Source organism: Bubalus bubalis, chromosome X, assembly GCF_019923935.1.
Source record: "Bubalus bubalis isolate 160015118507 breed Murrah chromosome X, NDDB_SH_1, whole genome shotgun sequence".
Lineage (NCBI taxonomy): Eukaryota > Metazoa > Chordata > Mammalia > Artiodactyla > Bovidae > Bubalus > Bubalus bubalis.
In genome coordinates, this window is record NC_059181.1 from 44,138,894 (window position 1) to 44,210,982 (window position 72,089).

General features: G+C 44.1%; 1 protein-coding gene across 3 annotated transcripts; it reads right to left on the reverse strand.

Moving 5' to 3' along the window:
* Positions 1–13,008: 13,008 nt before the first annotated feature.
* DIPK2B (divergent protein kinase domain 2B) lies at positions 13,009–59,406 on the reverse strand. Of its 3 annotated transcripts, none has more exons than XM_006061067.4 (7): positions 58,978–59,406; positions 52,473–52,737; positions 22,254–22,427; positions 20,842–21,130; positions 17,381–19,140; positions 15,081–16,913; positions 13,009–14,352 (listed from the first exon to the last, which is right to left on the reverse strand). In XM_006061067.4, exons 1-5 carry the CDS (start codon positions 59,208–59,210, stop codon positions 18,800–18,802), a joined length of 1,302 nt encoding a protein of 433 aa, XP_006061129.1. In that variant the 5' UTR covers positions 59,211–59,406; the 3' UTR covers positions 13,009–14,352; positions 15,081–16,913; positions 17,381–18,799. The 3 variants fall into 3 exon arrangements, with proteins under 3 accessions (XP_006061129.1, XP_044792523.1, XP_044792522.1); XM_044936588.1 differs by having other exon boundaries at positions 13,009–13,258; positions 14,206–14,352; positions 15,081–19,140; XM_044936587.2 differs by having other exon boundaries at positions 15,081–19,140.
* Positions 59,407–72,089: the final 12,683 nt, after the last annotated feature.

Consider the following 72,089-nt stretch of genomic DNA (forward strand, 5'->3'; position numbering starts at 1 on the left):
GGGGGGTAGGGGGGCTGTGCAGAGTCACCCCAAGAAGGGAGGCCTGACTTTATCTGGGTACAAGGATTGGGGCTACTCAGCCAGAGACTCCTCAGCCTCCAGGAACAAGTTATCACACAGTCTTTCTGAGAAGACAGACAATTTGCTAAAAATTACATAAGCTTTTGCCAGCCCTATTCAGTCTCTTAACCTCTTGGCAGCTGCTTCAGGCATGTCACAGAGCCAGTTGAGAGAGTTTCCAGAGTGGAACAGAGTGGGCGTTAATCCCACAGATTTGCTGCCAAATGGGAAGAAAAATGGCAACTTAAAAAAAAAAAAACGAAAACCAAAGTAATAGTATTTACAAGCCAAGACTGCTTTACTGAAGGGCCCAAGTGTCTCCCAGAGCTTCCGCCCAATTCTGGGTTGGATGGAGTTTCCTCCTGTTCTCAGGGGGCCACTCCCACCAACACTGTGGCCTCACTTGCTTGTTCCGTCGACACCGAGCCACTTTCTTCAAGAGCAGAGGTCGCTTGTCCCCTTTCACTCAGCCTAGAGTGGCCCCTGCTTCCCTTTCTTTCCTCCCAGAGATCCTGAGAGTGGCAGGACAAATTGGATTTCTCTCTCTCTCTTCTTCCATCTCCAACATATAGTTTTCATGCATCTCTCCACAAAAACCTCTATTATGGACACTGCAATGGACGATTACTCTTTGATATGAGTAGCCCAAAATTATGTATGTGCAAACTTGCCAAAACTTTTTTAATGTATAAATATTATCTCCCTTTTCTATGAGTATACCAAGGCAATATAAACTGACTCCCACATGACTCACGACTCTAAGAAGCAGCACAAAACTCAAATGGAAACTGAGAGACGGCAGGCTGGGGGTTTAGCACTGAACCACATAAAACAAAAGAAACGGTCAGTGTGAAAATTATTTGCTCCAACTTTCATAGTCAGTCACCCAGTTTCTGAAATTCTTCGGAAACTTTGCGTGGGTGACTTTTTAGTTTCTAGGACTTAACTGGAAACTCAACATTAAAACTGGTTCAGTTTTTTTTTTCCAATAAGATTTTATCTCAATTTTTTTTTTAAGCAATCTCGGCACTGAAGATTAAGTCTGTCTCAAAGTCAAGGCCAAGTCTTGGAAGCCTTGGTCAAGTCCCAGTTGGCCAGACCATCTTGGACATGGCTGCTCCCAGGCCACTGAGCATACATGAGGGAGAAATCTCTGCTCTTTAATATGTCTGCATTTTTTCATAGTAAAAAAATAACTCTCCATGCTTTTTCTTTTATTCTAGGTTCATGTTAATGCTTTTAATTTTCTATAGGGACCACATATTTAATATTGTTATTAAAATAGTTTTAAAGCTCCAAAAGAATATTTATTAAATTAAAAAAAATAGAACTGGTTTTGTAAAGAATCCAAAGCCCCATTATCTAAATCCAACCACTGTTAATATTTTGTTGTCTTTACTTCTAGTCTTATTTCTATGCAAAACTTTTTATTGAAAAAGAAGCAAGAGAAACAAAAACCAAAAACAGAAAAAGAAAAAGCTCAACACATATAGAGCAGTTTGGTGACCTGTTAGTTTCACTTAGCACTGAAGTCAGAGGCATTTTCTTCAGCCATTATAACTTCTCTGTAAATGGTATTTTAATTTACTTACATATATAATTGTGTGGGTGCAACCCTAAATACAGGCTTCTCTGGTAGCTCAGCTGGTAAAGAATCTGCCTGCAGTGCAGGAGACCCTGGTTTGATTCCTGGGTGGGGAAGATCTCCTGGAGAATGGATAGGCTACCCACTCCAGTATTCTTGGGCTTCCCTGGTGGCTCAGATGGTAAAGAATCTGCCTGCAACGCAGGAGACCTGAGTTCAATCCCTGGGTTAGGAGGAAGGCATGGCAACCCACTCCAGTATTCTTGCCTTGAGAATCCCATGAACAGAGGTGCCTGGCAGGCTGCAGTCCATGGAGTCACAAAGAGTTCCTCACCACTGAGCAACTAAGCACAGGACAGCACAACCCTAAATACACAGGCATTTCTCTACTCTTGGGAATTTAAATTACATATAACTCTGCTATTTAAAATAATGGTGTGATTATATAATTTCAATGCATACATCTTCTCTTTCTTATCTTTAAAATCTTTTAGTGTTGCTTTAGAAAAAAAAATTTTTGGCAAAGTTATAGATGTATATACTTTGGAGAGTCATATAGTGATGCAGGGACTGTTAAAAAAACAACAGCTGCCCCTCACCTCTTCCTCTCCATTTGCCTTGTCACATGGTGGCAAAAAAATATCTTTCAGCTAATTCTTTGGTCTACTTACTCAGTTCAGTTCAGTTCAGTCGCTCAGTCGTGTCTGACTCTTTGCGACCCCATGGATCGCAGCACTCCAGGCCTCCCTGTCCATCACCAACTCCCAGAGTTCACTGAGACTCATGTCCATCGAGTCGGTGATGCCATCCAGCCATCTCATCATCTGTCGTCCCCTTCTCCTCCTGCCCCCAATCCCTCCCAGCATCAGAGTCTTTTCCAACGAGTCAACTCTTCGCATGAGGTGGCCAAAGTACTGGAGTTTCAGCTTCAGCATCATTCCTTCCAAAGAACACCCAGGACTGATCTCCTTTAGAATGGACTGGTTGGATCTCCTTGCAGTCCAAGGGACTCTCAAGAGTCTTCTCCAACACCACAGTTCAAAAGCATCAATTCTTCGGCACTCAGCTTTCTTCACAGTCCAACTCTCACATCCATACATGACCACTGGAAAAACCATAGCCTTGACTAGACGGACCTTTGTTGGCAAAGTAATGTCTCTGCTTTTGAATATGCTATCTAGGTTGGTCATAACTTTCCTTCCAAGGAGTAAGAGTCTTTTAATTTCATGGCTACAGTCACCATCTGCAATGATTTTGGAGCCCAAGAAATAAAGTCTGACACTGTTTCCACTGTTTCCCCATCTATTTCCCATGAAGTGATAGGACCAGATGCCATGATGGTCTACTTACTACCGCTTCTCTAAATACCAGGTTTGAATGAAGACGTCTTATTTTTTCCTATTGTCTGCATTATCTATTGAACCTCCACTATGGAAGATAAAGATGTTTTGCTTTATTTTTTTCTTCCTAGCCCTCCCTTCCTATACACACTCTTCCCATTCTCCGAAAATGAATATATCACCATTCTGGCTAAGTCAATATGTAGTGTTATGAAAAGAAAAATTTCCACAGACAACGTGCTGTTCCAGTAGGTTTTTATTCAGTGATTCATGAATTAGGCATCATCCAATCTAGCAGACAGAAAGGAGCTCTGCAGAGCTGTACAAGGTGAGAGTTCTTTTTTCTTTCTTTTTTTAAAAAATAATTATTTGGCTGCGCCGGGTGTTGGTTGTGGCATATGGGATCTAGTTCCCTGGCCAGGGATGGAACCCAGGCCCCCTGCATTGGGAGTGTGGAGTCTTAGCCACTGGACAACCAGGGAAGTCCCTAGGTGAGAGATTTTAGTGGAATAAAGGGAGCAGGGACAAGGAAGTCATACTAGGCATTTGACACAAAAAGAAGTGTTGGACCAGGTTGGGTACCTTGTGTGGAGCAGGCAAACTCTGATTGGTTGGTTGAGCTAGGTCTTCTTTTTTTGGGAGAGCAGAACATAGAAACTTAGTTAAATTTTTATTTGCTGGCATGTGGCTTACCATGAGTGACTCCATCTTGGGCCTAATCTGGTTGTTTTAACAGTGTTTCGATTATTGTGTCTACGTAAATGCCATTCAAAGCTGAGCCATGTAGTACACAATGCTCATTTTTTCCTTTCCTTCATAATTTTTTTTTTCCCCTCAGAAGTTGTTAATTGCGTGGTTTATTCCTTTGCTTGGTTTTCTATATATTTACTGTTAATTCAAATCCAAATACTTCACCAATGGTCTAAATCATCTCTCAAAACATTCAGATGCATCAGGTTTGTATTTGCATCTTCCCAAAGGTATAGTTCTTGAAGCCTTCCGACCTGCTCCCCTGTGGACTACATAGTCCCATGCCCAGTGTACAGCTATGTCCCGGGACCAACCTTTGCCATCATCCAGGGATCTTTTCTCCTTTCTCCTGTGCTGGATCCCTTGTTTTCTATATCTCTGGTCTCTTTTATCTTGATCTGTGTATGTGAAGTTGCTTTAATCATACCCAAGTCTTAGTGACCCCATGGACTGGAGCCTGCCAACCTCCTCTGTCCATGGGATTATCCTGGTAAGAATGCTGTAGTGGGTTGCCAGTTACTTCTCAGGGGATCTTCTCAAACCAGGGATTGAACCCAGGTTTCCTGCATTGCAGGCAGATTCTTTTCCATCTGAGCCACCAAGGAAGCCCTTTTCTTGGTCTACTACCCGCTTGGGGTAGAACACCTCCTCCAATAGTTTCCTAAGACAGAGTGCTTAAAAATTAAAACTTTTGAGAACTTGAATGTCTGAGATTGGTAGTTTTAACAGATTTAGAACTGACTGATAATTTGGGTAGAGAACTGAAGGTGGGAAAAAGTTGCTTTCAGAAATTCGAAGTCACTGGCTTCTGGCTTCTAGTGCTGTTGAGAAATATGAGGCTCTTCTGGCTCTTGACCCTTTGTATGTGGTCATCTGCCCTACTGCCCAGCCTCTAGAATCTTGTAGGGTCTTTCCTTTGTCCCTAGAGCTCTGACCAGTCATGCATTGTAATGGGCTTTCCAAAAGTTCTTCCAATGTAAACACTTTCATTTTGGGAACTTTAAGTTTCTTGTTGATGATTTCTTCCAGTGTGTGTCCATGTTTGTGTCTGTATCTGAGTTTGGGTAGATGGGTCTGTGTCTCTGTATGTGTGTTTGTGTGTGTCCCTGTGTCACTGTGTGGTGTCTGTGTCTATGTGTGTGTCCTCTTTGGAAGTCCTATTATTGGATGATGGACCTCTTGGACTAATTTAATTAGTTTTTAATTTAAAAATTTTAATTTTGTCTCTCATTTTTAATCTGATGTTTTGCCCTAGTTCCTGGGAATTTTTCCACTGGTCAAACCTGGAAAAGTTTGGATCACCAAAATCAGTTCAGTCACTCAGTTGTGTCCAACTCTTTGTGACTCCATGAACTGCAGCACGCCAGGCTTCCCTGTCCTTTAGCATCTCTCGGAGTTTACTCAAACTCATGTCCATCAAGTCAGTGATGCCATCCAACCATCTCATCCTCTGTCATCCCTTTTCTCCTCCTGCCTTCAATCTTTCCCAGCATCAGCGTCTTTGCCAATGACTCAGTTCTTTGCATCAGGTGGCCAAAGATTGGAGGTTGAGCTTCAGCTTTAGCATCAGTCCTTCCAATGAATATTGAGGACTGATTTCCTTTAGGATGTACTGGTCGGATCTCCTTGCAGTCCAAGGGACTCTTAGACTGTTAGAGTCTTCTCTAACACCACAGTTCAAAAGCATCAATTTTTTGGCACTCAGCTGTCTTTATAGTCCAACTCTTACATCCATACATGACTACTGGAAAAAACCATAGCTTTGACTAGACGGACCTTTGTTGGCAAAGTAATGTCTCTGCTTTTTAATATGCTGTATAGGTTCATTATAGCTTTTCTTCCAAGAAGGAAGCATTTTTTAATTTCATGGCTACAGTCACCATCTGCAGGGATTTTAGAGCTCCAAAAATAGTCTGTCACTGTTTCCATTGTTTCCCCACCTATTTGCCATGAAGTGATGGGACCGGATGCCATAATCTTAGTTTTCTGAATGTTGAGTTTTAAGCCAACTTTTTTACTCTCCTCTTTCACTTGCATCAAGAGGCTCTTTAGTTCTTCACTTTCTATAATAAGGGTGGTGTCATCTGTGTATCTGAGATTATTGATATTTCTCCCAGCAATTGGATTCCAGCTTGTGCTTCATCCAGAGTTTAGTGTGATGTACTCTGCATATAAGTTAAATAAGCACATTGACAATATAGCGCCTTGACGTACTCCTTTCCCAATTTGGAACCAGTCTGTTGTTCCATGTCCAGTTCTAACTGTTGCTTCCTGACCTGCATACAGATTTCTCAGGAGGCAGGTCAGGTGGTCTGGTATTCACATCTTTTTAAGAATTTTCCACAGTTTGTTGTCATCCACACAGTCAAAGGCTTTGGTGTAGTCAATAAACCAGAAGTAGATGTTTTCCTGAAACTTTCTTGCTTTTTTGATAATCCAGTGGATGTTAGCAATTTGATCTCTGGTTCCTCTGCCTTTTCTAAATCCAGCTTGAACATCTGGAAGTTCACGGTTCACATACCGTTGAAGCCTGGCTTGGAGAATTTTGAGTATGACTTTGCTAGTGTGTGAGATGAGTGCAATTGTGTGGTAGTTTGAGCATTCTTTGGCATTGCCTTTCTTTGGGATTGGAATGAAAACTGACCTTTTCCAGTCCTGTGGCCACTGCTGAGTTTTCCTGATTTTCTGGAATATTGAGTGTAGCACTTTCACAGCATCATCTTTTAGGATTTGAAATAGCTCCACTGGAATTCCATCACCTCCACTAGCTTTGTTCATAGTGATGCTTCCTAAGGCCCACTTGACTTCGCATTCCAGGGTGTCTGGCTCTAGGTGAGTGATCACACCATCGTGGTTATCTGGGTAATGAAGATCTTTTTTGTATAGTTCTTCTGTGTATTCTTGCCACCTCTTCTTAATATCTTTACCAAAATAATATCACCAAAATAAATGATAATAATATACTATAACCATTGAATAAAATAAGACTCTCCAAGTCCATATGTATATAAATGTATTAATAAGTAAGTAGGAGGGAAGAAAAGTTTTTTTAAAAAACAATAGAATGCCAGCTAATAAATGTGAAAGGAATAATAGAATTTAAAAAAATCACCATTTGAGAACTTCCCTGGTGGTCCAGTGGTTGAGTCTGCCTTCCAGTGTTAATGACGCTGGTTTGGTCCCTGGTTGGGGATAGGATCCCACATCTGCAGGGTCACTGAGCACGGACACCACAAGTAGAGCAGCCCACGTGCAATGCAGAGCTAGCACAGCAAAAAAAAAACCACCACGTGGCAACCGTCACAGTGATAATTGATTCAGGCAAGAATCATCAATGGATGTTAAAATGAGTACGTGTGAGTTTGATGAATACAGGGCATTTACATAGTCTCGAAATTTCCTCTCCATTTACAGAGTAAATGTACAGTGGAGAAACCAAGTGAACATCACCCAAAATAGGACAAATTGACCTTTTGTATCTTTTGATAGGCTTCAATGAAGAGAGCACAGCATCACTTTTGAGGCATTTCTGCCCAAGATGGAATAAAAAAAAAAAAAACTAAACTGAATCATGAGGGAACAACAGACAAATCCAAATTGATGGAAATTCTACAAAATAAACAGCCTTTTCTCTTCAAAGATGTCAAAGTGATGAAACACATACACACACAGATGCTGAGAAACTGTTCTAGATTAAAGGAGAGTAGAGAGATGTGCCAATTAAATGCAATATATAAGCCTGGGCCAGAAAATTTTTTTCTGTGAAGGACATTATTGGAGAAATTGACCAAATTTAAATAAGGCCTGTAGGTAGATAATAGTATTGTATCAATGTTAATCCCCTGATTTTCAGAATTGTACTGTGGTTATATAAGCATTTACTTTATTTTTAGGATAAAAACTCTGAAGCATTTAGGGGCATATCTGCAATTTACCTTAAACGTGTTCAGGAAAAAACTGGAGAAAAGGGGTGGTGGGGGAGAGAGATAGGGGAAGACAGAGACAGAGAGAGGGAGAGAGGGATGATGGAGAGGGAGAGAATGATAAAGCAAACATAGGGAAAAATTTAACAGTTGGGAATATGAACACAGGGTGTATGGGGGTTATTTGTACTCTTCTTTCAACTTTTCTGAAAGTCTTAAATGATTTAAAAATAATATTAGAAAAAAAGAGAAAGAAATGAGGAACTAAAAAGATGACTGGATGCTCTGAACAGCCAATGAAGTCCGCCAACTGTGACCTCATGTGGCTGGGTGAGGTGGTTGAGGGGCTTCCGATGTTGGGATCTAATTTTAGCCTTTTCCTGTGAGGCTCACTCTTCAGTTCTCCTGCCTTGGGGTAAGTGCACAGCCACTGTGCGCACATGCCCTTGAGCCCCCAGTTTTCAGGGTGACCTGCTGTGCTAGTCTCTCTGCAGTCCCTGAAAACCCTTGGATTGACTCTCTTCAGGGAAGAAGCTTCTGATCTGTTGGCGCTTGGAGCTTGGCCATCACCTGGCCATTACCTGGCCATGAAGTGTCGGGGTGAGGGTAGAAAACTGGGATCCAATTGCTTCTTAACGTGGCCTTTAAGACTCACCCATATTTCAGCCTTTTCCTTCACTTTCTGAGAGATCTAGAGCCATCAATTCCTCAACCTTTTGAGAGATTTTGTGATATAAATTGAAGGGCTTCTCAAGTGGCACTAGTGGTAAAGAACTCACCTGCTAATGCAGGAAACCTAAGAGTCACGGGTTCAATCCCTGGGTTGAGAAACTCTCCTGGAGAGGGAAATGGCAACCCACTCTAGCACTCTTGTCTGGAGAATCTCATGGACAAAGGAACCTGGGTGGCAAAGGAGCCTGGGTGGCAAAGAGTCGGACATGACTGGGCGACTGAGCACACATTCACATGATGAAAATTGGGATGGTCATTGGCATCCTTTGCTGCCAGCTTAGGATTCTGTTCTTTTGGTCCTGCCAAGTTATTTGCTTTCCAGCTTTCAAAATTTTGTTTCTATTTTTCTCCTCTCTCATTTCCCCCTGTGTGGTAGTTTATACCTATTAAAAGCTCCAGTTACTCTCATTTTAGTAGGGGTTGCTTCCGCCTGTGATGCAGGAGACCCAGGCTTGATCCCTGAGTCAGGAAGATCCCCTGGAGAAGAAAATGGCAACCCACTCCAGTATTCTTGCCTGGGAAATCCCATGGACAGAGGAGCCTGGTGGGCAGTCCATAGCTTTACAAAGAGTCGGACACGACGGAGCAACTAACACACACTTACACAAGTGTTTAATCCATGGTTTTTAACAATCTGTGCAGAAATCACTCTGCATTCTTGATTACTTCCTTTGGATATTGTCCCAGAAGTGAAATTATTGGGTAGAATGTGCAGTCCTTTTGAGGCTCTTGATGAACATTGCCAAATTGCTTTTTCATAGGATTATATTTTCACCAAGTTCCTACGACCTGCCTCTTTTCCCGAAATTTTGCCTGCCTTGGGTAGCATTATTTTAAAAGCACAAGAAATGTGTGATTTTGACATGGGGAATATTAACTCACTTTTGGCACAATTCCTCCTAAAGAATGATTTTTTTCAGAGAGAAGATCCAGGTAAGGGCATGAAATGGAAAGGTGGATTCAGGTAAAGGGCTGGAGGCTCAGGGTACTGTGTGTGGAGTGGGGGGAGGGAGATTTCAGCTCTCTTCATGAGGCACCAGGGTTTGCATGTAGAAGGAAAGGAATCAGAAGTGAACGTGTGAGCCCCAGGTCTCTACTGCCTTCCAGTGTAGTAGGGGCAGCCCTACTTCTAGTACATGTATATTCATTCAGCTGGGCAAACTGAACAATGGAAATGGTGCTTCTACTCAATGTGCATCACCCTGGAGTAAGCCCTAAATGGGAGACCTGAATCTTCTTTTTATTGATTTATTTATTTCTTTTGTTGAAGTATAATTGATTTACAATATTGTGCCAATCTCTGCTGTGCGACAAAGTGACTCAATTATATACACGTAGGTAATCTGAATCTTCCTTTTAATCCAACTCAGTTTCCCTTCTTAGGACCATCTTGTCGCACATGTAATGCTTTTGTGTTTTGTCTTTTGTGTTATATTACACAGCCCCAGTATGCAAGGCAGTTTCTTCACCTGGTGCTGAACAATTACCGCTTCACATACTGAGTTGCTTTTTTGGTTTTTTATTTTGGAATAATTTTAGACTTACAAAAATATTCCCAAATCATATACAGAGTTCCCCCATCTGATATCCCTTAATGTTGACATCTTACATAGCCTTAGTACTATTGCTGCAACTAGGAAAAGAACACTGATAAAATACCATGTACTAATATAATTCAGTTCAGTTCAGTTCAGTCGCTCAGTTGTGTCCGACTCTTTGCAACCCCATGAACCGCAGAACTTCAGGCCTCCCTGTCCACCACCAACTCCTGGAGTCTACCCAAACCCATGGCCATCGAGTCGGTGATGCCATCCAGCCATCTTATCCTCTGTAGTCCCCTTCTCCTCCTGCCTTCAATCTTTCCCAGCATCAGGGTCTTTTCCAATGAATCAGCTCTTTGCATCATGTGGCCAAAGTATTGGAGTTTCAGCTTCAACATCAGTCCTTCCAATGAACACCCAGGACTGATCTCCTTTAGGATGGACTGGTTGGATATCCTTGCAGCCCATGGGACTCTCAACAGTCTTCTCCAACACCATAGTTCAAAAGCATCAGTTCTTCAGTGCTCAGCTTTCTTTATAGTCTACTCTCACATCCATACATGACCACTGGAAAAACCATAGCCTTGACTAGACAGACCTTTATTGGCAAAGTAATGTCTCTGCTTTTCAATATGCTATCTAGGCTGATCATAACTTTGCTTCCAAGGAGTAATCGTCTTTTAATTTCATGGCTGCAATCACCAACTGCAGTGATTTTGGAGCCCAGAAATACTGTTCCCTATCTATTTGCCATGAAGTGATGAGACAAGATGCCATGATTTTAGCTTTCTGAATGTTGAGCTTTAAGGCAACCTCTTCACTCTCCTCTTTCACTTTCATCAAGAGGCTCTTTAGTTCTTCTTCACTTTCTGCCATAAGGGTGGTGTCATCTGCATATCTGAGGTTATTGATATTTCTCCCGGCAATCTTGATTCCAGCTTGTACTTCATCCAGCCCAGCGTTTCTCATGATGTACTCTGCATATAAGTTCAATAAGCAGGTTGACAGTATACAGCCTTGATGTACTCCTTTTCCTATTTGGAACCAGTCTGTTGTTCCACGTCCAGTTCTAACTGTTGCTTCCTGACCTGCATACAGGTTTCTCAAGAGGCAGGTCAGGTGGTCTGGTATTCCCATCTCTTTCAGAATTTTCCACAGTTTTTAATTAGATCTTAGAATTTCCCCAGTTGTCCCACTGAGAAAGAGAAACGTGGCCCACAGTAGCATGAACATTGTTTAAATAAAAATGACCAAATACACCCCGACCTGGCTACTGTGAGTGACTGCTACTTTCCTAACTACAGAGTTACCCTGCGCCATTCCTCCTGTTTTAAAGATAAGATTTACTGAGGCGTGCAGTCATGGATTTACCCCCTGTTCCTGACAGCGTTCCATCTAAAGCAAAGCTCTGCTTTCTTGAACTCTCCCCCAAATCACTTAATAAGCCCAAATCTCTTAAGTCCTTTCTAACCCCCTCTTACTGAGACACTTCATGTTGCTCCATGGTGCCTGTTCTCCCTTGTTTTGATGAGCGGTAAATTCAACTGGTTCAACTACAGCTCTGTTGCTGCTGAGTTTGGGCTGGTGAGTGTTGTCACTGCTGATGTCCTTTTTCTCCTCCAGGATCCAGCCTAGGCCCCCACGTTGTATGTAGTTCTCCTGTCTCCTTAGGCATCAGCAATCCATGATAATTCCTCACTCTTTTCTTGTCTCTCATGGCTAGTTGTAGGTTGTCCCTCAATTTGTTTGATGTTATCTCATGAGTCAATTGAGGTTTTGCATGTGGGGCAAAAATACCCTTCTCAGCGCATCATATCAGAGCGTACCTGATGTCTATGTGACTTATGACAAGTGACGTTGACCTTGATCGCTTGGTTACAGTAGTGTCTGCCAGGTTTCTTCAAGCATAAATTTACAATTTTTTTCCTCTTTGTAATTAATGGGATGTTGTGGCAAGGTAACTTTGAGATCATGCAAGCATCCTGTTTCTTCCTACTTTGATCAACCAGTTTCAGCCCCTACTGAGGATTCTTGCCTGCAATCATTATTAATCTGGTGTTTGCCAAGTGGTGATTTTCCACTTGCATCATTTCTTCTGCATTTATTGGAATTCTACTGTAAAGAAGAGCTCTTGCCTTTCCCATTTATTTACTTATCTGGTTATTTATTTGTATCAGTATGGTCTCATAAGAATTGATTTTATTCTATGGATTATTTCTATCATTACTTATTTAATATTCAAATTATCCCAAATTTGGCTATGGGAGCCCCTTCAAGTTGGTTCCTGTGTCCTTTTAACATGCCCCTAATTTTTTTAGCACGTCCTCCCTTTCTGGCAGCACAAGAGTATTACAGGCTCATCTTGTACTTTCCCTATCTAGTCTCAGAATCAGCCATTTCCCGAAAGAGCTCTGGTTTCTCTTACTAGGTCTTAGAAACCAAGACCTAGGCACTATGTACTGGAGTGTCACTGCTTATAGGCCATCTCAGAGAATAAAGCTTGGAAATATATTTCTACACACTTCTCTACACTCACATCTCTATCCCTATATCTATCCATCTGTGTATATATATACCTAAAAAATCCTGAGTTTCAGGGACTTCCCTGGTGGTTCAGGGATTAAAACTCCACACTTGCACTGCAAGGGGCTTGACTTTGATCCTTGGTTGGGGAACTAAGATTCTACCTGCCTTGAGTTGTGGCCAGAAAAAAAAATCGTGAGTTCATAGTGATACTTCCAATTCTAGTCTAACATCACAACATTCAAAATAAGAAGGAGCACAAAATTCTGTATTTCTTGACTTGTAACTTTTTTCTCCAAGCAATACTTGCTCAAGACTTAAAGTAGTTTCAGAACTGCTAACCCAGATTCTCATAGGAAAAATAATCACTAACCAGAGCACAGTTTTTGTGAATGGATTTCCCCCCCTCTTTTTAAATTGAGGTAGAATTCACATACTATAAAATTAACCATTTTAAAGTGTGTGTAGACTTCTTGTTGTTTGTTATCTTATACTATGTAGTCAAAAGGCTTACTTTCCAAGTTACCTAGGTTAGAGAAACCTAGGTTAAACTAGGTTAGTTTCTCTGTGTAGTTATTTTATTCTTTTTTTTTTTTTCAATACAGTTGTGTCCATTTGTTATTCTTTGTATTTCATTTTAGTTCAACCCACATCCTGGCTGATCTTGATTCTTTATTTGTGGATTGTGTGAGGTATTCTCATGATTCTAAAAAAAAAGGTACACTCAGAAAAGTTTCACTCCCTCTTCATCCCTTCGGCTCACTCCCATTCCTCTCTTCTTTCCACTCCATTGACATCCATTCCCTGTAGGGAACCAATCTCATTAGCTTCTGGTTTATTCTTTATATAGCTACACACCCACAGACACACACACACACACACACGTGTGTGTGTGTGTCTGTGTATATATATATATATATATCTTTTTTTGCATCACAGATGAGCAGATGCATAAATGTTTTCTTGTATCTTTTTTCTTACATGAAAAGTAGCATTCTATAAACACACCTCTGTGCTTTTTTTTTCCCGCTTCATAGTATAGCTTGCAAATCACTCCATATCAGTTCCTAGAGATCTTCCTTATTCATTTGTAGAGCTGCATAGAACTCCTTTGTGTGGATGTGTGCTGCAGCGTATTCAATCACTCTCCTGTGGCATTGAAATTGTTTTCGATATTTGCAATTATGAACAATGCTGCAATCAATAACTTTGAGGCACTGAGTTTTGTGAGAGGGGCTGGTACAAGATCTGAAGGCAGATGACTCAGCTTCCAGAACTGCCACTCTGTCTGCAGGGCCACACTGCCTCCACAGGCAGCTCAGGCCTGAGATGATGCCCTGATCGCCCTAGTGGGCTGGGGCTTCTCCCTCTCCTTGTCTGCTTCTACGATGAGCTCCAATAGGTGGGCCCCTGGTTGCTCAGTTCCCCTTTGCTGGCCTATTCCTCTAAGTTGCCTTCTTGGAGGGTCATTATATCTGCACATTTGGGGCCCCCTGCCTGGGTGTTAACCATCCCTCACAACCCACAGTCACAACCACTCTTAAACAATGACACAAAGTTGCTGTGGACAGACCAGAGTATACTTGTGTGCATGTGAGCTCAGCTGTGCCAATATTTGTGGATAACAGGCCCGAAGTGGGCAGAAAAGCCATAACACCATGCATAGACTGTGATCCAGGAGCTTTCAATGGGCCAAGAGGGTACTAGAATTTCCTGAGCATGGATGGACTTCCCAAGGCCCCCCAAATTACCTGCTTGAGGAGGATTCCCTCCTGAGCCTGGTGGAGGGCCAGTCTGGGGATGCGAGCGTATTGGCTTCCCAGCTGCCTTTCAAGATCAACCCAGAGTCTGGAGAGTGGGAGGGAAGAAAAATGGCCCCTGTCACACTGTCTGGCAGCCTGCAGCACCCTCATGATTCCTCTGGTCTGGAGCAGAGCCTTGGGACAGAGGTCAAGATCCCTCCCAAGAGGCTACAGCACTCACTTCGGCTGTGTGAGGAGCCCTTTCTGCCAGGAAACCCTCTGCCTTTCCTAAGGAAAGGCCATCAGATACAGAATGCCCACATGTGCCAGGCCCTTGAGAAATGATCAGTTATTTAAATGGGATAATAACCCTATGAAGGTAAATCTTTTCCTCACCATTTTATGGACGAGGAAAGTGAGACTTGGCGAGATTAAGCAACTTGCCCAAGGTTACCAAGTAACCAGCAGAGTCGTGATTTGAAACCGGGTCTGTCTGATTCCAGGGCTCTACTTTTTTCCAAAATGAACACAAATCCCACAAAGTATTTATTTAAACTCTAGAGGAAACATTCAGGCTCCTGCAGTTGCTTATCAGCAGAAGTCAGACGCTACACGGGAGGACTAGGAAAGCGGGAGACCTGAAAATTGTTGCCTTGAGCAAATCGCTGAACCAGTTTCCTTGTTTGAAAAGTAGGACTTGCCCACAGGGCTGTGGGGATGCCGACCTGACAACTGCAGCCAATGGAGTCTGTTCTCCTAGGTCAGTTCCTTTGCCATGATAAGGCTTCCCTGGTGGCTCAGACAGTAAAGAATCTGCCTGCAGTGCAGGAGACCCAGATTCAATCCCTGGGTCCGGAAGATCCCCTGGAGGAGGAAATGGCAACTCACTTCAGGATTCTTGCCTGGAGAATCCCATGCACAGAGGAGCCTGGTGGGCTATAGGCCATGGGTACTCGACTGAGCGACTAACACTCTCACTTTGCCATGATGGTTACTAAATATTTTATATCACCTCTGGTTCCACAGATACTCCCTTTGGTTGTGGAGGTCAAGTGAGACCCCAGTAAATCCCAAGAACCCACCACACAGAGGTTAATCAGCATTCTCAGGCACTCAGAGCTGGCTGCGTGGGCAGGCAACATCGAGTTACACAGGACCTGCACTTAGTTTAATGCTCTGCTGGTGCCATCTTGCATTTCTCAATGACAGGAGGCCCCATGTTTCCATTTTGCACTGGGCCCCACAAATTACGTAGCTTCAGGCAAAAAGACAGTGGCTGATGAAACCCAGAAAAATACTCTATTGTCTCCAATCAGATTCCACTACAATGATTTTATTCTGACTGAAGTCTCTAGAGTGTTGACTCACTTGTCTCCTGGCTGTTGAGGGGAAAGAACTGTTCTTGAGGAAGTGGCTATATCCTGTATATGTCCAGCATGCTGTCTTTGTCTGTTCTGGCTGCTATAACAATACCACAGACTGAGTGGTTTATAACCAATAATTGTTTCTCACAGTTCCGGTGGCTAGGAAGTCCAAGATCATGGCACTAGCAGATTTGATGTTTGCTGAGAACAAGCTTCTTGGTGATGGAGCTCTCTAGGGTCTCATTTATAAGGGCACTCACCCCATTCATGAAGGCTCCACCCTCATGACCCATTAATAGTTAACTCCCCAAAACTCTACTCCCAAATACCATCACATTGGGAGTTAAGATCTCAACCTATGAATTTTGGAGGGGAACACAAATAATCAGTTTAGAGCACATGGTATACGAAAAACACCAAACAAAAAGGGTTGAAAAACATAGTCATTATTCTTAGCAAGAACATTTTCTGAGCACTTGCTCTGTGCTCAGCCTGGTGCTGGTTGTGACAGGGAACACAAAGAGCTCTGTGCCACTGCCACCTTCAAGGGCTGCCCAGCTGGATGGGAAGGAGGGGCATATATCTCTCTGGAATACCCTTGGGATTAGCCTCATATGGGCACAGACTTGGGGTTCATGGGTACAGAGGAGGGATTCAGAAAGGGCTTGATGGGGACTGGGCTGTCAGGAAAAGCTTAGGGTCCAGGTAGGACTCAGGTCTAGTTAAGATGCCTGGGGCTTAGTAAGTGGAGGAACAGAATGGTCCAAGCCTCAGACCTGGATATGGACACAAAATAACTCCCTCCTGGTGGGTCTGGCTTTTGAATCCATCAGAATAGACTGGAATTGAGGAGTATTGCAAGTTCAGTTCTCTGCAAGCAGACATTAAGATGAGTTCAAGATATGTGTTTGTCTCCTGTGGCTGCTATAACAATTATTCCAAAGTGGATGGCTTAAAACAATAGAAATGTATCCTCTGAGAGTTCTGAAAACCAGAAGTTTAAGATCAGTTTCACTGGGCTAAAAAAGCAAGGTGTTGGGAAAGGTGATCAATCACCCTCCAGACCAAGCCAGGAAGTAACTGTCTCAGAAATTCTCAGGCAGCCCAAACCTGCCCTTCCAAAAGCTTGTCTTAGCATCCTCATTGTCATGGTTGCCCCAGAGGTAGTCAAAAGGGAGACCCCCAACTGCATTGTAGTGTGCAACAAAATATGACTTTCCTTGGCTCATCTGTAAATGTCAACAAAGGGACCAAAGTTGGGCAGGACAGAGGCTGAAGGGGACTTCCCAGGTGGCGCTAGTGGTAAAGGACCTGCCTGCCAATGCAGAAGACTAAGAGACTTGGGTTCAATCCCTGGGTTAGGAAGATCCCCTGGAGAAGGAAATGGCAACCCACTCCAGCATTCTTGCCTGGAGAATCCCATGGATGGAGGAGTCTGGCGGGATACAGCCCATAGGCTTGCAAAGAGTCAGACATGACAGAAGCAACTTAGCATCCACACACAAGGCTGAAAAGGAAGGCAAAAGCAGCCTGGACTGGTTGCTGGAGTTCTGAAACTATCCTGGCAAGTCACTCTGCCTCCCTGGGCCTCAGTTTCCACATCTGCTGCATGAAGCCTATTACGCCAGGCATTTTATCTTAAAGGTGGTGACTCAGAGGTAGAAAAGTGAAAGTGAAGTCACTCAGTCATGTCCAACTCTTTGCGACCCCATGGACTGTAGCCTATCAGAGTCCTCTGTCCATGGGATTCTCCAGGCAAGAATACTGGAGTGGGTTGCCATTTCCTTCTCCAGGGGATCTTCCCAACCCAGGGATTGAACCTGGGTCTCCCACATTGCGGGCGGGTGCTTTATCGTCTGAGCCACCAGGGAAGCCCAAAAGAGGAGGCCAACTGAGAGGTCTCTGAGGGTAGAGGGCAGGCAGGGAGACTGGGCAAAAGTCCAAGGAACTCCCATTAATGTTTGCAGCCTGGGCAAGAGGATACATGGAAACTGACATACCACATGGCTAATCATTTGAAAGGTATGAAAACACGCAAGCTGTTGAATAAAATATATTCTGTTGGCTGACCTTGAAAAAGTTTTTTTAGAATGACCCATAAGGCCAAGTTTGAATGAAAATTCTCAGACTCCTTAGAGTCCTGCCCTGGAGGAAGTTATATAGAGAGACCTGGCCCTGGTCCCTGGCTATGGCTACGAAGAATGTTCTACTCACAGACCTCCTGCTCCAGGGAGCTCAACTGGCTAAGTGCCCTGCGCTGTGCTTTGAAATCCATCTTTGTGGTTGGGCTAAGGCCACGCTTCCCATGGGCTGTTCCCTGCAGCGGGAATATAAGGGCCGTCCATCCTTGGGAAGTTCCTCTGATGACTGGCTTTACCTCAAGGACACCCTGACAGCCCTGCTGAATCTTATTTTGGTTGAGCAGAGGGGAGTCTGGGATGCTCTCATCTGATCTTCTTGCCTTCACTCAGGGGAGGGGGCGTCAGCCTTCCAGCCTGGCCTTATGGTTCTCCCCATGGTCTTTGGCTGCCCCCTCCTTTCCTCCCACACAGCCATCTTCCTCAATACAATCCTTGCCCACTTAATCCTGTCTTGACATCTGGTTCTCAGAGGATGTGGACAAACATGTTGGCCCCCAGCCCAGCACTCTTCTCTTCTTACCCCTGCCTCCTTCCCACGCCATTAAGTGCCTCCTGTCCCCATGTCCCCTTGGCCTTCAGTCTCCTCACCCCATGGCAGTATGGGGAGTGTGGCAGGAGGGCTAGCACTGGGGCCAAGTCTTTCTTCCATGTCACTCTTTTGACCTCCATGGCTCTGTCTCATTTACCCTGCCTGTGCGTGCGTGCTTCTGGAACATTCTTTGTAACCAACTGGGTTGGGAGGAGGAAGTGTGTGTCCTGGGCCCTTCACATCTCTGGCATTTTTCACTAACTCAAGAGTCTGGTGGAGAAGAAAGAAAATTGAGGCTCAAAGAGGCTGAGTGAGTGTCCACACCCGGGTCTTCCAATGCCCAACCCTGGGCTCTTCCATGATGTCCCAGCTAGGGGTAGAGGGGACAGGTAGCAGTCACGCCGCCCTCTGGCCCAACTGTCCTCTGGTGGTTGGCATGTTCCTCTGTCTCTGGGACACCAAAGTGCCTTTCTCCCAATGGCTAAAAGGGAGCAGCTTCTTTCAACCATGCAGTGAGCTGAGTGGGCAGTGGAAGTTCTGAGGATGTGGGTCGGCAAGGCTCCAGCCCCTCAGAACTTATCATTATACTTGCAGTCTGGGTAGCGGTAGGCGAATCTGGGGTCACAGGTTCTCAGGGGTCTCAAGATGTCCTTCAGCCGGCTGGCAGCCCCGAGGACCTCCGGGTCTGGCCGGGTTCCGTCTGCGCAGCGAGTGAGCTCGGCGTCAATCTCCTCCTGCACTGGGGATGGGAACTTGGCCTGGAGAAGCAGGGGCAACACCTGGCTGCACACCAGCACCAGGTTCTGCTTCTCAGGGATGGTGTCACAGGAGGGCAGCTCGGTCTGGCAGCCAGAGACCAGGCAGCTGAAGATGTCTTTATTGTCTCCTGTGCCGGAGGCTGCTTGGCTGCCTACACAAGAGATGGAAGATGTTATATACTCTATAGCCCCTGTTCCCTGGAGGGAGGCGCCCCTAATGAGAATTGCTGGGCAAAGTGGTTCAGGCTCCAAGCATCTCTAGTCCCCAGCAGATTTAGGGTTCAGGGACACGACAGGCCCTGTTGAGAACCCCGGGGCGGGGGGAGCTCCTTCTGCTAAAATAAGATGAGCTGGCCAGGGAAATGCACTTCTCCATACCAGAACTTGGCCTTCTAATTCTAAGAGTCTTGGAAGACTCTTGAGAGTTCCTTGGACTGCAAGAAAATCCAACCAGTCCATCCTAAAGGAAATCAGTCCTGAGCATTCATTGGAAGGACTGATGCTTAAGCTGAAACTCCAATACTTAGGCCACCTGATGTGAAGAGCTGACTCTTTTGAAAAGACCTTGATACTGGGAAAGATTGAAGGCAGGAGGAGAAGGGGACGACAGAGGATGAGATGGTTGGATGGCATCATGGACTCAGTGGACATGAGTTTGGGCAAGCTCTGGGAGATGGTGAAGGACAGGGAAGCCTGGTGTGCTGCAGTCCCTGGGGTTGCAAAGAGTTGGATATGACTGAGTGACTGAACAACGGCTGTAAGGCAGACATACCTGCTGTGATTCTCCCATGATTACTACTGAATTGGGGAACACTGAGGAAATTCCTCAGACTGGTTCCATTTGCTCTTTTTAAACACAAAGTCGGGAGAAAGAACAGGTAATCCAGAATATGCCTTCAGCCAATTGGAGTGGGACTGACATTCAGTGAATCACATCTCTGAATATTCTGGAACCACCCTCATTTCTTCTCTTCTTAATAAAGGCAAATCAGGAAAGGAGTAAGTGTGGCTTAATTGGTCTATCTTTGTAGGCCTTCTCATATAAATAAAATCAGAAATTTGAGATTAAAATCCTCTGTCCTACTACAGGGCTCAGAATATCTGGTCACCATTAAGGACTGGGGTGTTCAAAAGGTTCTAGAACCCCGGCTGAACCTGTGTACATCATGAGAAACACAATTCACTCATACACCTCAGTTGGTGCCATGCTTTTCAATCTGCAGCCCACCAGGCTCCTCTGTCCATGGGATTCTCCAGGCAAGAATACTGGAGTGGGTTGCCATGCACTTCTCCAGGGGATATTTCCTACCCAGGGATTGAACCCAGGTCTCCTGCATGGCAGGCAGATTCTTTACCATATGAGCCAACATGGAAGCCCTTACACAAACAAAGTGTCCCAAATGGATTGTGAAATGTATCAGTGAATCTGCCAGATTGTTCAGACAAAGGCTAAAAGCATTGATGGGAGAGGCTCTGAAGGGGAGCTGGATGTGGTTTGGGGGGTTTTCCATGTGTGAGGAGGGGCTGAGCAGGTCCCCGCACCATACAGACACATCGGGCAATGGCAGTGCCCACAGAGGGTGCCGCTGGGGCCATACCTCCATGACCACCATGCCAATCTTCCTCTCCTGCATTAACAAGGTCAAGTCCAACTCTGCTTTGGCACTGGAGCAGAGATTTAAAAGGGGGAAAGGGACCCTTCCTCTTCCCAAACCTGGGTTTCTCTCAATATGACACACTGGTCAAGCCCATTGATGTGATATCCCTCCTCCACCGCCCATCACCGCCCCCCCCAACTCCTGTCACCCCGACGTTCCCTCTGACAGCTGCTCAGCCAGACCCATGCTGGGTACCTTCCTGCCTGTCGATCACGCCCAGCGCACTGGCATCCCGGATGAACAGATGCCCGTTGTTGAAGATGCCAAACATGCCTGCATCCACGTGGGTGAAGTAGAAGAAGTAGTTCAAATCATTGCTCCTCAGAGATTCCAGGACACCCAGGAGCTGGTAGGCCAGGTCGGCCGCCTGGTCTGGCAGCGCACCATAGAATTCCTGCAGCGGACTGGTACTGGTACTGACCAGAAATCTACCACAGGAGCCCAGGTACTTGGGAAGAGGCCAACCCTCAGCACCCGGGAAGATCTGCCAAGCCAAGAGGAGGAAAGATGAGAGGATTAGAGAGAAAAAACTCCTGGAGGCAGCTCTCTCCCTTTCTCTTTCCCTCTCCTTCTCCTCCCTCCTCTCTCTCATTCTCTCTCACGAAGAGCACACAGAAAAATCAGCCTTACATAGGTACCTACTGTCTCAAGACATCAGCAAAGCATCTCTTAACCTTATTTATACCTCTTGGAACATGGCAATTCCTTGCTCTCCCACCACCCCCCACCAGTTATTATTCTATTCTTGATGGAAAGATTCATAAAAGGAAGTTCTTCTTTCCATACGGTGGATTATATTTCAACATAGTTGCCCCAAGCAAGGTAAGAGAGTGCCGATGCACTTGCCATGATTTTAGAGGGTATTCAGGCGTCAGCGAGGCTTCCCCAATGGCTCAGTGGTAAAGAACCCATCTCCAATGTAGGAGACACAGGATATGTGGGTTCGATCCCTGGGTCAGGAAGATCCCCTGGAGAAGTGCATGGCAACCCACTCCAGTATTCTTGCCTGGAGAATCCCATGGACAGAGGAGCCTGGTGGGCTACAGTCCATGGGGTCACAAAAAAGCCAGACATGACTGAGTTCGCACGCATGCACTCAGGCATCAGGGGAATGCGTTTATTTTCAGAGTTGTATATTTGAAAAAATATGACTAGCATTTCAGATTTCACAGATATGTCTGCTTAGGAAGAGGCTATGGAGGGAAAAAGGGTCAACTTAAGACTGATTTAAAGAAAAATATTTTAAAAAATAACAGTGCAGTTAGTAAGTTCTGGGATAGGGCAAAAATTATGAAGATGACCCTTGAGTAAAAAGTTTTGGGAACCACTGCACTGGCCCTGGGCGAATCTGCCTGGCTAGGATAATAACATATTTACAAAGACTCCACAACTCACTGGAATGTTCTGACAGCCTAACACTGGTCCAGGGAAGCACAAAGCTCCAGACAATTCCGTCTCCTTGTAAGGGCTCCAGGAGTATGAGATTAACATACACACTAGTATATATATATAATAGATATCCAACAAGGACTTGCTGTATAACACAGGGAACAACAACACATTTTTACTGAGTGCCACAAAGGTTCCAGGGCAGGGTCACTGCATACCTGTAGAAGGACAGGATGCGTGTTGACAGCTAGCGTGTAGAGGAGACGCAGCTTGTCCCGGTCCGTGAAGTGGTCCATGAAGATGCTGCCAGCGTCAGCCACCTCTGCATAGCGCCGGACCACACGATCCAGGAGTCGCTGTGAGGGGCAGCGCAACAGAGGGCTGGACAGGCCCTGCAGTGGGGCAGGAGAGATCCAGGGAGGAGAAAAAGGTGCTGAGTGCTTGTGGGGGGCTGGCAGGACTGGGTATGGGCAGGCTCTGCTGTGGGGGAGATCCCTGGGTTGCGGGGGTCAAGTGGGCCTTGGGGTGGGAAAAGACCCCCAGGGGGTATGGAGCAGAGTACCCCTAGGAGGTGGAGTGAGAGGGGCCTGAGTGGGGTACATGGGTGAGAGCTGGCATTGAGGAGAAGGGACTGAGAGATCCTGGGGTCACGTAGGAGGGTGCTAGGCAGGCAGTGCATCCCTAGCAAGCTCCTAGTAAGAGTTTCGGAGCCTCTGTGTCTCCACACACATTTTGCAACTCAGAAATTGGAAGTTTGTAGGTTAGTGTTGGATTCAGGATTTGAACCCGTTATGAACTGCATGTTTGCCCCTCTCTTGCACCTCATTCATGTGTTGAAACCCTAATCCATAATGTGATGGTATTAGGAGGTGAGGCCTTTGAGAGACAACCAGGTCATGAGGGTGGAGCCCTCATGAATGGGATTAGTGACCTTATAAGAAGAAGCCTGAGAGAACTTGCTTCCTCTCTCTGTTCTCCATCACCCCGAGGAGACCATAAGGAGATGGCTGTCTGCAAACCAGGAGGAGAGACTTCACCAGGAATCAATTGGCTAGCACCTTGAGTTTGGATTTCCCAGCCTCCAGAACTGTGAGAAATACAATTTTGTTTTTAGCTCACCTAGTCTATGGTCTTCTGTTACAACACCCCAAGCTAGGACAGAACCCAATCTGATAGATGCTAACATCCAGGCCTTTTCCCCTGTGGTAGGCCTTGCCCCTCCCTCAACCTGATAAGCTACCCAGGTGGAGACCATAGAAGATAATTTGAAGCTATGAGACAATCTCTTTGCTTTTGATAATCTTTTCTTGCACGGCCTGAAATTCTGCCATTAAAGATAGTCATTGTTGGGGCAGGGTTGGTGGTAGGGTTGTGTGCGTGCGTGTGTGCTAAGTCACTTTCAGTCACGTCTGACTCTGCATGACCCTATGGACTGTAACCCACCAGGCTCCTCTGTCCATGGGATTCTCCAGGCCAGAATACTGGAGTGGGTTGCCATGCCTTCCTCCAGGGAATCTTCCCAATCCAGGGATCAAACCCGTGTCTCTTATGTGTCCTGCATTGGTAGGCTGGTTCTTCACCACTGAGCCACCTGAGAAGCCTGGTGGTTAGGGTTGGAGGTAAGTAATTTCTTCTTCTCTTTTCCAAGAGCTGATTTGTAAATAAAAAATACCTCTGGGAGAGGCATTGGCCATAAAACAATGATAATAGTAGGTAATAATTATTGACTGCCTACTATACAACAGGAGCTGTTCTAAGACCCTCACAGGTAGTGTGTTCTTTCATTTCCTTCTTCCAAGAACCTAATAAGGTAATTACTACTATTGCCCATTTTGTGGATGGCAATACTGAGATTTAGAGAGATTAAGTGAGTTTCCTCAGGTCACACATACCCAGTATTTGTACTAAGACACAGTACACCAGGTGAGAGGTAGGTAGGTGGAGCCAGGTAGGACCTGCATCCTTATCTTTACTGGGGTTGTAACTCTGTATTTGAGTAAGCTCAGAGCACTCATTCATTCATTCACCTACCAATGTTTGCAGAGAATCCACCAAAGACCAGGCTGTATTCTAGGCACTGCGGATGTAAGGGGGGCCACAGCAGACACTGCCCTTCCAGGCCTGTCAACTGGGCAGTTGACACTTGTTAGTTGCTCAGTCATGTCCTACTCTCTGTGACCCCCGTGGACTGTAGCCCACCAGGCTCCTCTGTCCATGGAATTCTCCAGGCAACAATACTGGAGTGGGTTGTCATTTCCTTCTCCAGGGGATCTTCTTGACTCAGGGATCGAACCCGGGTCTCCTGCATTGCAGGCAGATTCTTTACCATCTGAGCCACCAAGTGGGGGAGACCGTCAAATGCCCAGCAGTTACTATATGGTACAGGGAGTGCTAATGACTGGCTTGAGGTCAGGGAGCTGTGGGAGCCCATGGGTGCAGGGCCACATTAAAGCTTTTGGAAGCATTAGTACAAAATCCTTTGTTTTCATGGGCCCCTTTCTCCATAAAAAATGCTTAAAATGATATTTTACAACTGCATTGGTATAAAGATAAATACATTAATATTATACATTCAAACATGTTCTTAGACCTAAAAGATTATTTTTCTTCTGATTTTGAAAGAAATCAAAACATTTTTGTGGGCCCCTCAAAGGCTTCTTGGAAGACAGTGAAGTCTGAGTGGAGGCCTGAAGCAAGAATAGAGTGAGCCTGCAAAGAGGTGGGGAGGGTATCTGTGCAGAAGGAACAAGATGGGCAAAAACCTTAGTGATGCTATGATAACATGGAATAAAGATTTCATTCTTGGAATTTCCAAGAAATTTTTTTTTCACACTTTAAAAACTTTATTTATTTAAAGAAATTCATTTGTTTTTTTTTTAATTTATTTTTTAATCGAAAGATAATTGATTTATAATATTGGGTTGATTTCTGCCATACAGCAACACGAATTAGCTATAGGTATATGGAGAGAATAGCATGGAAGTATATATGCTAACATATGTAAAATAGATAGCCAGTGGAAATTTGCTGTATAACTCAGGGAACTCAAACTGGGGCTCTGTAACAACCTATAGGGGTGGGAAAGGGTGGAAGGTTGGAGGAAAGAAATTCATTAGCTTTTAAAAGCATTACCAAGAGAAAAAGAAAAACAGAAAAGGTTTGGAGCAGAAGACAAGCCCCTTAGTAGTGTTTGGTGGGAAGGCGGGATTTTTGGTTCTCCTAAATTGAATGTTTATTGTTTTTATAAATGAAAAGGAAAAAACAAAATAGTTAAAGGTCCCCCAAAGCCCATGGATGTTCTATTACCCACACCCCACTGACAAAAAGAGCACCAGAAAAGAGCAGAAGACAAGAGAAACCAAGAGTGGAGCCAGGTCCTGGATGGGGGTGATTTCCACTGTGTAGAACACTCATAGAGTCACAAAGAGGAAAAGGCTCATTTTTGCCAGAAAAAGAGTAGAAAGGAATATGAGGGGGAAAGGGGATAAATGAGGAATTTTAATGCATAGGGGAAGTCAGGTGATGGATTGTGCAATAAATAGAAACTTTTGAGAAAGGCCCTTAAAGGGAGTGGGCGTATTTTTTCCTTACTCCTTTTTCCTTGCCTGACTGTGGAAGTGATGGCTGGTGCTTGTACAGCCATCTTGGACCAGGGCATGCTAAGGGTTGTGAAGCATCAAAATGAAAGTAGGCTGGATGTCTGACAATCACAGAGCCATTATATCTGCCCTGGACAGCTATGTATCCATTTCTTTTATGTCAAAGAGATGTATATTTTGATCTTGTTTAAGCCACTGTTACTTGGATTTTTCTCACATGCAGCTGAACCTAATCCTAAATATCATAGAAGAAAAGAATGGAGGTAGCAAGGTCGGTTAAGAATGTGCAGTGGTCCAGTTGTGTGATGAGAGAATGAAAAGATTTGAAGGTATTTGTAGGTAGTAGAATCCACAACTCTTGGTGATTGGCTGAGTGGGAGAGGGAGGCCAAAGAAAAGGGAGGTGTCAGAGTTAGTAGTCAACATGAGGGTGGACACCAGAGGTATTGTTTGTGGAGATGATTTTAGAACATGTTCACAAACTCTTAGACATGCCTCCTCCCATCCAGGTGGAGTCTAGTTCTCCTCCCCTGGAGTACGGACTGGCTTTGGTGACTCACTTCCAGTGACTGGAAAGTTTATGGGAGTGATGCTATATGGTTTCTGAGCCTTGGCCATAAAAGGAGATACAACTTCTACTTGGCTCTCTCTTGTACCCAACCACCATGCTGTACAGAAACCCAGGCTACTTGGAGAAAAAGCAAGATCCGTAGCCCTCATTCAGCTGAGTACCTAGTTGACCGCCAGCCCAACTTGCCAGACAAGTGACTGAGCCATGTTGGGAATGGCTCCTCCAATGCTGTATTGAGCATCCTATTTGATGCTGTGTGGGGCTCGGGAGTTTTCCTACCAAGCCCTACCCAAATTGAATATTCATGAGGAAAACTGATGATTGTTGTTGTTTTAAGCCCCTAGTTATGAAGTGAGTCGTTATTCAGCAATAAATAATTGATATATTTGCTGAAAAGGTTCAGGGCCACTTCTACAATTATCACCAAAATAGACTCTAAAACCATCTGGTACCCCAGTCTCCCTTAAAGGTGGAGGCAGCTGCTTCCCAAGGCCCCACTCACAGAGTGGGGCTCTGTAAACTTCTGTTTGTTGTGTGATGGCCATGTGCAAGCCCACAGTGACGTTGGCCAATGGCAAACAGAAGTAGGACACTAAACATTTCCAATAAAATAATGACTCATTCTGGATTTCCCATTACTTTGGAGGTTCCAAGTCACTACTCCATTCTCTATACATGGGCACCAGGGCTAACACATCACCTTCCAGTGAAAGACAAAAAGAAAACCAAACCCTGAGCTTCCGTTGCCCCTCCCTCCTCATACCCAGTTTCCTCATCCTTGTATTTCCTGTTTGGCGCCATTGGCAGGTCAGGGTCTTCATGGTGCAGTGATAGTGACCGGGCTTTTGCTCTGCTGCCTTGTCACTTTACAGGACCTTCAGTGCAAGGTGGTACTCAGTGATTGTCAAGCTTCTCTACCACAGTCCCTAACAGTCTATAAAACAGTCAATGAAATAGAACGGGTATATCATTGTGATGGTCAGTTTTATGTGTCAACTTGGCTAGGCTGTGGTGTCCAGTTATTCAATCAAACACTAATCTAGGTGTTGCTGTGAAGAAACTTTGTACAGGAGGTTAACATCTACAGTCAGTTGACTTAAAGGAGGCGAGATTGTATTTGATAATGTGAATGGGCCTGATCCAAGAAGTTGAAAGGCCTTAAGGGCAAAACTAAGGTTTCCCTGAAAAGGAAGAAATTCCACTTGTGGACTATAATATCAGGTCCTGCACAAGGGTCTCCAGCCTGCTGGCCCGTCCTCTGGATTTTGGACTTGCCAGTCTCCTCAATCTCATAAGCCAATTTCTTAAAATAAATCTGTTTACATATATGTGTGTGTGTGCACAAATATATCATATATGTCATATATAATTATATTACATATAATTATTTTGTATAAAATTTATTATATTAATAATTTATACTGTATTAATATTGGTTAACAAATTATTAATATTGTATATTTGTATAATATACTATCATAATATAATACATGCATTACATATATATATTATATACACACACATATTATACACTGGTGCCAAGGGAAAAGCACTTGCTCTCTGCGGAAACAATAGCAACTGAGAAGGAAATCTAGATTTGCTTTCACTTTTGAAGCTTCTAGTGAAATCTGAGTACACCAGAAATAACTTCCCCAATGAGCTGTTTGACCTTCAGTTGGCTTAAATCCACATCCTTGCCTGTGTTTGCTCAACAAAATCACCAGCAATCAGCGGTGTCCTCATGTAAAGGGTTCTTACCAGAACAAAAGCATGAAAGCGAAATTGTTAGACAAATGACTCTGTGACTCTGATGGAGGTCCTTAAAAAGTTAAAAGAGTTCTGCTTGTTGTTCTCCCTAGGAGCCAGAGATAAGAGAGTCAAGGGAGCAGGAAGGGGTTTCCTCAAAGCAGACCACAACTTAGAAGTTCTGTGGACCTTCAATAACCTTTCCAGAATTGCCCTAGGACTTAAGTTCCAAGCCATGGTTGGTGGGACACAGTTCGGGAAAGGAGGGTAATACTTTCTGGAAGTTCCAAGTGTCAGGCCATAGGGCAAGCCTTTACACAGACATTATCCCGGCATACAAGAACTCTTAGCCTTTAGTTCTCTCTTGCTCTGTGATGCTCCTGGAAATTTAAAGTGATTGATTTTGAAAAGAGCTTAAAGGATTTGTTGGAAATGCAGTAACATTAATTTTTGCACCTTGTGCTGGCCAGTGCAAATGGTAGACTGTGTTATCAAGGGATCTGGTAAAATATTCCCATTTTTCAGATGAGAATACCAAGGTAAGGAACAAGAAAGGGAAGTAGCTTGTTAAAGACCATTGTGCTTATGGGTGCATATTATCCTCAAGTTCATTTCCCATATTAATGATCTCACTTGGTTCTGGATGGTTTTTAGCTGTTTCTCCAAAGCAAATGCTACTTGAAAAGCAAAGATTTACAAAGCAACCTAAGTGTCCATCAACAGATGAATGGATAAAGTGGTGTATGTATATATATATACACACACACACAATGTAATACTACTCAGCCATAAAAGAAGAATGAAATCTTACCATTTGCAGCCACATGGAGGAACTTGGAGGGCATTGTGTGCTAAGTCCCTTCAGTCATGTCTGACTCTGTGTGACCCTATGGACTGCAGCCCCCTAGGCTCCTCTGTCCATGGGATTCTCCAGGCAAGAATACTGGAGTGGGTTGCCATGCCCTCCTCCAGGGGATCTTCCCGACCCAGGGATACAACCTGTGTCTCTTGCATCTCCTGCATTGGCAGGTGGATTCTTTACCACTAGTGCCTCCTGGGAAGCCCTTATACTAAGGGCTTATACTTCCCACCTGGGAAGTATTATACTAAGTGAAATAAGTTGGTCAGAGAAAGACAGATACTATATGATTTGTTACTTACATGTGGAATCTAAAAAAAAAAAAATGACAAAATAGTGAATATGAAAAAAGACACACATAGAGAGAGCAAACTAGTGGTTACCAGTGGGGAAAGGGAAGTAGGGAGCGGCAATACAGGGGTCGGGGATTAAGAGGGTACAAACTATTGTGCAATTTAGAAAGATGGTAACAATAACCCTGTGTACGAGACAGCAAAAGAGACACTTATGTATAGAACAGTCTTATGGACTCTGTGAGAGAGGGAGAGGGTGGGAAGATTTGGGAGAATGGCATTGAAACATGTAAAATATCATGTATGAAACGAGTTGCCAGTCCAGGTTCGATGCACGATACTGGATGCTTGGGGCTGGTGCACTGGGACGACCCAGAGGGATGGAATGGGGAGGGAGGAGGGAGGAGGGTTCAGGATGGGGAACACATGTATACCTGTGGCGGATTCATTTTGATATTTGGCAAAGCTAATACAGTTATGTAAAGTTTAAAAATAAAATAAAATTAAAAAAAAAAGCTACAAGGGTACATTGTATACACCACAGGGAATATAGCCAATATTATTTTTTTGAAAAAGGCAAAAATTTACCACCACCGAATACACTTGTTCTGATGGAAATAAATGTGTAGAAGAAAGAACACTAGCTGCTTTTAGAAAGAAAAATCTAAGACAAGAAGTTGGCTTCCCTTTAAGATTGGAAGTCAGCAAGTTATGGTCACAGTGCTAACTAAAGGCACAGTTTAATTCAGGAATCTGAGCTTCTTTCCAAGGACACATACAACTGACTAATGGAGAGCTTCATGTTAAAATGAGAGCTGATTTTCGCTTCTCAGATAGGATCTGTTCTTTGGTCCTAAGGCTTTAAAGAACGTAAAAATAAGACAAATAAAAATTATGTTTGCAAATTATGGCACACATCTGAAGATGATATCAGATGTGCTGACTCCAATCACTTTATTCCCCTCCTTACTCTTTCCAAGGGTAAGGGCTACCACCATCTTCCCCATGGGTGGATCAGAACACAGGCGGTGCCCACGCTGTCTAGAGAATGGTCAGCCCTGTGTACTTTTTTCCATGCACCAAGAAGATAGACATTTCCAAGTTTGCCATCTCGAGCATGTTCATTGTGAGATACTCAAACACTATGGAAGTATACAGTGTGAAAGTAAAAAAAAAAAAAAATCACAGAGGCCACCATTGTTCTGTGTGGGTATGTAGGAATACACACATGTAGTGATGCCAGGGAAAAAAAAGATCTGAAGGTGGCTTTTCCAGTAAGGTTTCTCTGGCCAGCTCAGTTTGGAAAGCTGAGGGAAATCTTGAACAAATGAGTTTTTACATTTAGTGAATTTATTTTTGTCAAGCTCCTAGCACCCAGGGAGAAGAGAAAGTTCTAGGGCTAATAAACGTGTGAGTTGTCTTTCTGGTTGCACGACTCAACACTTTTCACATGATTTAGTTGTTAAATATGCTTGTGAAGCAGGGTTAGGTTAATAATGTATCAGAGTTAATCAGTTGTCTTGATTAGAACAATGACAATTCAATAACTGTATTGGTTGTGGATAATTAAGCCAAAAGTTGCTTGAACATTTCTTCAAGCTGCATTGTATTCAAAACCATGAAAATCCCTGTTTGGTTTATGATATTGAGAGAAACAGCTCATGGTTCTTTTCCTACTCCAGAAGATGGATTTTTTTCTCCCACCTTTTATTAAAGTGCTTCCTGGTTTTTTTTGTTTTGTTTTTGTTTTGTTTTTTTTTAATCTGAAATACAGACTCGATGTGAGGTTTTTTGGTTTGCTAACTTTTCATTCTACAAATGCTAGCCACCACAGTGATTATCTTGGAGAAACCATACGGATTATTAAAGCATCCAAAAATGTCCTCATAAAACAACGTTTTATGTTACTTTATGACACAGCTTGTCTCAGCCGCTATTATTGGTACTGGAGGAGGGAGGGAATTTTGTACAATAGATGGTCCCCAAATCATTTCAGTTTTGCTTTGAAATCCATAAGCTATGGTAGCTTTACAATAGGCCCCTTCCCCCTGGCCCCCCGCCCAAGAAGCTTCTCTCTGTTATGGATCAATTTAGGTTCCCTGCAGTTTAGTCCCTGAAGGAAAGCTAGTCACAAAAGGTAGAAGCAAGGACAGGGAGTCAGCCAAGAATGAATCCAGAATCTGGAGTTTACCTTGGATCACCTCAGAGTGGATAACATACCTTGGAGGGATGACTAGATGTTAAAACAACATTAAATTAAAAACTAAACAGACTTGGTTGGGCGGGGCGAGGGCTATTAAACATTTCCCTTGCACAGGAACGCCTGTCTCTGACAGAGCTCTCATTTCCGCATAAAACAGAGCCTCTAGCTCTGCAACATCCTTTCTTTGGGTGGGGTTTCTGTTTGTTTAGATTCTTGATACTCCGCAGAGTTTCTGGGTTGAGCCCTGATGGAATGTTTGAGAAGTTCTGTTTAAGTCGATGGAGAGGATTCCCAGGAGAGGAGTAATGCAGATTCCCTACTGGGATCCCCCTTGGGTGGTTATGTGGCTTTATCCTGTCTCCTGCTTCTAGCAGTGCCTCCTGGTGGATCTTCTTCATATCTAACCTCTCCAGGCCACTGCCTGCTCCCCCCTCATTTCATCCTGGAATCCATTGGCCTGGGTAGGGGTCTTTGCCTGGATAGGTGGCAACCCAACTGCAAAGGTGACAAACTGGATTCAGTAGCAACTTTGAGAGGCAGTGGGGCTTTCCAGGTGGTGCTAGTGGTAAAGAACCTGCCTGCCAATTCAGGAGCCATAAGAGATGTGGGTTCAATCCCTGGTTTGGGAAGATCCCCTGGAGAAGGGAATGGCAACACACTCCAGTATTCTTGTTGCCTGGAGAATCCCATGGACAGAGGAGCCTGGAGGGCTACAGTCCACGGGGTTGCAAAGAGCAGGACACGACTGAAGCGACTTAGCACATGCACATGACAAAATAGTTACAAGCATGTCTTTTAGAGGCAAGTTACCTCTAATGCCAGCTCTGTCATTTAACAACCACATGACCTGGAAAAATTTCTTCAAATAATCTATGCCTTAGTTTCCTCATGTGTAACTGAGGGATAATAATTAAGGGGACTCTTTGACTTATCTTCTAAACCTGGATATTTTTGAGGTTGAAAGGGATGATACTTGTTATTTGATCAGGACGGCTGGCATATGCTGGGACTATCTCTGGCAAACCTGAATGTATGGTTGCTCTAATAATTATGGTACCCACCTCATCGGGGTGTTGGGAAGGTCAAATCTTTGGGAAAAGTGTCTGACACACGGGAAGGGCTCTATGACTATTTGCTATTATTTACCCCAAAGGTAGGACCTTTCCCAGTTTTCTCACTTCTGTTAGTGACCCTTCTCCCAGTCTTCCAAGTTAGACTATCTGGAGCTGTTTTTGACTTTTTTATCTTAATGGCTGATCTCTTCTGTATTTGATTCACCATGTCAAGTTGTGCAATTGTCAATGTGATCTCCAACATGTATTATGTTGTGTCTATTTGTGACCTCAGTCACCTCTCCTGTCGGGAGCCGCGTTAGGCATTACTGACACTCTCCCCCAGCTTGTGCTCCCCCTGGGCTTAGCTGGCCCAAGGGTATGCCTTTAGGCAAATTTCTTTCCCTTTCTGAGGCTGTTTCCTCATCTTTCATGAGGGTATGATGGTTGTTGTTGTTCAGTTGCTAAGTCGTGTCCAATTCTTTGCCACCCCATGAACTGCAACACACCAGGATTCCCTGTTCTTCACCATCTCCTGAAGTTTGCTCAAACTCATGTCCCTTGAGTTGGCGATGCCATCCAACCATCTCGTCCTTGGTCACCCGCTTCTCCTCCTGCCCTCAATCTTTTCCAGCATCAGGGTCTTTTCTAATGAGTCGGTTCTGCTCCTCAGGTGGCCAAAGTATTGGAGCTTCAGCTTTAGCATCAGTCCTTCCAATGAATATTCAGGGTTGATTTCCTTTAGGATTTACTGGTTGGATCTCCTTGCAGTCCAAGGGACTCTCAAGACTCTTCTCCAACACCACAGTTCAAAAGCATCAATTGTTTGGCACTCAGCTTTCTTTATCTGGAGAAGGAAATGGCAACCCACTCCAGTACTCTTGCTTGGAGAATCCCATGGATGGAGGAGCCTGGTGGCCTACAGTCCACGGGGTCACAAAGAGTCGGACATGACTGAGCAACTTAACTTTCTTTATGGTCCAGACACATGACTCCATTGCCTGGCTCTAACTGGCTGTCTGGACATTGTAGATAACTGATATGACTTTCCTGAAAGTATGATAAACATCTCATTTTGTTTTACACGCTGTGGAGTGCTTTGTAAACATAAGGTAGTGTTATCACTTCCAGAGATCAACAGGGTCAATGGTAATATCCCCCTTCCCTAAATTTCACAATAAGTTGGATCTCTGAGTAGGAAACAAGGTAGCCTTTGGAGGGTCAAACAAATGAACTCCGTGCTGTGACTTTGGTTGACCCAGGACTGTCTTTAAATTTGGAAAAAACAGTTGGGAACCCCAAGAAACCCTGGTGAGGGAGCTATGGAAGGAACTTCAGAGAGAAGGGTTGGGGAATGAGTGTTATCATCTTGTCCCCTATTTGGAGTTGCCAAGCAGACATAGGGATTGGTTACACTGGGCACTCAGACAGGAAATCCAAGGGTCGGGAGTCGGCTTTGTGGTTGGGGGAAGAGGGTGCACAGCCCGTGGCCTCCTGCAACCCATGGGCAGGTGGCCGGGCCACTAAAGATCACTTGGCCGATTCTCCTCTCAGGTCAGCACCCACCTAGCAGGCTTCTGACTAGGAATGTCTTCCACTGAGGAACCCTACTTAGTGGTGGAGTCAGGATTTGAACTCAGGCCTAAGTTCCAGGTCAGATGGTAGTGCTTTCTTGCATTGAAACTCAGGCTCTCCTCCCTATTTTCTTCACAAGCAGCTGTGTTCTGGGGGCCCTGTCCTATTTCTGCCACACAGCCTCACTGACCTCACTCCCTTGCCCATCCACCCCGCATACCACTTTTAGGTCCCATTCGTGGAAAGAGCCACTGTCTTTAAATCACTTTTCTTTAGAAATGCCAGTTTTCAAATCCTGTACCAGACCTGCTGAGTCAGCAGCTCTGGGGTTAGGACCTAGCAATGCCAGTGTTAACCAATCCTCCAGGGGATTCTGATGCTTGCTCAAGTGTGAGAACCACTGTCTTACAAAATAAAATGTAGCCTCCCACCCCCCTGCCCCAGACCTACCATTACATCCACCCACTGCTCTTGACACATACTATAATCATGGGTTGTGACATTTGCCACTTTCCACAGTTACGTCTTATTCTCACTTTCATGGCTTTGCCCAGACACTCTTCATTTATTCTCTGGCAGATCTGCCCTGGTCAGGGCTACCTCCTCTTGCTTACTGTCCCTTACTGTGACTCTTACTGTCAAACCTTTGGCAGCCAGAGGCTCCCTTGGTGGTGATCATGGCCTCTTCTTCTATGAGGTAGTCAACACCTTGAGTGACCCTGCTGGTGGAAGCGGTAACTAGCTTTTTCCTCTTATAAGAGTCTATCTCTTTCTTCCCACCTCATCCTCTATCTTCCTTCATTCCAGAGTCCCAGAGGCTTTGCCACTAAAGTCTTTGAGGCCTGCTCCAAGATTTTCACTGTGGCAGATGAAATAATCATTGTGGCAGGCAATTCAGCTGATAGTTGGGACAGGCAGGGCAGCTGACACAGAGTAAAACACATTATTTCATGGTTTGTCATTTTGATTCATGTACGCCAAGGTTGGTCATAATTCTCCCCTAGGCCATTTCATTTTATAGGTTGCTATTTTTTTGTTGTTTCTCTCTTTCTTTTTAAATCAAAATATAGGAAGCCAAGTGCTTCTGACAACTCATTTGTGCATGCAAACTTGCAGAAATTTCCACTGAAGTTCAGTGGCTTCTGCTATGCAAAGGTCCAGTGATTCAGGAAGCCCAGATAGAATTCTGATTATCAGGAAAACCTTCAAACAAGCCTCAAGCTTGCCTGGGAGGAGGGATTACCAGGCTAGTTTTTAGCCCCAGCTGCTCTTCCCAGTGGGGAGAGGTTAATAGAAACTCAATGAAATGGAAGTCCTGGTGTGTGTATGTATGTGTGTGTGTGTGTGTGTGTGTGTGTGCACTTAGTCACTCAGCTGTGTCAGACTCTTTGTGACCCCATGGACTGTAGCCTACCAGGCTCCTCTGTCCATGGGGATTCTCAAAGCAAGAATACTGGAGTAGGTTGCCATGCCCTCCTCTAGGTGATCTTCCTAACCCAGGGATAGAACCCAAGTCTCCCACATTGCAGGCAGATTCTTTATCATCTGAGCCACCAGGAAAGTCCAAGAATATGCATGGATCGTCTATCCCTTCTCCAGGGAATCTTCCTGACCCAGGAGTCGAACTGGGTTCTCCTGCATTGCAGGAAGATTCACCTCTTCCCAGGTGGTGCTAGTGCTAAAGAACCTGCCTGCCAATGCAGGAAAGGTAAGAGACGCAGGTTTGATTCCTGGGTTTGGAAGATCCCCTGGAGAAAGAAATGGCAACCTACTCCAGTATTCATGCCTAGAGAATCCCCATGGACAGAGGAGCCTGGTGGGCTACAGTCCATGGGTTCACAAAGAGTCGGACACGACAGAAGTGACTTAGCACATACCTCTGTTGAGGTTGTACCACCTATATCAGTCAGAGTTCAATCAGAGAAGCAGAATCACTAGATTTAAAAAAAAAAAAAAAACAGGATTTGAACTTACAGAATTGTACAAGAAGGTTAAATAGTCTCTGTAAGGCAGCTGTTCTCCTATATGATACTGGAGCTTGAAGTCCATAGGCGGGCACTTGAGAAGGAAAGACAGATGCAAAATGGGGGAAGATCAAGGACAGGGTTGAATCCATAAGCACAAGATGGATGGAGCTCATGAGGATGAACTGAAACCCATGTCAGTTCTTATTGCCCTTGAGTTTGATAGTGTCGAGACCTGCAGAAGCTGGGGCCCTTTGGTGTGGAGCTAACCCTACCCTAGAGTCAGAGAAGCTGAAGGAGGAACCAAGAGAAAGCAGAGCTGCAGGCCTGGCTGCTGCCTCACCCCAGTGAGGGGAGCCGGGACAACAATGTGTGTGAGCCACAGAATGGCCACTATTGCCCTTCCACTCTCTCAAACTCCTAATAGAATCTCTGTAGTCTACTCTAACCGGAAACATGAGAGAAGAGATCTCTGGGAAATGTAGTTCAGCTTATAGGGCTTGCCTGGTGGCTCAGATGGTAAAGAATCTGCCTGCAATGCAGGAGACCTGGGTTTGATCCTTGGGTCAGGAAGATCCCCTGGAGAAGGGAATGGTAACCCACTCCAGTATTCTTGCCTGGAGAATCCCATGGACAGACCATGGAGTCTCAAAGAGTGGGGCATGACTGAATGACTTTTGCTTGGTCACATTGATACATTCCAAAGGCACCACATCACCCTTGGCTTCTTTGCTTCTCTCTTGGTGACTTTTCTTCAACCTGACTGAAGTATTTCACTGGACCCCAACTATCCTAAATGTATGTGGTATATTACCTTTTCTTTGAGGTGCTGTCCTCAGAAGTGCTTGGGCCAGCCTATCAGACAAGCCTCTGGAGGGATCATTCCTCCTCCTCTGCAAGAGGCCAACCATCTATTTCTCCCTTTTATGCTTTGGGTCAAAGTGCCTCAGCTGTCTCTCTTCCAAGATAACTATGGAGAGATCAAATCCTAGGGAAGCTAATAGATAACTGTGTCACCATCCCTCCTCACCCAAATTTGGTAGACATTTTTGGTATCAAGAGTCATATTCCAAGGAGTAGGAACCATGGGATTTTCAGGCTTGTTAACACCTGAGTCATGCCAGGAAAGATGCTCTCTTGGGGAAAGACTTGGCTTTCCGAGACTCTGAAATCTGATGGCCTTCAGAGTTGATCGACTGGGGAGTTAGTACAGGTGTGGATTGAGAGTCACCCTGAAGCCATGAATAATGATGGCTTGTTCATTCACTCATTTGATCACTCCTTCGTTTCCCAAAGATTTATGAAGTGTCTACTCCATGTCAGACATGTGTGAGGGAAGACATTGATGAATAAGATGCAGTCCCTGCCCTCAAGTGGCCCTCTGTCTGGTTGAAGAGGAAAAAACAGAACGAAAGAGAGAAAGAAGGGGTGGGGGAGGAAAGGAGGAAATAAGGAAGGAAAGAAAAAGAAAGAAAAGAGAAAAAACCCAATGCCATGTATTCTATAGAAAGTGCTTTTCTGGTCTGCTGCTGCTGCTGCTAAGTCACTTCAGTCGTGTCCGACTCTGTGCGACCCCACAGACGGCAGCCTATCAGGCTCCCCCATCCCTGAGATTCTCCAGGCAAGAAAACTGGAGTGGGTTGCCATTTCCTTCTCCAATGCATGAAAGTGAAAAGTGAAAGTGAAGTCGCTCAGTCGTGTCTGACTCTTAGCGACCCCATGGACTGCAGCCCACCAGGCTCCTCCATCCATGGGATTTTCCAGGCAAGAGTACTGGAGTGGGGTGCCATTGCCTTCTCCGTCTGGTCTGCTATAACTGTGTTATTAAGTCAGATTCTCCACTGGCTCCCATGACAGGCTTGATTCCTTTCACATGTGCTGGGCTGAAAGCCACAGGTATTCCCCAGGCTTTCTTCAGCCTTGAAATAGTATCCAAAATGCCAAAGGTTTTTAGAATAAGGTGAGATTTTCAAAAGAAAGGAAGATGGTTTTCATAGTTATATTTGGATTTGGATATATGAATGCAACAGCACTAGCTTTTTCCTCTCCTGGAGGAAATTTTGAGATTTCTGGTTCTGGTCATGACAGAGTAAGTGGTATCAGGCTTACCCTTGTGATGGAAATAGCTCTAACACCTGGACAAAATATGTAAGACAACTGTGGGCATTGGACCATGACCAACATAAGGCAGTGATCCTTGAGAGAAAGGATGCATATGAGCTGAGCCCCATATCTCTCTCTGTTTTCCCCTGAGGACACTTTCCAAGCTGCACTACAGGGTCCTGCTAGGTAGAAGAATCAGAGAGCAGGATTTGAGGCTACTTGAGTAGCTAGAATCTGGGGGGCAAGGTCCTATACAGGAAAAGTCACAGAGAAGGAGCACCTAAAAAGTATGTGAAAGTTTTCCTTCAGATCTTTGGCCAACTCCTAAACTGCGTAGGAGCAGGGTGGGACTCTAGGGCCACATTAGATGGCTGTATCACTGAGCAGAGTTTAGAGGCCACATCGTGCTGGAGAGGTGACGGTTTGGGCTAGACTTCTCAGTGGGCACCCTGGGCTTTTGACTGGACCTCAAAAAGTCCACATTCTAGTAGTAAGGCTCATGTTCTATCAGCAAGGACTATGTCCTAGGAGTAAGGACAAAACTGAAAGAGACCTGCAGTAACAAAGTCCCAAACCCAATCTCAACAGAATTAAGGCAGCAGTTCTTGACTCAGATCAGATCAGATCAGATCAGTCGCTCAGTCGTGTCTGACTCTTTAAGACCCCATGAATCGCAGCACGCCAGGCCTCCCTGTCCATCACCAACTTCCGGAGTCCACTCAGACTCACATCCATCGAGTCAGTGATGCCATCCAGCCATCTCATCCTCTGTCGTCCCCTTCTCCTCTTGCCCCCAATCCCTCCCAGCATCAAAGTCTTTTCCAATGAGTCAACTCTTCGCATGAGGTGGCCAAAGTACTGGAGTTTCAGCTTTAGCATCATTCCTTCCAAAGAAATCCCAGGGCTGATCTCCTTCAGAATGGACTGGTTGGATCTCCTTGCAGTCCAAGGGATTCTCAAGAGTCTACTCCAACACCACAGTTCAAAAGCATCAATTCTTCGGCGCTCAGCCTTCTTCACAGTCCAACTCTCGCATCCATACATGACCACTGGAAAAACCACAGCTTTGACTAGACAAACCTTTGTTGGTAAAGTAATGTCTCTGCTTTTCAATATGCTATCTAGGTTGGTCATAACTTTCCTTCCAAGGAGTAAGCGTCTTTTAATTTCATGGCTGCAGTCACCACCTGTAGTGATTTTGGAGCCCAGAAAAATAAAGTCTGACACTATTTCCACTGTTTCCCCATCTATTTCTCATGAAGTGATGGGACCAGACGCCATGATCTTCGTTTTCTGAATGTTGAGCTTTAAGCCAACTTTTTCACTCTCCACTTTCACTTTCATCAAGAGGCTTTTGAGTTCCTCTTCACTTTCTGCCATATGGGTGGTGTCATCTGCATATGTGAGGTTATTGATATTTCTCCCTGCAATCTTGATTCCAGCTTGTGTTTCTTCCAGTCCAGTGTTTCTCATGATGTACTCTGCATATAAGTTAAATAAACAGGGTGACAATATACACCCTTGACGAACTCCTTTTCCTATTTGGAACCAGTCTGTTGTTCCATGTCCAGGTCTAACTGTTGCTTCCTGACCTGCATACAAATTTCTCGAGAGGCAGGTCAGGTGGTCTGGTATTCTCATCTGTTTCAGAATTTTCCACAGTTTATTGTGATCCACACAGTCAAAGGCTTTGGCATAGTCAATAAAGCAGAAATAGATGTTTTTCTGGAACTCTCTTGCTTTTTCCATGATCCAGTGGATGTTGGCAATTTGATCTCTGGTTCCTCTGCCTTTTCTAAAACCAGCTTGAACATCAGGAAGTTCACGGTTCACGTATTGCTGAAGCCTGGCTTGGAGAATTTTAAGCATTACTTTACTAGCGTGTGAGATGAGTGCAATTGTGTGGTAGTTTGAGCAATCTTTGGCATTGCCTTTCTTTGGGATTGAAATGAAAATGACCTTTTCCAGTCCTGTGGCCACTGCTGAGTTTTCCAGATTTGCTGGCATATTGAGTACAGCACTTTCACAGCATCATCTTTCAGGATTTGGAATAGCTCAACTGGAATTTCATCACCTCCACTAGCTTTGTTTGTAGTGATGCTTTCTAAGGCCCACTTGACTTCACATTCCAGGATATCTGGCTCTAGGTCAGTGATCACACCATCATGATTATCTGGGTCATGAAGATCTTTTTTGTACAGTTCTTCTGTGTATTCTTGCCATCTCTTCTTAATATCTTCTGCTTCTGTTAGGTCCACAGGGGCAGTTTTGTTCCCCAGGGGACATTTGACTACATCTGGAAACAATTTGGATTGTCACCTCTGGGAGTTATGATGCTACTGGTACCAAGCAGGTGAGGGCTGTGGATGTTGCTAAACATCTTACAATGTACGGAACAGCCCCCACCCTATCCTCCCAACAAAGAATGATCCAGCCTCAAGAGTCAATAGTGACAAGATTGGGAAACCCTGGATTTAGGTGATCAATTTCATTGGCTGCTAGAACAAAGCTCAGTAATCTTTAGGAGAAGGTAACATAATTTAGAGCCTCTTCCATGTGTTATCCTTAAAATTCAGCATATAATGAAAAATTACCCTAAAAGAACACTTACTTCACTGTATTACAGTTATTATATACTTCACTTCTATTAGATTTAAGAGTAATAAACACACCAGTACCCTGTTCCCCTCCATCCCATTCCAATGGTGAAAGTGTAAGTCACTCTGCTGCTGCTGCTGCTGCTAAGTTACTTCAGTCGTGTCCGACTCTGTGCAACCCCATAGATGGCAGCCCACCAGGCTTCCCCATCCCTGGGATTCTCCAGGCAAGAACACTGGAGTGGGTTGCCATTTCCTTCTCCAATACATGAAAGTGAAAAGTGAAAGTGAAGTCGCTCAGTTGTGTCCGACTCTTAGAGACCCCATGGACTGCAGCTTTCCAGGCTCCTCCATCCATGGGATTTTCCAGGCAAGAGTACTGGAGTGTGGTGCCATTGCCTTCTCTGGTAAGTCACTCAGTCATGTCCAACTCTTTGTGACCCCATGGATTATACAGTCCATGGAATTCGCTAGGCCAGAATACTGGAGTGGGTAGCCTTTCCCCGATAACCAAGAAAAAAAGGGGCTTCCCTGGTGGTCTAGTGGTTAAGAATCTGCCTTGCAATGCAAGCGACATGAGTTCAATCCCTGGTCTGAGAAGATCCCACATGCCACAGACCAACTCTCAAGCCCTCGAGCTACAACTACTGAGCCCACACGCTGCAGCTACTGAAGCCCGAATGCCTAGAGCCTGTGCTCTGCAACAAGAGAATCCACCGCAAGGAGAAGCCTGTGCACCACAACAAAGAGGAGCTCCCATTTGCCGCAACTAGAAAAAAGCCCATGCAGCCATGAAGACCCATCACAGTTTAAAATAAAACAAAATAAAGAAAAAAGAAAACAACCAATAAAAGCAGAGAACTAGAAGTAGAAAAAGAAGTAGAACTAGAGATAATCCAGATATTAAAGTTAGCAAGTATAGAAGTCAAAGTAACTATGATTAAGATTTCAAGAAAATAGAGGAAAAGAGAGACAAAAATAATGAAAGGGAGAGAATTTCAATAGAGAATTGGAATCTATGAAAAAAAGTTAAATGGGTGTTTAGAAATACAAGATACAGTATCTGAAATTACGAAGTTACTGACTGGATTTAACCCCAAACTGGGCAAAGCAGAACATAAAATTAGTGAGCTATGTATGAGAGACAATATATGAAAACTTCAGAAGTAAATGGGGGAATACCTTTGTGGCCATAGGACAATTAGGACATTTAAAATAATTAATAAACTGGACTTCATTTAAATTAAGAATATCAATTTATCAAAAGGTACCATTAGGACAGTGAAAAGGCAAGCTATGGACTGGGAGAGGATATTTGTAATACATATATCCAACAAAAAGTCTTGTATCCAGAATATAAATGTAACTTTCGCAATGAGACAGACAACCCAATAAAAAATGGACAAACAACATATGCCAACACTTTACAAAAGATGAAACCAGAGTAGCCGATAGGTATATGAAAAGGATCTTTATATTGTAAGTTATGAGAAAAATACAAATTCAGCTCACACAATGAGATATTGGTAGACACTCACCAAGATGACTAAAATGAAAAACTAACAATATCAAGTGTGATGAAGATGTGGAACATGGAATTCTGTCTTCCATTGCTTATAGGAAGAAATCAGTACAACTACTTTGGAAACTGTTGGGCAGCATTGACTAAATCTGTCCATAGGTACACAATATAACCCCAAAATATCCTTTCTGTATGCTTGTGTTCACCAACTGACATAGATAAGAATGTTTGCAGAAGTTTTAATGTACAATAACCCAAACTAAATACAACACAGATGTTCATCAACATTAGAATGAATAAACTGACTTCATCATACAATGGACTAGTCTACTGCAATGAAAAACAAGCTACTGATTCATGCAACACTATGGTTAAATAGCTTGACAACATGTTGAGGATGTACTGTGTGATTCCATTTAAATGAAGTTCAAAACCAGGTAAAACTGATTTATGGTGATTTAGTTCAGAATGGTTACTGTTGGGAAGGGATGGGTGGGGTGACTGACTGTTCCATTTTTCCTGGAACTGAGGGGTTTCACAGAATGTGAGACTTTCAGGGCTGAAGCAAGTCTAGTGTCAAGAAAATCAGATGGTTGGTCACCCTAGAGGCAGTCTTTTTAGGGAAGGGACATGAAAGAGCCTTCTGAGGGGCTGGAAATATTCAGTATCTTGATGTGGACAGTGGTTACAGGAATGAACACATGCGTAAAAATTTATCTAGCTCTACATGTTATATATGCACATTTAAGTGCATAGGTTATACTTTGATTGAAAAACTTAGAAAAGAACTCTATTTTTCAAAGTATTAAGTGAAAATAAACTACAGACCAAGGCCATGGGGAGAATTTTGGTGGATAACAAAATGAAGCCCCAATGTTCATAATGTTTGCCTGTCTTCTTTGATTTGGTGGAGCAAAACAGTGGTGAACAAGAATGGGGTGCCAGAATGTGTAAAGGAAGCTTTCATTGTTTGGAATGAGTCTTCCCACCTGGAAGATTCACAGAGACCTTGCAAACAATATTGCTGAATCTCGGGCAGTGAAAGGGGAAAACAGAAAAGGCATGAAAATTCATTTCTGATATTCAAAGGAGCAAGAGGATAGATTTTGCGAAGTACTGCATGATAGGAAATATTCTTAAGACAAGATATTAATAGAATGATTTGTGCACCTCTAAACTGTGGGACATTCTGAAAGAGATGGGAATACCAGACCACCTGACCTGCCTCTTGAGAAACCTGTATGCAGGTCAGGAAGCAACAGTTAGACCTGGACATGGCACAACAGACTGGTTCCAAATAGGAAAAGGAGTACATCAAGGCTGTATACTGTCACCCTGCTTATTTAACTTATATGCAGAGTACATCATGAGAAACGCTGGGCTGGAGGAAGCACAAGCTGGAATCAAGATTGCAGGGAGAAATATCAATAACCTCAGATATGCAGATGACACCACCCTTATGGCAGAAAGTGAAGAGGAACTCAAAAGCCTCTTGATGAAAGTGAAAGTGGAGAGTGAAAAAGTTGGCTTAAAGCTCAACATTCAGAAAACGAAGATCATGGCGTCTGGTCCCATCACTTCATGGGAAATAGATGGGGAAACAGTGGAAATAGTGTCAGACTTTATTTTTTGGGGCTCCAAAATCACTGCAGATGGTGACTGTAGCCATGAAATTAAAAGACACTTACCCTTGGAAGGAAAGTTATGACCAACCTAGACAGCATATTAAAAAGCAGAGACATTACTTTGCCAACAAAGGTCTGTCTAGTCAAGGCTATGGTTTTTCCAGTGGTCATGTATGGATGTGAGAGTTGGACTGTGAAGAAAGCTGAGTGCCGAAGAATTGATGTCTTTGAAGTGTGGTGTTGGAGAAGACTCTTGAGAGTCCCTTGGACTGCAAGGAGATCCAACCAGTCCATCCTAAAGGAGATCAGTCCTGGGTGTTCTTTGGAAGGACTGATGCTGAGGCTGAAACTCCAATACTTTGGCTACCTCATGTGAAGAGTTGACTCATTGGAAAAGACCCTGATGCTGGGAGGAATTGGGGGCAGGAGGAGAAGGGAACGACAGAGGATGAGATGGCTGGATGGTATCACTAACTCGATGGACGTGAGTTTGAGTAGACTCCGGGAGCTGGTGATGGACAGGGAGGCCTGGCGTGCTGTGATTCATGGGGTCGCAAAGAGTCGTATACGACTGAGCAACTGAACTGAACTGAGAAGAGAAAGAGATGATCTTAAGTCATTACCGGGGAATCATTTAACAGAATTATTCTAGAATAACTCTTTTTCTTTGATCTGGTCTTTGGCATTTCTACTTTTTAAAATGTATTGATTGTTTCTGTGGCTTAATAAATGGTTTTTAGAATGTAACACATGTATCAATTACTTCTACCAATTTTTTCAAGCAAATATCTTTATAGATTATATATTATATACTATGTAGATAGCCAATCCCCAGGACTCTGAGACAAAGCTACACTCTATCAAAAGCGTTTGCTCCAGAGTAGGTTGCGATAGTGATAGGGATAGCTAGATAGCCAGGAAAGACATCGTAGAAAGAACAAAGGATGGCTTGATTGATTTAAGAAGGGGCGTGCTTGGCTAACATCTAAGTTCAGGAAAAGCTGAGGGCCCAGGGAAGATGAAGTCTGCTCTGATGGTCTGTCTTGGTGACTGTCCAGGCTTCAGTAATGCTTTGTCTGGGGACTGCCTCTATTCTGCATTTGAGACTCATAGGGAAGGAGCCACTGGCAACTCATGTCTACCTTTCCTGAGTCTTCTCTTGCCTCCATTTTCTTCTCCGAACCTGTCTGTGTTAAGGGAAACCTTTCACTGTCTCCTTTTCACTCTTGAGATTAAGAATAATTTAGGAGTCATTTTCGACGATGGGTTGGATAATCTATGAGTGCTGTTTCTTTTTTAAAAAAATTATTTATTTTTGACGTGTACACACTGCTATATTTATTTATTTATAGCTCACCAGGTCTTCCCTGGTGGCTCAGATGGTAAAGAATCTGCCTGCAGTATGGGAGACCCAGGTTTGATCCATGGGTCAGGAAGATCACCTGAAGAAGGGAATGGCAATCCACTCCAGTATTGTTGCCTGGAGAATTCCATGGACAGAGGAGGCTGGTGGGCTACAGTCCACGGGGTCGCAAAGAGTCGGACACAACTGAGCAATAACGCATACACACACTGCTAAGTTATCAGACTGCATTGCATATACTTTGTCTCCCCCAGTGGGGTGTTATCTCTCAGAGTGCAGGGGCCTTGTCTGGACAGCCTTATACCCTCCTAGGGTCTAGGATATGTCCTGCACATACCCCTTCAATATTTTTTTTAATAAAATTTAAACAAAAAGAAATTTTAACATTCCTTTAGCAGTTACCTGTAAAACTATATTCTGATTAAATGGTTAATACACACTTTGGTTACTTTATTTCTCTTAATGTATGTGTATGGTGATTTCATACAGTTCATGGGGTTCTCAAGGCAAGAATACTGAAGTGGTTTGCCGTTCCCTTCTCCAGTGGACCACATTCTGTCAGACCTCTCCACCATGACCCGCCCATCTTGGGTGGCCCCACGGGCTTGGCTTAGTTTCATTGAGTTAGACAAGGCTGTGGTCCTAGTGTGATTAGATTGACTGGTTTTCTGTGAGTATGGACCTAACAGAAGCAGAAGATATTAAGAAGAGGTGGCAAGAATACACAGAAGAACTGTACAAAAAAGATCTTCATGACCCAGATAATCACAATGGTGTGATCACTCACCTAGAGCCAGATATCCTGGAATGTGAAGTCAAGTGGGCCTTAGAAAGCATCACTATGAACAAAGGTAGTGGAGGTGATGGAATTCCAGTTGAGCTATTTCAAATCCTGAAAGATGATGCTGTGAAAGTGCTGCCCTCAATATGCCAGCAAATTTGGGAAACTCAGCAGTGGCCACAGGACTGGAAAAGGTCAGTTTTCATTCCAATCCCAAAGAAAGGCAATGCCAAAGAATGCTCAAACTACCACACAATTGCACTCATCTCACACGCTAGTAAAGTAATGCTCAAAATTCTCCAAGCCAGGCTTCAGCAATACATGAACCGTGAACTTCCTGATGTTCAAGCTGGTTTTAGAAAAGGCAAAGGAACCAGAAACCAAATTGCCAACATCTGCTGGATCATTGAAAAAGCAAGAGATTTCCAGAAAAACATCTCTTTCTGCTTTATTGACTATGCCAAAGCCTTTGGCTGTGTGGATCACAATAAACTGTAGAAAATTCGGAAAGAGATGGGAATACCAGACCACCTGACCTGCCTCTTGAGAAATTTGTATGCAGGTCAGGAAGCAACAGTTAGACCTGGACATGGAACAACAGACTGGTTCCAAATAGGAAAAGGAATACCTTTTCCTATTTGTCACCCTGCTTATTTAACTTATATGCAGAGTACACCATGAGAAATGCTGGACTGGAAGAAGCACAGCTGGAATCAAGATTGCCGGGAGAAATATCAATAACCTCAGATATGCAGATGACACCACCCTTATGGCAGAAAGTGAAGAGGAACTAAAAAGCCTCTTGATGAAGGTGAAAGAGGAGAGTGAAATAGTTGGCTTAAAACTCAACATTCAGAAAACGAAGATCATGACATCTGGTCCCATCACTTCATGGGAAATAGATGGGGAAACGGTGGAAACAGTGTCAGACTTTATTTTTGGGGGCTCCAAAATCACTGCAGAAGGTGACCGTAGCCATGAAATTAAAAGACGCTTACTCCTTGGAAGAAAAGTTATGACCAACCTAGATAGCATATTGAAAAGCAGAGACATTACTTTGCCAACAAAGGTCTGTCTAGTCAAGGCTATGGTTTTTCCAGTGGTCATGTATGGATGTGAGAGTTGGACTGTGAAGAAAGCTGAGTGCTGAAGAATTGATGCTTTTGAACTGTGGTGTTGGAGTAGACTCTTGAGAGTCCCTTGGACTGCAAGGAGATCCAACCAGTCCATTCTAAAGGAGATCAGCCCTGGGATTTCTTTGGAAGGAATGATGCTAAAGCTGAAACTCCAGTACTTTGGCCACCTCATGCGAAGAGTTGACTCATTGGAAAAGACCCTGATGCTGGGAGGGATTGGGGTCAGGAGGAGAAGGGGACGACAGAGGATGAGATGGCTGGATGGCATCACTGACTCAATGGACAGGAGTCTGAGTGAACTCCGGGGGTTGGTGATGGACAGGGAGGCCTGGCGTGCTGCGATTCATGGGGTCTTAAAGAGTCGGACATGACTGAGCGACGAACTGAACTGAACTGATGGTGGTTTAGTCACTAAGTCATGTCCAACTGTTGTGACTCCATGGACTGTAGCCCACCAGGCTCCTTCTCTGTCCATGGAATTTTCCAGATAAGAATACTGCCGTTTCTTTCTCTAGGGGATCTTCCCAACCCAGAGATTGAACGTGGGTCTCCTTCACTGCAGGCAGAGTCTTTACTGACTGATCCCCCTGTGCCTCTTGCATGTCCTACATTGGCAGGCAGGTTGTTTACCACTAGCGCCACCTGGGAAACCCATTTCTTATTGTATTTATGTAAAAAAAGGAATTGAGACAAGGGAAGTAAAATTGCCAGGCATCTTGCTTTAAACAAAGCTTCCTGAACACTCTATACCACCATCTAGTGAGAGAAAAAACTCCACTTCCCACCTGACAAGAAACAGGGTTAGCATAGAGAACAATGTCCAGAGTGGATGACAGTTGAGGGGATGGGAGGAGGACCCGATGGAGGAACTGTTTTTCCTCTGATTAGCCACGTGCTGCTAAGGGTGGTTGGTTCTTGGCACTTGGTGTAACAGCAGAGGAAGCCTTCTTTGTGGCTTTGTGAACAAGCACATCATGATAAACTCTGGGTGCTGTCCTTGGCCATGGCTCTATTTGTGGGCTTGTAATTTAGGCTGTGGGATATTCCCGTCAGAACAATGCAGGTTTTGGAGGAGAAAAGTCATGGTTTTATTAGCGTAAGTGCCACAGACACACACCCACATACGTTGCCTTGTTTCACCCTTTTGCTGATTCCTGGTCCAGTCCAGCCTCCTTGGCAGCCCTTAGCTGCAGTGTATTGCCTATGTCTCAAGAGAGGGTCCTTGGTATTAATACAAAATTGCACTTGGCATCTGATGGTGAGCACTGGATCTTTTCATCCAAGTCGACTTTTCTAAGCAACGCCAACAGTCCAGGTTCTGAGGGCCCTGCACCAGTCAGATCCCTCCTGCCTTCAATTTTCTTTTATTTCTTCATTTCTCCTTCCTTCCCTGCCTTGCCAGTTTTCTGAGCCAACTCATCAGTTTCTTGTGGCTCCTTTTGTCTCCTCCAAACATACATCAGCACATCCTCACTCAAATCCGCACACTTGAGGGTCCTGGCCTAGATCCCTGGTGGAAAGCGGCTCTTGAGGAATTCAGAGAAAGCACACTGAAGCCATGTGCCGAATGGCCTTGCCGATAGGCAGAGTTGGCATTGGGCCATTTAATATAGAGCTGAAGGATGAGGCAAGTCTCCCTACCATCCATTCTACAATCTCTCTCCAGTTGACTCCTGAAACTTCCATGTGAAAAGAGAAATACTATAATTTCTAAATTAGAAATCAGGACTTTATGTCTGACTGATTATCAGAAAAATAGGGTAGAGCTATTTGGCCAAATCTAGGATGAATTGGCAGTTACATAGATGTCACCTCATAGTCCAGCTGAAATCATGACAGAGGCTGCTTGCATGGAACACTATCGAGTAGAATTCCAGGGCTACATCTGGGTTTTGTGGGGGAAATGATGCAGGGAGGTATTAGGAAGGTCTGAGATAGACATGGGATGGGCTAGTGGGAGCATCATAATAATGACTTTACAAACAAATGGTTTCTCAGAGGGCTACAGTGAAATGCTATTAGCTGTTAACATCCTGGCATGAATTAAATTATTAATGTCACCTGTCACTCCTCAGGGCTCTAAGTGAATGGAGTCAGAGGATTGGTGAAGTTTTGTAAATGGCTTATTTTTCCTTTTTTATTAAGGCAAAATTTATATCATGTAAAATTCATCATTTGGACCATTTTAAGGTCATGTATGGATGCGAGAGTTGGACTGTGAAGAAAGCTGAGTGCTGAAGAATTGATGCTTTTGAACTGTGGTGTTGGAGAAGACTCTTGAGAGTCCCTTGGACTGCAAGGAGATCCAACTAGTCCATTCTAAAGGAGATCAGACCTGGGATTTCTTTGGAAGGAATGATGCTGAGGCTGAAACTCCAATACTTTGGCCACTTCATGCAAAGAGTTGACTCATTGGAAAAGACTCTGATGCTGGGAGGGATTGGGGGCAGGAGGAGAAGGGGACAACAGAGGATGAGATGGCTGGATGGCATCACTAACTCGATGGACATGAGTTTGAGTAAACTCTGGGAGTTGGTGATGGACAGGGAGGTCTGGCATGCTGTGATTCATGGGGTCGCAAAGAGTCGAACACGACTGAGCGACTGAACTGAACTGAAGGTGAACAATTCAGTGGCTTTTGGTTGTATGACTATCACCACTATCTAACTCCAGAAATTTTCATCACCCCGAGAGATTCTGTGTATCTATTAAAGAGTCACTCTTAATTCTCTTCTCCTCTCAGCCTCTGGCAACGACTACAATATGGATGGGCTGCCCAGGTGGAGATAATGGTAAAGAACCCACCTGCCAATGCAGGAGATGTAAGAGACGCAGGTTTGACCCCTGGGTGGGGAAGATCCCCTAGAGAAGAAAATGGCAACCCATTCCAGTATTCTTGCCTGAAGAATTCCATGGACAGAGGAGCCTAGTGGGCTACAGTCTGTGGAGTTGCAAAGAGTTGGACCCAACTGAACAACTAACACTTTTACTTTCAGGACTCAGCCACAGTTTCTAGTTCCCAGGGATCTTCTGCTTTTACCACAGCATCTATACTCATCAAGGTAGGTGACACTAGATGTACATGGCAGGTTGCTTTGGACTTTCTAGCGCCTCTAGGATAATCTCCACTGCATTCTGAAGTGTCTAGAAGTGAGGGAAAGAGGGAGTCTTCCTTAGTTCAAAGCCCAAGACCAGTTTGGTCACTTTCTGTGGAATCCCAAATGTATCTTATGCACCAGGAAGCTCTGTCCTTTGGTCATGGTCCAGGTCCCAGGTGCAAATAGTCTGGGGCCAGTGACTTGGGAGAACTGTGCCTGTCAGCAAGGGAGCAGACAACAATGAGAGCAGGAAGAAGTGATGGGATTTTCAAGGGGTTCTGAAACAATTCCTTGTGTATCTTGTTTTACTCTTCCTGGGGACTCCTATTTGTGCCTGAGCACATAATTGAGGCAAAGCCCAGGAGGTCTCATATTAGTCCTTCCCATGTGGCCAGCCTGAGAATGACAGATGGTGGGTACCCCAGGCCAGTGCAGGGAGGGTGTGTCTGCAGGCAGAGGATGTGTCTGCAGGCGCAGAAAGAGGCACAAGGCCATTACACCTAGGGTGTGTACCATGGTGTGGGCTTTGATATCTGTCCTCTGTTTTCTGTTTCTGCCCAGTGTTGAGCAGCTCCCATAAGGTTCTTCCCACCTGAGTCTCCAATTCCTATCTCCCACACCAACTCCAAGATCCTTAGGCTGGGTCCTGCCACCACCTCCCCAGCCTGGGAATAGCTTGACTTCCTCTGGCTTATTCTTTCCCCATTCCAGGCCAGTGAGATTTGTAAAGTACAGAGTACAAAAGGACTACGTGTAAAGTTCAGTGTCAGATGATGGCCATGTTACCTGCAGCTTGATTCCTTTTGATTTCTAAGCAGTTTCCACACAACCATAAGGCAAAGTCACATGGTCTTGCCACATGGTTGAGATATCTAGGGACCAGTGATTCTGCTTTGTTCTGGGTGACTCATCTTGAACACACCAAAGGGAAGGTCTATTAGTGCTCAGAAATTACCTGGGCAGCCTTATGTGCCCATTTGAAGGGGCTAGTGGTCTGGGGACTTTGAGAAACAATCTTGGCATGCCCCCGAGGAATGCCAAATCCTCCAGCCTCATCATGGCAGGAAGATTGAGGTGAGTTCTTCTTCCTCATCTTTGCTAAAGGTGAGTGGCTCCTCAATCTTTTGAGGTGGCATTGTCTGCCTTAAGGGGCTGGGCTGGATGTGCGTGGAGGTGCATGACTATGTTGGTTTGGATAAAAATCAGATGATACCAGCAATGACAGTGCAGGAGAGGACAAACACAGGGTAAGATGTCACCGGCATGTGCCAAAGCTCTGAAGGCAGCCTCCTCATGGGAGTGGGTGGGAACTCTCAAATGGGAGGAGGGAGCTGCGTTACCGGAGTCTGCTTTCGCAGTGACTTACGTTTGGTTCTTCTTTATGGTGGGAGATGAAAAAGGAAGCTGATTTTCAAAGTAGGGTCTCTGGATCATGAAAGAGGATGTATATGGAAGCTTCTAAGACTTGGAGAATAGAGAATAGACTTATGGACATGGGCAGGGGAAGGAAGGAGAAGGTAAGATGAATGGAAAGAGTATCATGGAAGGATATACACTACCATATGTAAGATAGACAATGGAAATTTGCTGTATGACTCAGGGAACTCAAATCAGGGCTCTGTAACAACCTAGAGGGGTGGGAAAGGATGGGAGGTGGGAGGGAGGTTCAAGAGGGAGGGGACATAGGTATACCTGTGGCTAATTCATGTTGATGTATGGCAGAAACCAATGCAATAATGTAAAGCAATTATCCTTCAATTAAAAATAAAATCGTTATGAATATTCCAAAAAAAGAACAGTGACAGTTCAGAGGTTAGCAAACATTGTAGGCGAGCTAAGCCCTTTTGGGGGAGGGGGCAAGGTTGGTGAGGGTCATCCCGTCAGATGTTCAGACCAGAGATGGCAGCTAGGAACTGTTTCCCAAAGAGTCCCTCAGGGTCACATTGGAGAGAATGGAGAATGACAATGGGAGCAGTCCCTACAACTAAACCACTTTGTGAAGTTGCTCAGTCATGTCCGACTCTTTGTGACCCTATTGACTGTAGTCTGCCAGCCTCCTCTGTCCATGGGATTTTCCAGGCAAGAATACTGGAGTGGTTACCGTTTCCTTCTCCAGCGGATCTTCCCGACCCAGGGATCAATCCTGGGTCTCCTGCCCTGTAGTCAGACTCTTTCTTGTCTGAGCCATTAGGAAACCTCTTTAGTTCCTGTCTTGTCACAAGCCACGTTGTTTCATGACACTGTTTTATCCCACTTTAGACAAACTACAATTCCTTTTGCCCAGACAGACTGAGATGTGGGCTGGCAATGGTACCCCCCATTCTCCTGCCCCCCACAGCCAGGACACTCACCCGCACCAGGTCTGGTGTGAGTCGCTTGGCCTGCAGCCATTTCTGGAACCTCCCTGTTTTCCGCAGGACACGCTCAATACTGCAGGTCTTGGGGGCAGCTGCGGAGGCACAGATCCTCCCGTCTGAGATCTTGTTTTGCTGTTTGCTGACCAGCCTTGAGATCTCCACTGGGCGCCAGGTTTTGAAATCATCTGAGTAATTTGCAGAGTAAGAAGGCAAGTCGTCAGGAGGTGGTCCGAGGTGTAAGGCCAGCCCGTTGTCAAACCTGAAAAAGCATCAGCCATTTTCAGATCAGCCTGGGAACTGGAGAGAAGGAACTAGGCAGGGACCAGTCACACTTCCAGAACCAGCAGAGCCCGGGGACAGGGACATAGGGGCCCACGTCTGCTCGGATCCATTTCTTCTCCCTCGACTGGGGTGCTCCAGGCTCTTTCTGTCAAAGGACTATTTTTGTTTTCTCAGGCTTAAGGAAGTTTATATGTGATGTCAGAAATGGTGAGGGATCTGCATACCAGACACAAACTTTATCTTCTTCCCTTAACTGGCTTTCTGTGAAGGCAGCAGTTTTACACATGCTAGTACCTTTGATTCTCGTCATGTCCCATCCCCACTTTACAGATGTGGAAGCAGGCTTACAGAGCTTAAGTGCCTTGCCCAAGGTCAGATAATATGTGGCTAAGCAGGGGTGCAAACCCCGGGCTCTCTGTCAGCAAAACCCATGATCTTTTTCCTTCGCTACCCTGGTTCTAGTTGCAGCATGTGGAATCTAGTTCTCTGGCCCCTTGCATTGGGAGTGGGGGTCTTAACCACTGGACCACCAGAGAAGACATGAAACCAAAGTTCTTGAAGAAGCTTATCATCCTGCACTGGGGAGAGCACTACCCCCTTCATATCCAACCCCAAATGGCCCCATCAATTTTTCTTTCGGTCCAAAGATTTAAGTTAGCAGTCCCAGCCAAGTGTCAGGGAACAGTGGCTGTTAAAGGGTCAGCAGAATCAAAGCTATCTGGGATCCAGGAGGTGTGTGATTCCACACAATGGCCTGGGCAGCGCTAGATGCTCCCCAGGGGAGAGGCACTGGCCTATTACCATTTGCTGATTTTCTACGCCCACCCCACAGTGACCCTTTTCTCCAGTCATCTCTCTAGCTGTGTGCCAACATTTCCCTCAGGAAAGAATGCTAAATCTTCTTCTCATTCATGTATGAAAAATTACTAAGAAAATTGTGTATCTTCATTATTATTGAGGGTTACACTGCAAATGAAAATTAGGTGTATATGTTATATATTTTCTTTTTTAAAAAATAAATAATTATTTTATTGAAGTATAGCTGAATTACAATGTTGTGCTAACTTCTACTGTATAGCAAAGTGATTCAGTTACATGTATATATACATTGTTTTCCATATTCTTTTCCAGTATGATTTATCACAAGATATTGAATATAGTTCCCTGTGCTACACAGAAGGACCTCACTTTTAATTTAATTTCAATAAGAATATTTAAATTCTTATTATTGGGCATTACTGGGCAACCTCACGATAATGAGTTTTCGAGGAACTAGCTCCACACCCTACATTGTATTTTTTTCTCACTTACATGACACAGTTACCCTAAGAGACTGCAAGCTTTTCTAAGAAGATGCTCTAAGAAACTGTCAGTCAATACCTTCTGTGATACTGGACTGTTCAAACTTCAATGGAAATAGGCACAAAGAATTCTGTTCCAGGACATTGCCACAAATCTGTTTAAAAAGACCAAATGCCAAAAACTTGCAAGGAATCAATTTTACTGGCATTTTTAGGACAATCATGGGAATTGATCCTCCCCACTGGGAGGATAAGGAAGGGCCTAGGGCCCTGAGGCAGGCCTGTCTGTTTCCTGTAGCTGCTCTTGTTCAGGCGGGTTCAAACCACTTCTCCCCAAGGGCCAGTAACTTCTCCAGGCAAGTAACTAAGGGTCTACAACCGGGTGGCTCTTTTAGATAACAATAACAGCAACGCACATTTATGAATCACTTTAGCAATCACTTTGCTAAACACTTTATGTGCCATAATTCAGTTATACCTTTCAACAAACCTATGAGGTCAGCGCTGCTGTTATCATGCAGATAAGGAAACTGAGGCACAGAAATGTTAAGTGCTTTACTCCAAGTCACACAGCCAGGAACTGGAGGAAGTAGCCTTCAGGGCTCCAGAGCTTGTCCTCTGAACCGCTTTGCTGCTACTTAGTCCTTTATCACGGAGAAGGCAATGGCACCCCACTCCAGTACTCTTGCCTAGAAAATCCCATGGACGGAGGAGCCTGGAAGGCTGCAGTCCATAACTGAGGGTCGGACATGACTGAGCAACTTCACTTTCACTTATCACTTTCATGCACTGGAGAAGGAAATGGCAACCCACTCCAGTGTTCTTGCCTGGAGAATCCCAGGGACGGGGGAGCCCGGTGGGCTGCCGTCTATGGGGTCACACAGAGTCAGACACGACTGAAGTGACTTAGCAGTAGCAGTAGCAGCAGTCCTTTATCATCCATTTTATGAATTAGCTCTTGGGAACAAACTGGTAACATTATTAGGGGTTATAGCTGTGTGCTAAGTCCCTTCAGTCATGTCTGACTCTTAGTGACCCCATGGACTGTAGCCCACCAGGCTCCTCTGTCCACGGGATTCTCCAGGTAAGAATACTGAAGTAGATAGCCATGCTCTGCTCCTGGGGATCTTCCCTACCCAGGGATCGAACCCAGATCTCCTGCATTGCAGACGGATTCTTAACTGTCTGAGCCACCAGGAAAGCCCATGAATACTGGAGTGGGTAGCTTATCCCTTCTCCAGGGGATCTTCCTGACCCAGGAATCAATAGGGAACAGATAGGGAAAGAAGGAAAGATGACATCATCCACCAATCATGTGTCTTCAGCCTACCCAGTCGGCCTCAGGAGCTCACCCTCTGTTGCTGAACAACAAGCATTGTCCAGTTCTTAATGAGGACAGGTCCTGGAGTGCTAATGCTTGTCTGGCAACAGCATTTCAGCTTACCATCTGAAAGTCTGGGATGGGTTTTCTCATAAGGCAGCATCATGATCATTTTTCAAAGTGGAGAAATGTTTGGAGGTGAACAAGAACAAGATGAACAAACACACCTTTGGAAAGAGAGGCGAAGGATGTGAATTTGCAGACCATTTATCAAAGAAGAAATACAAAAGGCCAAGAAGTCTGAAAAAAGGGCTCAACTCAGAAGAATATACAAAGCAAAAATAATAGTACTAGTAAACATTTCTGAGTGTGCAAGAAGTAAACTCTATAGGCAGAAGTCTCCATTTGGCTATATATACATATATGTCTCAAAATTCTAAAAATTCACTAGATTTTTTTGACCCAGAAATTTTACCTTTTAGAATTTGTTATAGGAATTAATTACTGATATGCATAAAAGTCTAACCACAAGGAGGTTCAATATAGCACTGTTTTTAATAACATAAAGTGCAAAAAGCCCTAGTTGTCCCACCACAGTGATTTAGTTAAATAAATTAGGATTGACTGATGCAATCGAATACCATGAAACTGCTAAAAATCAAATTGTGGGGAATAGTTAATGTGGAAAAATCTTCCCGATATATTGTTAAATAAAAGTTTCCAAAAGAGTGCATAATATGCTCACATTTTTGTTGAAAAAATTTTAATCCACACTTAGCAAAAAGGTAGTAAGGGTCATACACCAAAATGTTAATGAAGCGGTGATCCTTGATGAGGAATTGTCTGAGATCTTTATTTTGTGTTTTCTTTAATCGATATTTCCTGAAGATTCTAAAATAAAAATATATCACTTTTAAAATAAGGAAATAACTATTTACAATGTAGAGAAAAGGACTATAAACAAGGCTACATTTCCAGACCCATTCACTGGCCTCAGTTTCCTTGCATTGAGAATGTGATTTCTCAACGTGAAGCGTTCCAGACCCTAAACTGCCCTGCCTGGTGATTTCCTGCTTGGATCTGCATACTTCCCTTTCAGGCAGGCACATGTGGAAAATGAATTCTGAGGGAGCTGAAGTAATATCCTGAACTCGAACTGGAACACAAACCTATTTGGGGAAATGCTTCCTGAATTTGGCCATTACTTGCCTGATGAGAAAAGCCTCATTTCTTTCCACTTGGTGAAGAGTCAACTGTAACATTCATATAGTCTTGTTTACTTATCTGGAGGAGGAGGTGAGTCTGGAGCTCTTCCTCAGGTGAATCCCTTAATTTCCCTCCCTCCTATCTTAAAATATGTCCATATTTTCACTGCCTTCTTTCTCTAAGGAATCAGTTCCACCCACTTCCCCTGTGTTACTGATTTTATTCATCCCATTTCTTAGGTGGGAATTCTTAAGTTCATTTTCCACATCTCCATCTTTCTTTCCTCTTGCATTGAGTTGATCAACAAAATAAGTCTCCAGCTAAATTGACTTGCATCCTTCCTGCTCAGCTTTGTTCTCAATGATCTTTCTCTTGGATGAGGAGAACTGGTCTGCATCACCTGGCCATTCTGCACACTGCTTTCCAGAAGATCTTTGCAAAATACTGGCCTCATCTTGTCCCCACCCTACGTAACACCCTCACCATTGCCTGCTACAGAACTCCTGTAGGTGGAAGTCTTTCAATTTTTCAACATTCAAAATGCTTTAAAAACGATAATAGAATACACACACACACACACACGTGTGTGTGTGTGTGTGTGTGTGTGTGTGTGTGTTTGCGCTCAGTCATGTCTGACTCTTGGCAACCCCATGGACTATAGCCCGCCAGGCTCCTCTGTCCATGGGATTTTTCCAAGCAAGAATGCTGGAGTGGGTTGCCATTTCCTCCTCCAGTGAATCTTTCCAATGCAGGGCTCAAACCTGTGTCTCCTGTGTCTCCTGCTTGGCAGGCATTTTCTTTATCACTGAGCCACCTGGGAAACCCATATATATGTCTCCACATATATATATGCACTACCATATATAAAATAGATCACTAATAAGGATCTGCTGTGTAGCACAAGGAACTCTACTCAGTATTCTGTAATAACCTATATGGGAAAAAAATCTAAAAAAGAATTAATATATGTGTATAGATACTGATTCACTTTTCTATATACCTGAAACTAACATTACATTGTAAATCAGCTACACTCCAATACAAATTTTAAAAAAACAGTCTACTAGGAAAAGTTCATTTCAACTCCCTGTGATATCTACCATCTCACAAAAGAAGTTCAAAATTTTTATTGGTATTTTCTGTTTGTTATTTCTGTTTAGTAACTTAGTGGATTACTCAAGTTTTGGTTAATGTAGATTGAAAATAAAATTATTGTCAGTTAATGCCTTCTGCCTGATCACCAAATCTTACAAGTCAAGGGCATAAGAGAAGAGGTCTATTACAAAGTGTCTTTGATATTGAGAAGGCTGGAGACCACTGGCTCACAGGTTAGGGTCCCAATTCCTTGGTATGGCATTCAAGGCCCCCTGCCCCTTGCAATCTCCTCCTTGTACCATGCCTCCACATGGGCCCCATGCTCCAGCCACGAAGGCACACCTTTGGGCCTTTGCTTAAGCTGATCCTTCTACCTTAAGCTGCTCTCCTCCCACTTAATTTCAGCTCATCATCCTTCATGGCTGTGCTCAGAAGCCCTTCTCTAGTCCCCATTTGGAATTAAAATTCTCTCCCTGGAATTCCCCAAGGTCCTTTACACTTCACTTCTGGCCTGCATCAGATCAGGCCTTATTGCTATTTGTAACACTGTTCCCTACCTCCTGAACCCCTGGAGTGCAAGAACCAGAGTTATAGCAATGTCATTATAGTACGTACTGGGCCTTGGCCATAGTAAAGGTTCATTGAACATGAGTTGACAGGGTTGAATTCCAGAGCATGGTACCATTCTCTGGAGAGAGCCATGTGCATGAGATTTATTAAACTTAGGTTTTCCTCTGATCAAGGTAACAGTTCACAACAGAAAACTCATTCAGAAACTTTGGAGCGAACTGCTTTGGTTTGAGTCCCAGATATGCCACTTATTAGGTGGTGACCTCGAGCCAGTCACTGAACCTTGCTAGGTTGCTGTTCACTATCTGAATCATGGGTGCGAATCTCTAACTCCCAGGATTGTTGTGAGGTGAAAATAACAATAGCTTAAAAATGTTCATCACATAGTAAGCTTTCTATAAATTTTATTTCCCTGCTACTATGAGAAATGAACTTGGCAAACTCAATGCTCCCGGGCTACTTCATTCATGAAAAAGAAAACTTTAGAACTTTATGCTCCCACTTCCAAAGGAAATGTTGGATTTAGCATTTAGAGCTGGAATTAGACTTCACACCTTCCCTCCTCTCCATCCCAACCTTAACCCATTACCACTATAATTAAATGGCTTTGCTTCAGCTCGCACCCAAAAACTACACCCTGACTTGTTTTCAAGAAATTCCTGGACCTCGTCACATGAAGGGAACAACATTTTGCCCCTCAGAGTTATCCAACTGAGATTCTGACCTTATTTCTTCTTTAAAGAACTTCTTGCAAATAGATGTCCCGATGCAGGCGTTACATTTATCAAGACCGAGGAAAGTCTTTCCCAAATTGTAGCTCATTCGGACTCGGGATACCGGAGAAGGAGAGGGAGAAGCCGGTGAGGAGACAGAGCAGCTCAGGCCGGAGACCCACAGCAGCAAGAACGGCCAGCCCAGGTGGAGGGCGGCAGCTCTGGGCCCCAGCCGAGGCTCCATCGTAGGCTCAGGATTCCAGCTGCACCCACTTAGGGCTGCGCAGAGGCAGGTCTTGGCAAAAGAGAAGGGGCTGGCTTTAGGGCGCTGACCCCATCCCAGCGTCACAGGTTTCTGCTGGAGGATGCTAAGGACCTTGGGGCTAACGAGGCTGGGGAGGAGGTGAGGAAGTCCGTGGAGGATGCTGATAAAACCGTTTCCAGAGTTACTCTTCCTCTGCCCCGGGGCGGCTGCTGTAGGCTGGGGAGGGGCTGAAGGGCAGATTTCGGGATGGACAATGGCCAGGGCCTCCCTATGCAGTCCTTTTGACAAACACAGGATATCCTGGCTGTGCAGGAAAGGTCCAGGCAGGATGTATGTCCGACCTGGTTTCCACCTGGGAGTTTTAAAGGATCCTGAAGGCCTCCACCCTCCACTGTTTTAATTCTGGGTGTATCTGTCCCTATGGATCACACACACACACACACACACCCCCCAACCCCTCCCCAGCCCCCTGCTGTGGATAATTCGGCCTGCCCCTCACCAGCCATATTTGGCTATGAAAGAACTAGAAGTTAGTTCACCAGCCATTAAGCAGCACATTTTGATTTGAAAGGTGAAGCCTTTTTACCGCTTAGGGCAGGGGTCCCCAACCTTTTTGGCACCAGGGACTGTTTCGTGGAAGACAAATTTCCCGTGGACAACGGGGGTGGGGGGATGGTTTGGGGATGATTCAAGAACATCACATTTATTGTGCAGTTTATTTCTATTAGTATTACATTGTGCTATATAATGAAATAATTATACAGCTCACTGTAATGGGAGCCCTGAACTTGTTTTCCGAGCTTAGGTGGCGACAAGAGTGATGGGGAGTAGCTGTAAATATGGGTGAAGCTTTGCTCGCTCACCCGCTGCTCACCTCCTGCTGTGCAGCCCAGGTCCTAACAGGCCATGGACCAGTTCTGGTCAATGGCTAAGGGTTGGGGACCCCTGGCTTAGGAAACAGAAAAACTCAATAGAGTTTATGCTTCAGCTCTTCTTGCCTATCTGAGAAGAAAGGAGGGGAAAGGACCCGATGGCCTCTGGTGTGATGGGGAAAGCACCAGAAAGATCCTTGTGCCTGCACCCAGCTGTGTCTACCCTTCTCCCCACTTACCTGAAAATCCCTCTTCCTTTAGCTCAGTTGGTAAAGAATCCGCCTGCAATGCAGGAGACCCCAGTTCAATTCCTGGGTAGGGAAGATCCACTGGAAAGGGATAGGCTACCCACTCCAGTATTCTTGGGCTTCCCTGGTGGCTCAGCTGGTAAAGAATCCACCTGCAGTGCAGGAGACCTAGGTTTGATCCCTGGGTTGGGAAGATTCCCTGGCAAAGAGTATATGTCAACCCACTCCAGTATCCTGGCCTGGAGAATTTCATGGACTGTATAGTCCATGGGGTTGCAAAGACTCAGACATAATTGAGCAACTTTCACTTCCTTCTTAGTGGCCAGGCTGACTTGCTGGGACTGGATGCCCCAGGATGGCCTTCCTCCTGACACCAAGATAAGGTCCAGAGCATGAGGTAGATGACCGTGCTAAGTAAGGCAGGCTTGGGTTGAGAGAGGGGAAAAGGGAGTCAAGAGGAGGCTGGGGGGTGGCCTCTGAAGAACTGGGGAGTTTTGCTAAAGATTGGTGGGAAGAGCAGGGTAAGAGCAGTTCTCTGATGGTTAAGCATGTGCTTATTAGCTAAGTGTATATCCTCCTCAATGAAATGTCATTTTTTGTTGTTGTTGTTGTTGTGAAGTTGTGAGAATTCTTTATATATTCTAGACACTAGTTCTGTGTTGGTTAGGTGGCTTGCAAATATTTTGTCCCAGGTGGTAACTTGTCTTTCATCTTCTTAACAGGGTCTTTTGCATTTATAAAAGGTACAGAAATGCCAAAAATGGTACAGGGCTAAGTACAGATCCCTGGAGAAAGTGCTAGAAATGATGTTCTAGAATCAACGTGATTTAACAAAATATATATTACACCAGGTTTCTCTGGTGGCTCAGTGGTAAAGAATCCACCTGCAATGCAGGAGACATGGGTTTGATCCCTGGGTGGGGAAGACCCTCTGGAGAAGGGAATGGCTACCCACTCCAGTATTCTTGCTGGGATTTATCCCATGGACAGAGGAGCCTGACGGGCTACAGTCCATGGGGTCGCAAAGACATGAGCAACTGAGTGCACGTTCATATTGTACTTACTGTTACCTCAAGGCTTTAGTTTAGGTCCTGCAGATGGTATCAGCAGCAGGGGGACCAAGAGCTCAGGAAAGTTGGTCATGGATAGTACAGCAGCAGCTTGCTACACTAGGGGCTTGATTCAGCTCCTGATATCAGGTACTGATTAGAGTTACCAGCTGTTCCAGTGTGCCCAGGGCTGTCCTGATATTAGTCCTGAAATCTCAGGTTGGTGAAGTCACTCAGTCGTGTCCAACTCTTTGTGACCCCGTGGACTGTAGCCTACCAAGCTCCTCTGTCCATGGGATTCTTCAGGCAAGAATACTGGAGTGAGTTGCCATTTCCTTCTCCAGGGGATCTTCCAACCCAGGGATCGAACCCGGGTTTCCCGCACTGGAGGCAGACGCTTTAACCTCTGAGCCACCAGGGAAGTTGGGAAAACTCAAATGATTGATCACCCTAGTACTGGTAGATGTCCCATATGAGGTATATGAGATGACATTTCAGGTGTGCCATTTGGCTATTAGACTAAAAGATAACATTAAAGATTGGAGGTCTTGAGAGACACTTTGAAGCAGACCTATAGATATCACACACACACACACACACACACACACACACACAGGTTTTTAAAAATTTAGTTAACTTTAACATTTTCTCATTCATTAAATATTCTTCTATGAGACCATTTATAAATACTCTATTCCACTATATAGGTATAGCACAATTATTTAACAAATCCCTTGTTTTTGACACTTTGGTTGCTGATGGGTAGGATTTTGACAGCAGAAATTCCTCAGAATGATGAAAAACAGATTTTTTTCCTCACTTTCAAAATGCCATGAATTGTAATATCCAGTATCAATTGAAGTAGCAGCTTTTTAGAGGAAAAATATAAGAAACATATCAAGAAACCATTTAAAAATGATCAAGATTATCCTTATAACTTTAAGTATCTGCTACTTCCCTTTTTCGAATCCTGACCAAATTTTGAAAGTGTTTTTCACATTTGGAGTCTGAACATTTTCCTGAGTTGCTGTTTCTATGGACTTACTGCTGTTCATAATGTTCACATGATTCTCAGTCTCTTTGGTACATTTAATTCAGTGACATGGCAAGTATAGCAGGTAAGATTTTCAGTCTATATGTTCAGATGTGAAGACATACAACTTTACATTTTATAATTCAACCTGATTTCTACTTTGAGCTTTCCATTCTGGATTGCTGGAAAAACTTAGCATGGTTATTTCTTGAGTTTTTCCCTTCTCTTCTGGAATTTCTTTGTGGCTCTGTGGAATTTACTCAACATTCAGGCACTGGATGGAGATATTTGGTACCACTCTCTCTTCTTAATCCCTTCAAACTCTACTTGGGACACATGCTTTAGCCTGCAAGACTGCCCATCATGCCTTTAGATGTACCTTGAGTGTCACATTCTTTCTGGAATTTTGCCACTCCCTTCCTAGGGTCCAATCCCTGGGTCAGGAAGATCCCTTAGAGAAGGGAATGGCTACACACTCCAGTATTCTTGCCTGGAGAATTCCATGGACAGAGGAGTCTGGCAGGCTACAGTCCATGTGGACACAAAAAGTCAAATACAACTGAGCGACTAACAGTTTAACTTTTTCACTTTACCCTTTTGTTCCTAGTACCACCAGGAAGTAAAGCCAAGATTCCCTCTCTTTTAGGCCATATTTGCTTTCTTCCCTGCCATATTCTCCCTCCGAGTAAATGAGAAAGGGACTAACTCTCTGCTTGAACTGGTGGGAGGGGAGGAAAGAGGACAGGACAAGGGTAACAAAACACAGGTTACTGTCTTCAAATGATTTTCTGTCACACAAAGTATAACAGATTGTGCTTTCATGACTTATTTGGTGGAACCATAGTTTCACTTTTTCCCCTAATTGAGTTATTTGTCACTAGAAGTTAAAGATCTCTTAAAATCCACCAGATCCTGTGACAGAGTCTTCAGAACCTGGCAATAGTTCTTCATGACATATGCTCCACCAGGGCAGAGATATTCCCCTCTTTTGCCTCAAGCATCCAGAGCAGTTTACAGCATATGCTGCCTCATTTTAAGTAAAAATTAGGTATCCAAAGTTAATATACAGCTGCAATGACAATTAGATGAACCGATCCCTTTTACACATTGCGAAATTCTCAGTCACAGGCAGCAAGGAGCCTATCATCACTTCTGCCTTAATTCTGAGGCTGACAGTTTTGTATGATCTTGAATATAAGGTGCTTCCTAATTTCAGAAACGTTTAAGACTTTTTCTTTTTTTTTAAATGTGTGACTCAGAATTGAAGAAATCTGCAAGGCAGCCAACAGCCAGCAGGAGGCACAGTAAGAGCAGTACTTTGATTTGTTTAATCCCAGGGGTGGGAATGAGTGAGTGAAAGTCACTCAGTCATGTCCGCCTCTTTGCAACCCCATGGACTATACAGTCCATGAAATTCTCCAGGCCAGAATACTGGAGTGGGTAGCTGTTCCCTTCTCTAGGGGATCTTCCCAACCCAGGGATGGAAACCAGGTCTCCCACATTGCAAGGCAGATTCTTTAACAGCTGAGTCATTAGCGGGTGGGCCACATGGGCAAATGGTAAGATGAGAAGCATAAATGAAGGACCCCACTGAAGGGGCCCTGGCTAGCAAGCCAATGATTTGGAGTGGTGTGGAAGGTCAATGTGAATGGTGTGGGATGGATTAATGTGTGAAGAACACTGGGTAGGCCATGACGCGGAATTGATTTGAAGAAATGGTGCTCAAGGCCAAGGAATGCAAAGGGATGAATGTGAGAGGTCATAAGAGATATAGTCAATGAAGAGAACAAGGGAGAAGGAAGAAGTCACGGAATTTCAGAGTTTTCATACCTGGATGTCTGGGAAAATATAATATTCTTGACAGATGTCACGAATGAGGAAGAAGAGTTGGTGTTGGAAGCCAAAAATCCTGGTTTTGGATCTTTGAATTTAAAACATTAACTGCTTATGTATGTCTTATTAATTGATCTCAATGGGCATGATTGCTTTAGAATATCAGAATGTGCCCAACTAAATTATTACCCAGTTCCCATATTTCCATTTTGACGATAAAGCTATGGCTTTAGATTTCAATAAATATCTTTCTGAAATCTGGTTATACTGTATTATTAACATTCTCCTGATGTATGTGTCAGACTAGTGATGTAAAAAAACAGTAAATGAGGGGATTTCCCGGCATTCCAGTGATTAGGACCCTGTGCTTTTACTGCCGAGGACCTGAGTTCGATCCCTGGTAAGAGAACTAAGTTTCTGCAAGCTGTGTAGCACAGCCAAAAACAAACAAACAAACAAACAAAAAAAACCAAAACAATAAAAGAAAAAAACCCCAAAGCATTGTGTATATGTACCACATCTTCTTTATCCATTCCTCTGTCAATGGACATTTAGGTTGCTTCCATGTCTTGGCTATGGTAAATAGTGCTACAATGAACACTGGGGTGCTTGTATCTTTTCAGGCCATGTTTTCCCCTGGATATATGCCCAGGAGTGGGATTGCAGGATCACATGGCAACTCTATTTTTATTTTTTAAAGTAACCTCCATACTGTTCTCCATAGTGGCTGTACCAGTTTACATTTCCACCAACAGTGTAGGGAGTTGGAAATTGATATTTACACACTGCTATATTTAAAATGCGCTTCCCTGGTGGCTCAGTGGTAAAGAATCTGCCTGCCAATGCAGGAGACGCAGGTTTGATTCCTGGATCAGGGAGATCTCCTGGAGAAGGAAATGGCAGCCCACTGCAGTATTCTTGCCTGAGAAAACTGATGGACAGAGGAGCCTGGCGGGCTACAGTCCATGGGATAGCAAAAGAGTTGGACATGACCTAGTGAATAAACAATATTTAAAATGGCTAGCCAACAAGGACCTACTGTATAGCACAGGGGACTCTGCTCAATGTTACATGGCAGTCTGGATGAGAGAGGAGTTTGAGGGAGAATGGATACAAGCATATGTGTGGTTGAGTTGCTCTGCTCTGTACCGGAAACTATCACAGCATTGTTAATTGGCTATACTGCAATATAAAACAAAACATTTTTTAAGAATAAAAATCAATAGAAACAAGTAACAATAACAACAACAACAAAACAGTGAGATAAGCTATTATGGTATTTTAAAAATTTATTTATTTATTTTAATTGGAGGCTAATTACTTTACAATATTGTAGTGGTTTTTGCCATACATTGACATGAATCAGCCATGGGTGTAGATATTTTCTTGATGAACCATATTGGCCTTTACTGATCTCCATTGCCTGTTGTTAAGTGCTCACAAACAGTAGTTTTGCTCAGTAGTCTAGTCTAGACTTTCTAGAGGCCACCCTAAAAAAACCCCAGTATATCTGAATATCTTCGATCTCCTGGCATCTCCCTTAGTCAACACTGTGGCAGCTGTGGAGATGTACTGCTCCATCTCTTTTCATGAAAGAGGGTGCAGATCCATGCTGAAGAGTGCAGTTAGCTGATGCTCTCCAACTGTTATGCTGTGCTTAGTCGCTCAGTTGTGTCTGACTCTTTGTGACCTCATGGACTGTAGCTGGCTAGGCTCCTCTGTCCATGGGGATTCTCCAGGCAAGAATACTGGAGTGGGTAGCCATTGCCTCCTCCAGGGGATCTTCCCAACCCAGAGATCAAACCTATCAACTGTTAGCACTTCAGAATCCAGCTCAACTTTTGAGCTGAATCTACACTGTTTCTGGGCAGCCCCTAGTCAATGATTGACCACAGTGAAGATAGTAAGGTCTGGCTGCCCCTGCCCATCAGAATTCCTTCAAAGGGGTAATCTGTGCTCCAGGACTCCCTGTTGGGGTGGCTGAGGCCTTGTCAGAGATGCATTATGGTTTGAGGTGCTCCTTGCCCCAAATTGCCTCCTCTCCCCTTATCTTTCCCTTCAGGCATCTGCAAATCCATAAACCTCATGCACTCTCAGCTGCTTCTCAGAGTCTGCTTCCTGGAGGGCCCAAATGACACAAATGTGATTCTTCTATGCTCTCCTGACATTGGTCTTAGGATCAAATGTCTAAGTTTTTTCTCTTTTTAGGGTGGGGGGAAAACAGAAATAAGTTGTTTAACATGAAGTCCCAAGGAAGAGATCTCATAATTCCCTCAGCTCTCTTGGGCTTCGATTCTTTTCTCAAAATTCTTTCTAAAATTGTTTCCCTTGATATAAAAGATGACAACTTAATGGTGTTCAGCTTTCTCTCTGTCAGCACCATCTGCTCCAAGGTGGTAAATCTATACATTTGTGTTTCTTCTCTGGATGACCATCGTTAAAAAATTTTTTCCCTTAGCATGTTGCTGCTGCTGCTGCTAAGTTGCTTCAGTCGTGTCCGACTCTGTGCGACCCCATAGACGGTAGCCCACCAGGCTCCCCCATCCCTGGGATTCTCCAGGCAAGAACACTGGAGTGGGTTGCCATTTCCTTCTCCAATGCATGAAAGTGAGAAGTGAAAGTGAAGTCACTCAGTCGTGACCGACTCTTAGCGACCCCATGGACTGCAGCCCATCAGGCTCCTCCATCCATGGGATTCTCCAGGCAAGAGTACTGGAGTGGGGTGCCATTGCCTTCTCCGCCTTAGCAAGTTAACCATCCCTAATTCCCCACTTTCAGATTTTCCTGACTAGGACTTCAAAATCACCAATAGTACCTTACAGTGTGGAGACTTCTGTAGTTTTATAAAGCACTATCACATGTATTATTCCACTAGATTCTTATAAGAAACTTATGAAGGATGCAAAACTGATAGTTATTATTATAGATGAGGAAACTGAGGTTTAGAGATGTTTAATGGACAACTAGGGGTTCCCAGGTGGCGCTAGTGGTAAAGAACATGCCTGCGACTGCAGGAGACATAAGAGACCCAGGTTTGATCCCTGGGTAGGGAAGATCCCCTGGAGGAGGGCAAAGCAACCCACTCCAATATTCTTGCCTGGAGAATCCCATGGACAGAGGAGCCTGATGGGCTATAGTCCATGGGGTCACACAGAGTCAGACATGACTGAAGCGACTCAGCATGCACACATGCATGCACACAGTGGACAACCAAGGTCACACAGCTAGTACATACCAGACCTTAAGCTTGAACTCAGCTCCTCTGAAGCGTAACACAGTGTACCAGCTCCTCTATGACAAAGCCTCTTAAGATGTGGTTTGAGTTTGTACTGATGGTTTCAGGGAGTCTAACTTGCATTCCCAAATGTGCAGAAGCAGCACTGGGTTCTCAGAAGGCTTTCCACCTTGCCCACATACCCAAGGAACATGGCATCCTTCTGAATCCATCATGTGGGACCAGCCTGTGCCCTCATTGCTCTACTCATCAGGGACCAATGCATGAAATGCTGGTGCCTGTGACTATCTGTATGTTATCATGAAGTGTCAGCAACTTCAGATGTCCAGGGCTCACCCTAGGAGAGGTTGTCAGCCATTGGGCTTCTTGGCTATTGTTTCTCTTCCTGCTTCACTCTGTGTTGTTTTTCTCCATTCACCATCACCCTCGTGAGGCTGGTTTTAATTTCTCTCTGCATTTTTATTCTGGCTTCCTTTTTGGATGTTTTCCTTTCATCTTGCAAAAACAAACAAACAAACAAACAAACAACAGAACCCTACTTCCTCTTTAGTAAATTAGCTCCTAGAAGATGTTCCTCAAACCCTGCCACCTCTCCTGAAATCAGGTGATCAGGTATTCTTTTTTATATATCTGTAGTATTCCCAATGGTCAGTGGCTCAGGCAGGAAGGCAAACCTAGATATCTCCATCAGGCTGTTGGAAGCCATTCTACATTGCCTGTAACCCTTGTAGCAAGAGAAATGGTTATCTTTTATGACTTCTGTGAAAGCTCTGCCCTGAACAGCTCATGAAGCTGACCTTTTGAAATTTAGGTTCTTAAAGAATTCTGATCGCTTTCTGCTTTCAATGTGTACTTTGATGCTGGACACTTGCTTCTTTATCTGATGGAGAGGAAAGAGAAGGAACACTTGAAGGAGCCTAGGTTACTTTATCAAATATCCTGTCCTTTTTTTTCAAGTATTAAAAGCAATACATCTTAATAGAAACTTGGTGGATGAAATGTTAATGGTTCTGGGAATGGACTTTAACATTTTTTCAATGCATTTATGCCATACTTGCTTTTTAACTTAAAAATACACTGAAATAATTTTGTGTCATTATTTTTCTTAAAGGAGAATTTTTCATGGATGTATGATATGTGCCATAATTTATTGAACCAGTCCCTGTTATTAAGACATCTGTTAGAAATTATGCAGGATTTAATTTCTCAAGTGGCAAAGTTCCAAAACAAACTTGGTTTTATTCCTGAAATCTTTGGGAAGGTTGATCAGATAGGGTATTTTTAACTGCAAGCAACAGAATTTTCCTACTGTTGTTGTTCACTCAGTCATGTCCAACTCTTTGTGACCCCATGAACTGCAGCACACCAGGTTGCCCTGTCCTTCATCATCTCCCGGAGCTTGCTCAAACTCATGTCCATTGAGTTGTTGATGCCATCCAACCATCTTGTCCTCTGTCATCCCCTGAAATTTGTCTAAATACCACAAAATCTATTACCTCATGTAAAAAGTCCAGAGATGTAGTGGGCTCCAGAAGCTCAAACACATCAAAGAGGCAGGATCTTCAGTGGTTAGGATGCTGCCCTTTCATTGTTGAGGGCCCCAGATTCAATCCCTGGTGAGGGAGCTAAGATCCCACAAGCCACATAGTGTGGCCAATAAATAAATAATTAAAAAAGAGACAGGATCTTGCCATCTCTCCACTTTCCATGTTAAGTGAGTCAGTTTTCCCTCCAGGGTGGCTTCCCTGGCCATAAATTGGTGGCTGCAGTTTGGGGCATTCACATTCAGATATATCAACTCCTAGCGGAAGAACAGGAGACATCTCTTAGAGCAAGAAATTGTTTCCCAGAATCCTCCAATCCTCCCTTCAGATCTCATTGGCTAGCACTGGATCACATCCTACCTCATCACTGGGAAGGGGACTGAATTTATCATGTAGGAGTCCATTTTCTTGCAGGGTAGACAGCTAAACCAAAACAAGGTGTGGTTAGAGGGGGAAGAAAGTGGGGAAATGAATGGCTAGTAGTGTCTCGGCTTGGGTTCCCCAGAAACAAACTCTGAAACAAGGATTTGAGGATTGAGAGGTGATCTCAGGAAATACTGGTTGGGGAAGAGGGAGCAAAGATAGGGAAATGAAAGAAGCCAAAAAAGAGTATATTGCCAACTTAGCTACCACTGTAGATAACTGAGGTTCAGTCCTGCTGGGGAATTCTGGGAGATAGTGGAGAGCACACACGTTGGAGTTACTCCAACTGAGGGTCAGACAGCGGGGGTGTTTATAGACCAACTCTCAGCCACCATTGATTGAGGGGTGCTCTCAGGGATATTAATTCCATGGTAGTTCCAGCCTGCCTCATACAGGCTGTCAATAGTCAGAGGAAGATCTCAGGCAAAGTGCTGCAGTGTTTGAATTTGGATGCCATCAATTAGGATGGGAATGAAGGAAGCACCGAGGGCAGGTGGACTGGACATCCACAGTTTCCAACTACTGGTGAGAAGCCAACAGTGTGTCCTACCGTGGGCACCTTGGGAATTGCTTCGGGGAAGCCTTTCATCCTCCTATATCAGGGCTGGTTAATAGAGCAGAAAGAATCACAGAACCTTAGAGCTGGAAGTAATCATAGCAATTATCTGAAGTCTAGGGTCTAGACTAGTTTAACTTCCTTTGCTATTTTAACTGGAGCCAAAAGAGATCAACTGATGAACTTGGAATAAGCAAGTGGCAGATCCTGGGGTAGGAATGCTGACAGGACTAGTGTTTGGGACACTAGGCAGAGCAGGAGTATTAATTTGGGGACAAGCAGTTCAAATATTGAAGTTGTTATTATGGAACCATTCAGAATTCTGTTATGCTTCCTTGTATTTATTTTACAATTTAAGTTGAGTTTATTTTGAATTAGAGCATATATGTATGGAGTGGGGCATATAATATTTTTAGGGCTTTGTGCTTCTTCTGAAGTTCCTGACCTAGACTTAAACTGAGGGATCTGGGCTCAGTCTATTGAGCACCACCCTACATATACCAGGCTGCTCCCTTCAAGGGAAGGACTTTCACCGCTCTGCACCAGGGCTGCTGTCAATGCCAAGTTCAAACGGGCCTGGGGCCACCTTGATCTTCTGAGAGCATTGTCCTCCAGGTTGACTCAGCATCAAGAATTGAGCTGCTCCATAAAGAAGAATGAAATAATGTCATTTTCAGCAACACAGATGGACCTAGAGATTATATTAAGTGAAATAAGTCAAAGACAAGTATAATATGATATCACCTGTATGTGGAATCTAAGATATAACACAAATGTACTTATCTATGAAACAGAAACAGACTCACAGACATAGAGAGCAGACTTGGTTGCCAAAAGGGAGAAAGGTGGGGAGGGATGGACAGGGAGTTTGGGGTTAGCAGATGCAAACTGGTATATATAGAATGAATGAACAAGGTTATTCTATATAGCACAGGGAACTATAGTCAATATCTTGGGATAAACCATAATGAAAAAGAATATGTGTATATAGGCCTCCCTGGTGGCTCAGATGGTAAAGAATCTGCCTGCAATTCAGAAGACCTGGGTTCGATCCCTGGATCGGGATGGTCCCTTGGAGAAGGGAATGGCTACCCACACCAGTATTCTTTTTTTTTTAATTTTTTTTATTATTATTATTTTTTCTTTACAATATTGTTTTGGTTTTGCCATACATCAACATGCATCCGCCACAGGTGTACACGTGTTCCCCATCCTGAACCCCCCTCCCACCTCCCTCCCCATACCATCCCTCTGGGTCATCCCAGTACACCAGCCCCAAGCTTCCTGTATCCTGCATCAAACCTGGACTGCTGATTCATTTCTATCTGTGTCTCTTTTGCTGTCTTGCATACAGGGTTGTTGTTACCATCTTTCTAAATTCCATATATATGTGTTAGTATACTGTATTGGTGTTTTTCTTTCTGGCTTACTTCACTCTGTATAATAGGCTCCAGTTTCATCCACTGCATTAGAACTGATTCAAATGTATTCTTTTAATGGCTAAGTAATACTCCATTGTGTATATGTACCACAGCTTTCTTATCCATTCATCTGCTGATGGACATCTAGGTTGCTTCCATGTCCTGGCTATTATAAACAGTGCTGCGATGAACATTGGGGTACTCGTGTCTCTTTCAATTCTGGTTTCCTCGGTGTGTATGCCCAGCAGTGGGATTGCTGGGTCGTATGGCAGTTTTATTTCCAGTTTTTTAAGGAATCTCCACACTGTTTTCCATAGTGGCTGTACTAGTTTGCATTCCCAGCAACAGTGTAAGAGGGTTCCCTTTTCTCCGCACCCTCTCCAGCATTTATTGCTTGTAGACTTTTGGATGGCAGCCATTCTGACTGGCGTGAAATGGTACCTCATTGTGGTTTTTGAGTTGCATTTCTCTGATAATGAGTGATGTTGAGCATCTTTTCATGTGTTTGTTAGCCATCTGTATGTCTTCTTTGGAGAAATATCTATTTAGTTCTTTGGCCCATTTTTTGATTGGGTCATTTATTTTTCTGGAATTGAGCTTCAGGAGTTGCTTGTATATTTTTGAGATTAGTTGTTTGTCAGTTG

Bases quoted from the DNA above. Each gene is read 5' to 3' on its own strand.
- DIPK2B (XM_006061067.4), bottom strand. From the start codon at position 59,210: ATGGAGCCTCGGCTGGGGCCCAGAGCTGCCGCCCTCCACCTGGGCTGG. The intron at 22,428-52,472 runs GTGAGTGTCCTG...GCCCCACTGCAG, and splicing joins TCACACCAGACCTGGTGCGG to GGCCTGTCCAGCCCTCTGTT. The intron at 19,141-20,841 runs GTACCCAGCATG...TCTCTTGTGTAG, and splicing joins CGTGATCGACAGGCAGGAAG to GCAGCCAAGCAGCCTCCGGC.